The sequence below is a fragment of the Trichosurus vulpecula genome, chromosome 1 (assembly GCF_011100635.1).
Source record: "Trichosurus vulpecula isolate mTriVul1 chromosome 1, mTriVul1.pri, whole genome shotgun sequence".
Classification (NCBI taxonomy): Eukaryota; Metazoa; Chordata; class Mammalia; order Diprotodontia; family Phalangeridae; genus Trichosurus; species Trichosurus vulpecula.
Window position 1 is genome coordinate 103,565,198 of NC_050573.1, and position 72,089 is coordinate 103,637,286.

Here is a 72,089-nt window from a genome sequence, read left to right on the forward strand (position 1 = left end):
TTGACTTCTTTCCAGTGTTGATTGAACTAAATTGAATTAGTAGGTTCAAGGACATTGTAATTCTATTGTTCTTGCCAGTTAGTTTTTAGGTGTTAATTGAGGTAAAATTGCAGCACAGTGAAGGAAAAATCTTAGTTATAGTCTTGGCCACAACACCTATTGCTGTTTGACTGGGCAAATCACTGCCTCAAAGAGCCTCAGTTTCCTCTTCTATACAATGGGGATGATGATACTTGTAATAGTAATCCCATAGAGTTATTATGAGGAAATTGATTGGTAATATATATGGTGCGCTATTGTCATTCTCATCAAAGAAAACACCAGAATTGTGTTAGATAAGGATGGAAAACTTTTGTCTTGCAGATGCTGAAACAGGAGTGGGTTTTGTGTAAGGAATGAAGCATGTTACTAATTTATAATGTGAGAAGCATTAGCATTTTCAAAACAAGATTTAAAAAGGTGTTCTGGTTGCTCTTTACTAAGAGCTAAGACTAAGAACAGTATCTTTTGTGATCATTCTTTTTGGTGGCTTTTTTGTTCTTCTAATCTGAGCTTTAAAGGCATTTGGTGTGTGACTTAGGAGTGATTAACACACAAAATCACAATCCTGGGAAGGAGAGGGAAATATAGATGCTTTTTATCTAGTCCTAGGAATGATTGAACTGGAAGAGGTCATCTAGTCCAACAGAATGGTAGAACATGGAACATGGAATATGAGAGTTAAAAGGAAACTTATAACATAGAATATTAGAACTAGAACAGAAAATTATAATATAAACATGGATAGTTAGAATACAAACTCACAGAATGGCAGAATTAGACAGGATTTTAGTCCTTTCTTCAATCCAGGTACAATGATTTGCCCAGATTCTGACAGAACTGAGGTCAGGATCCTAGTTTTCTGACTTTCACGCTAATCCTATCTCTACTAGACTAACTTGCATTTTTTCCACACATTTTGCTTATTTCATCTTGATCTGTTGGGAACTTATTTCATACTATAGTCCTCTTCCCTTTCCTTTTTCTTAAAGTTAGGGGAAGGAGAGAGGTCTATTTGTAAAATATATCTCCATCGGCTCTATTTTTAAAAATGTATTTGCTTTTTGCCCATCAAATCTACATATCAGTGTAGAGAACTCCAGTGTGGAAACTGTCCCTAGCAATTCAGCCCTACAGTAGTTCAGCAGCTCTTTGTCTCCAAGGGTCACTGAGAGACTAAATGACTAGAAGGTAGCTGGGGCAGCTAGGTGGCACAGTGGACAGGGTGCTGGACCTGGAGTCAGGAAGACTCATCTTCTTGAGTTCAAGATGACCTGAGATACTTACTAACTGTGTGATGCTGGGTAAGTCACTTAACCTTGTTTGCCTCAGTTTCCTCATCTGTAAAATGAGCTGGAGAAGGAAATGGCAAACCACTCCAGAATCTTTGCCAAGAAAATTCCAAATGGGGTCAGAGAGAGTTGGAAACAACTGAACAACAACAAAATAACAAGTCCCAGAGCTAGTGAGTATCAGAGAAAGGACTTGAACCAAGATCTTCCTGATGTCAAGGATGACTATAAGTCACAATAGCATGCTTCTACCTTTTGCTGTTCATGTCCATCCAAATTGTAGCTTTGTCAAAAACCTCATTAGTGCTGGGTGAAGCCAGCTCCTTAAATCACTTTGTGACAAGAATGGTCCTTGCCACCTGGCACTCACCCTTTTGGTCAAAATTATTGAAGAACTGCCAAGTCTGTGTTTCCTATTGTGACTGATGGCCATAGCTTTTTGGATCACCACCTCAGAACCAAAGGAGAAATGGGAGATGTTTGACTGAGTTTAAAGATGTTTGGTAATCAAAGAATGTTGTTTTTTCAAAAGAGCTTTAAAAAAACCCAACTTGAATTAGCTTGCTCCCCAACTTATCTAACTGAATACATTAAAAATATATAAATCAGATCTTGCCTTTCTTTCCTCAGGTATACATGTTCTGCCCTTCAGGCACTTTGGGAATTAAGGAATGTCATCCTAAGGTGTACAAAGGTTTCAACAAAAGATGGGGGCCCATCTGTTCTGGTGGCTAACTTGAACTCTTGTTGATAAGCTTCTTTTGCTAATGTAATGATACCGGATTTCTTTTTTAGGGAGGGAGTGTTAAATTTCCAAGTTGGCTACTAGACCTGAATTTTCACACTTCTCCTCCAGTTCTTGGTGGGGAGGGAGCAAAAAAGAGAAGGTCCAATTAATATCACCCTTTGTCTCCTTTTTCCTCTGAGCTTGTAGACATGGCTTTAAGGCATAGGATTTCCCCATCTGCTATAACAGCTTTCAGACTGATCTCTGATTTCTAACATAGAGCAGAACCGATTTATTCAAAAGCAAGCAATTAGAGGTTACTTATTTTAGGCTGAAGAAAGCAATTGTGGTTAGTTACTAAAAATCAGTTACAGAGAGTCAGGTAGCCATGTGAAGCTTGGTATTCTTGGCTTTGCTCCTGACCTGTGCTATTGACCTTGGAGGAAGTCACTTTGAGTTATTGTGGTACAGTAGAAAGGGAAAGTAATGTGGTACAATGGAGAGAATGCTAGACTTTGAATCAGAAGACCTAGATTTGAATGCAAACTACCGCACTTATTACCTCTGTGATCTTGGGGAAACTATTTTACTTCACTGAGTCTCAGTTTCCTGGCCTTTAAAATGGCCTTCTACCCCTAAATCTAGTGTCCTGAATGATGACATCTGGATTCTAGTCTTGACTCTTCCTCTCTTAACCTTTTAACTTCATGTATGCTATTGTTAAGCTGGCTCAACCTTAGTTTTCTAAACTTCAAAAATAAGGTTGGACATATGAGTTTCATACATTTTTTTTAAGGTTACCCACTCAAAGTTTATTTCCTGCCCAAAATTTAACTAACCAGCTTAGCAATGGGAGCATAAAAGGCAATGTCCATTGGTCATGAATATTTTCTAGTTCCCTCTCAAACTATCTATCTCTTTTTTAACCATAGCACCTTTCTGACCAATCACCCATTTTATTCCCAGCTCTGCCACTAAAGACCTCTGTGAGCATGGACAAGTCACTTCTCACAGCCTCAGTTTCTTCATCTGTAAAATGCAGGAGTCAAGCTGAAATTCCACGATTCTATGACTAATTACCCTCATGCTTCAGTTATCCAACTATTTTTTTTACCATCAGTAACGAGCAAACGTAAAAATGTGTAATCCCAAGAGTACTAATAACAAGTTTTGTAGTGGTCATTGATGACTTCAGAAAAACTTGAAATGATTTTTGAACCTTAATCAATTTGGATCAGCCCTAATACCTATCTGTATTTTGGAAATATAAAATATTTTATATTTTGGAAATATAACACACACAGCACCAAACCTCCCAACCTAAGCATTTGGAATTACTGTTCTCTGCATAATGCTGGTGTGTTGGAAGCAGGAAAGGCAAATATGCCAGTGACTAGAACATCAGTGTGATGCAGCCCTTTGAGATCACTCACCCCTTTCTTTTGTCTCTATAGTTTTTGATGAAGGAAGGAGAAAGGATAAGAGGGGCCAATCACAGCAATATATAAGCTTATAGATGAAAGGACAGCTGAGAATCAGAATGGGACAGTAGAAAGAGACCTGCTCTTAGGACTCTGGAGGCAAAGCTTGGCTCTATGCCTGAGTTACTGTGAGTCTGAAAAAATAATTTAATTCAATTCAATAACATTTATTAAACACCTACTAAGTGCCAAGCACTATGCTAACATCTCTGAGACTGATTTTCCTTATTTGTAAAATTGGTATAAGAACACTTGCCCAACTAATAACTCTTTTGAGGATCAAATGAAAGAATGTGCATAAAAATGTTATATGAGTGAACTGTTATTGTTACTGTTGTTAATAGTAGCTAGCATTAATATAGTATGTTTAAGTTTTATTAAGTACTTTATAAAATACTCTCATTTTATATTCATATTACTTTTATTATCACCATTTTGCCAGTGAAGAAAGTGAAGTAGAAAGAGGTTAAGTGATTTGTCCAGGTTCACACAACCAGTAAGTATCTAAGGGAGAATTTGAATTCATGTCTTCCTGCAGATCTGTAACAACAATGTTACTTGCAGCTACTGTGGAGGTGTAAGACCAATAATACCAGCACACAGGAACCTACTAGCACAGGTTGTCTGATCTGCTTTTCCAAAGGAAAGCATCTTTAAGGAGTTAACAATTTTACTTTAATTAAATATACATATGCCATTCACTTAGCTCAGGGGAAAAAGTCAGCACCCTGAACTTCAGAGCAAATACAAATAGGAATTACAAACAGAGAAAATAACACAAATCAACAGACAGGCTTCTAACTGTCTAACCATAGCAATACATACGTAGTTACCAGAGAAAGAGAAGCATCAACATCTGGGTTTTCAAAGCTGAGGGGCTCCTTAATGGCTGGAGTCTTGTCTGGCCAAATCACGTGAACACTCTTCCAGTGAGTGAGCCCCAAAGCAAAATGCTAACCTCCAGTATACATACTGTTTCTAATCAAGGACTTTTGTTTCACTCAAAGATCCTTGATTCAAACAAAAGCAAAATTCAATCAAAGATAATTGATTGCCTTAGCGCTGAGAAGCACTCCAAAAGAAAAAATAGCAAAAAGTCCCACTTTGCTTGCCATTACAGTCTTGTGCAAGGGGTCCACTCAGCTTAATTGAATGAATGAAAAACATGAAAAACATGCCAAACACCGTACTAAATGCTGAGGATACAAATTTTAAAGTAGCCACTCTCCGTGCCCTCAAGGAACTTACAATCTGATGGATAGTATAGAATGTGGTAGCCAAGGAAGAATATTTTGGTTTGGAAAGTTACAGATATAGTGAGGGGAGTCACAGGGAAGTAGATTGATATGCCCTTTCCAGTATCAGTGCTGTTATTGATTTGAATTTGATTCCAGAATTGTGAAGGAAGGGTTGGCTCACACGGGGAAGTTGGTAAGATGTTTGGGGTGAAGGTGAAGCATGGCAAGGAGCTTTTCCCTAGTTCTCTTGACATTGGATAGTTACTAGTGGAACACATAGACTGTCCATTGGTTAACCTTCATTTTTGTCATGGTACACCTTCTTTTCTGGTCATGCAGGGTGAAATGGGATTGAGGCCTTGAGATTTTCATCATTAAAAGGAGAAGCCACACTAAAAAGAGCACTAATCCAGTGAAGAACATCATTTGTTGATGGTCTTGTTTATATGTTATTTCCCACACTTGGTTAAATGCTCTTGGAGAAAATGGACCACGTCTTAATACTCCTATATCTTCTACGCCTTCTGATATGTGACTCAGCCTTTAAGTCTCAGATAAAATGCCTCCTTCGTCAAGCTCTTCCTAGTTCTCCTCGATGCTAATGCCTTCCCTCTGAGATTGCCTTCAATTTATCTTGTATGTCTCATTTGTACGTAGCTGTTTGCATAGTCTCCCCCAGTAAAATGTGAACCTCTTGAGGACTCAGGGCTGTTTTATGCCTTTTTTCTATACCCCCAATACTTAGCATATTTTTTTGGCACAGAGTAGATACTCAATACATGCCTGATACTTGGCAAAAAATACTTGAGTGGTTTGCCATTTCCTTCTCCAGCTCATTTTACAGTTGAACAACTGAAGCAAATAGGGTTAAGTGACTTGCCCAGGGACAGGCAGCTAGTAAGTATCTGAGGTGGATTTGAATTCATGAAAATGAGTCTTCCTGATTCCAAGCACAATGGTCTATTCACGGAGCCCCTGTTGCATTCTCTTTCCAGCTTCTTTTTGTGTGTTGTCTTCCTGTGTAAGATCACAGGTTCCTTGAAAGCAGGAGCCATCTTTCTTTTTCTTATTGTACCCTCAGTTCTATTCCAAGCCTGATAGTCTATCCATGGCTCCTAGCTACCAGGTAAGGTATGATTCATTCTTATTTCCCAACGAGACCTTGTCAATTAGCTGGATTTAGCCCAAGTTTGATGTGTGCACCTCTGTGTGACTTCTAAGTCAGTAAATGAATAAGTTCTGTGATGACAATAAACAGATCAAAAGGCTTTTACACAGAGTAAATTATAATTTAGGCAGAGGTAATCCTCATGCTCCTAGGAGAATGACAATGTATTGGGAAAGTAATTCAGTGTAGTGGAGAGACTAAGGTTTTCTTGGTCTGCTACTACGTGACTTTAACAGAGAAACTTCCTCCCTTTGGGTCTCTGTTTCCTCATTTGTAAAATGAGGGGAATGTACTGAAGCTTATCTATGTCAGTCACGGAGGGACATAGTGTTACTACTACTCATGTTAATAAATAGGCATTTATATAGAACTTCAAGATTTGTAAAGCCCTTTAATATGAAAAGCATAGGATTCAGAACATATGAAATGATAACCCATGTATTCTTTTTCCTGCTAAGGCCACCACATTTGATCTATTTTTTTTGGTTTAGGGTGCTACATTTAAAAGCATTAATAAGTGGATGTGTGTCTAGATGAGAGATAACCGAATATTGAAAGAACTGGAGACCACTTATATGAAGATCAGTTGAAAGAATGAAGATGTGGAGAGGGTGTTTAGCCTGGAGAAGAGGAGATGTCAAGGGACATACATAGTCCCTCTGAAAATATTTCAAGGTTGCCATAGAGAAGAGGGATTAGATAGGCCATTAACGTCAAAGAATAGAAATAGAACTAAAAGATAAAAATTACAGAAAAGAACATTTTGGCTCAATGTTTACAAAAACTTCCTAGTATTTAGATCTGTCCAAATGTGGAAGGGATTATTTAAGAATGTAGTGAATTTCCCATCCCTGGAGGTTTTCAAGGAGTATCCTGATGACTGCTTGGGAATACTGTGTAGGGTATTCCTGCTCAAACAGGTGTTAGACTTGATTATAACTGAATTGTCTTCCAAACCTAATTCTGTCTTTCTTTGGAATGGTTAAGTCAATGATTTAATTCAATTTGATAATTCAACAAAATGTTATTAATGTCTACTATGTGCTATGCACTGTGCTAAGCACTGAGGGTACAATAAGAAAAAGAAAGATGGCTCTTGCTTTCAAGGAACCCACAATCTTATACAGGAAGACAGCATACAAAAAGAAGCTGGATGGAGGATGCACAGGGGGCACCTGTTAGAAAAGCATCATGTTCTTTGGATTCCAAGTCAAATAGAGCTACTGATGGGAAATGGGTTAGCCCAGAAAATACCATCCCTCTGCCTTGACATATGAAAATGCCCAAGTCATTATAAGCAGATGATTGTCTATATCACTTTTAACATTCCCTAGGTTAAAAGATTCACAGTCTTCTCTGCTATCTGCTGTAATGGCTATTTTCATATTACCTAGATGTGGGGATATGGAGAGATTTATCTACTTAACTCTCTTTCTATCTATCTATCTACCTATCATTTATGTATTCCCCACATAGAAAACCAAAGGACTGTTGCCATTATGACTCTAAAATTCTCTAGTTTTATAGTTTAATGACTGTATTCCCTGTTGGGATATAACTAAGCCTTAAAAGCCTTGGCAGCATCCTTAACTTCTATTTAATTCAACAAACATTTATTAATTACCTCTCATTTGCAGAGTGGACTCTAACATAGCCCTTACCATCACCACCAAGTGCTAACTGAAGGAACTGGAAATGGCTCTTTGTTATATGAGGAAGGAGAAGTAGAAGACAAAGGAATAGAAGACAAAGATGGGGAGGGCATTGAGAGAAGGGCCTGGACACAGTAGAGGTTAGTGCTAGAGGCAATACAATTTGAAGACACTGAGTAACTGATTTTCAGAATAGATAAGAGAGGGGAAAATAAAGCAAGAGAGGGGAAAATGCTGAGTAAATGAAAAAAAAAAAGAAATCATGGATGATATTTCCAACAGAAAAGGGCAACCTAGAAAGCATCGATAGCCAGAGACTCAAACATCTACTTTCCTATGTGAAATTTTTATAGGAAGTAATTGACATGTGTAATGGGAATAATTGTTGAAAATATAAGTAAACTGCCACTGTGAAACTGTCACTGGTCTCAAGGAGTTTATATTCTATAAGAGGAGAAAACATGAATATGTGAAAATATATACAAAATAAATGCAAAGCATTTCAGGGAATAGGTGGAAGCAGTAGTAGCTGGAGGATGAGGAAATGCCTCTTGTAGGAGATGAGTTAAAGCTGAGCATGAAAGGAAACCAGGGATTCTAAGAGGTAGAAATGAAGAGGAAATGTACTCTAGGCATGAGGAAGACAGTCTTTGCCAAGGCATGGAGAGGAGAGATGGGATGTCTTCTATGAGAAAGAGCCACCAGTCCACTTTGGTTGGACCATAGAGTTCATAAAAGTCAGTACTTTATAATAAGCCTGCAAAGCTATATTGGAGCCAGGTTGTGAAGAGCTTTCAAATGCCATTTACCTAATTGACTGAATGGTGCAGCAAATACAAGATTCTACTTTCCTCATTGCTTGCTGATTATTTTTTTTAAATTTGATTAAGGGTGAGCCTTAAAGCTTTCCTCCATGTGTTTCCTCCATATGTTAAGATGACACATGGTTCCCTGATATATTGAGTAATAGATACAATTTTGAGGATCCTATGAATGTTATGAGGCATAAAACAAGAAGACATATGCTCATCAAAGATTTTGCCGTTGTCGTGGAGAATGTCCAGGGAAAGATCCAGATGGAAGAGGAAATTTCTATAGATGTTGAAGTTCTCCAGATATTCCTGTTTATGGGTGACATTGTGTTGTTTGCAACAGATCCTAGAATATAAGAGCCAATAGTCTCATGAAAACTATGGCAGAAACAACTTCCTCATCCATTTCTCCATGCAAGTTAAGCTAGTTTTTTCCTTGAACAGTGATGGTGCTGTCTTTGGGACATGACTGGCCCAGAAGCTAAGGCTTAAGCTGTGCCTCTCTTGATATAACATCTTCATAGCCTCATCCTGGGATTGAAGGTACAATTTGGTTTTGCCAAGGAGAAGGACCATCTCTTACTCAGGTAATGGAACAATACAAGAAAGAATGGGGGACATGTAGACAAAATAGAAGAAAGAGTGGGCTAGATTGTATTTGGGAAATGATTTCAAGGTGCTCCCTGAAAAAAAACCAATGCCCTTTTAACATCAATATCCTTTTGGTAATGCTGTATGTCTTGGAATCAGTAAAACTTTATTATATTGGACCCAAGGAAGGAATTCTCATTAAAGGGACAGCTTCACTGACTTTCTACATGGCTAAATTATCATGGAATCTCAGAACTAAAGGAGGTCTCAAAAGCCATTGAACCCACCCTAATCCTGGGGGAGAATCCTCTGTATAACATCCTCAAAAAGTATTCAACCTTCACTTGAAGACTTTTAGTAAGGAGGAAACCCTTACCTCCTGAGTAACCTAATTCTACTTTTGAGTAGCTCTAAATTTCAGGAAGTTTTTCCTTATTTTGAGTTTACACCTATTGCCCCTAGTTCTACCTGCTGAGATCAAGAACAATAAGTCCTCTCTTCTCCAGATTAAATGTAACAAGTTTCTTCAGGGACCTTCATCATCCAGACTGCCCTTCATTGGATACTCTCTAGCTTATCAATGTCTTCAAATTGTGCCACCTAGAACTGAACAGAATACTTCAGATATGATCTGGCCAAGGCAGAGTCCTATGAGACTATTACCTCCTTACTTGTGGATGCTAGTTATATTTCTCTTGTTTAGCTCTGATTGCTTTCATTTACTTTCTTGACTGCCATGACTGCCGTCGTACTGATTATTGAACTTGCATATATGTATATGTATGTATGTATGCATGTATGTATGTATATGTATCTATATACGTATACACACACATAACTTGTACTTATTTAGCTTATTTTAAAATTCTAAATAGGTGTTCATTATTAAGCACCAACTTTCAATAGCTCTGAGTTAGGGATGACTAGAAGGACATAAAAGGATTTTTTTTTAAAAAGGATATAAAAGATGAATGAATCATAGACCTTACAACTGACTTGAAGAAACAAGCCTAATACATGGGAATGAGAATATTATAATAAAAGTAACAGTCGAAATTTGTGGTCATGTCAACACTATGAGAAGGGCATGCAAATGGTAGTATCCATATCTCATAGATGAGAAAACTGGGTTGAAGCAACTTGACCAAGGTCACACAGATAGCAAGTGGCAGAGCTAAGGCTACAACTCAAGTCTTCCCAATCTAAGCCTAGTGAACACGGACTTTCATTTGTCACCTTTTAGCATGGAGCATCTTCCAGAGGACACCCTTAATGAAGATTTGTTGATGATCTATTGCTTACATGGATAAATGTAAAATAAAAAGTCATCTGGACAGACAGAAAAATAGATTTGTCATTGTTGTTTTTGAGCTCAGGTCTTCCTGACTCCACCTAACTGCCAAGAAAAATAGATAAAGACAAATGGGCGGATGAATAGATAAACCATTTATTAATCACTTACTATATGCCAGGGAAGGGCAGCTAGGTGGTGCAGTGGATAGAGCACCATGCCTGGAGTCAGGAAGATTCATCTTTGTGAGCTCAAATCTAGCTTCAGATGCTCACTAGCTATGTGATCTGGGCAAGTCACTTAGCCCTGTTTGCCTCCATTTCCTCATCTGTAAAATGAACTGGAGAAGGAAATGGCAAACCACTCCAGTATCTTTGCCAAGAAAACCCCAAATGGGATCATCCAAAGTCGGATACTGAACAATAACAAAGTAATTTTACTGTTGGTAGAGTATAATTCTTTTCATAGACTGAGTGGAGCACTTTGGGCTTTTTCTAGTTATATAATGCTTCGTTTTCTAGTTATCAATGTCTATGTACCTCTTGTAAACTAGACCATAAGCTTCCTAACTACAGAGATCTGGGCCACGTCTGATTTATATGTGCGTCTCATGAAGTGCTCAACTTAGGGCCTTACAAAGACCTGGTACTTGATGAACGTTTATTGTACGGAATTCAGACTCTTTTTAAATTGGTCAACATATTGTCTTCTCCCTCCAGTCCAAAGTAACACACTTCTGCTTTGTTCCTAATACAATGCCCTGTAACTACTTCTCAATTTTTAAGACTTTAAGAAATCTGATCTGTTATCTTCAGTTGAGAAAATGGCTGGAATTAAATATTTATAACAATTAATTTATCATTGTTGGAGGTCTGCTGTGATTGTCTGGAAAATATTATTACTTAGGGTGTAATACAGTCAGAGCTCTAAGTTGAGAAACATTTTCTGCCACCTTTTGTAAAAACCATTATAAGTTGGTAGACTTACTACATCCTTCCTTCACCATTCCCTCATCAACTTGCAATTCTACCAGTAGGCTTTCAACCATGTCTGTTTATTTTTATACCTCAAAAATTCTGTCATTTCATTTCTATGACTGTTTCCTCCACTAATCAGAGGATCGTAAGTTTAAGGATGGATAGAAGCCTAAAGAATATCAATTTACAAATGAGTAAATTGAGATCCAGAAACAAAATCACATGTTCAAGGTCATACAAATAGCAAACAGTGGGAATGGGTTTTGATCCCAGACCTAACATTTCAAAATTCTATACTATTTTCAATATTTCACTCTCTTTATGTGATGTAGGTTACAGCCCATCCATGCCTAAGCAGATATTCTGGAGTCACTGTATGCAAAAATTGTCCTTTATTATTCAGTTTAAGTCAATGGAATTCATCAAACATGTCTTATGTGGGAGACACCATACTAGATATTAAGAAGATTTATGACCCGGGAAAACATAGACGGACATTGCTCTCAATAAGTTTACAACCTAATTGAAAGGTGTTATCAAAGATCTGCACTAAAATTTCTTTAACAAGAAGAAAGCATTCAAGCAAAGTACAAGACTAGGCAAAGTGCTGTAACTGATTTGTGGAGGAAGAGATGACTTTTAGCTTTTGGGAGGTGGTGGTGGGAAAACATATGGAAGACTTCAGGGAGGTCACAGGTGGCCTCTAATTAGCCTCTTCTCTTAAGGGAAGAGAAAGACTTTCACAAGCAGAATTGGCCTTGAGAAATTCCATTCCAGGTGTGGAAGAGTGCTTTAACAAAGGTACAGATAGGAAAGGTCAAGAGGAAAATTGGAGATGGTGGGTAATTTTTTATAGCTTGAAGTGAAGGGGAATAGAACATGTGTGATTGGGCTGTATTGTAGAGGACCTTGAATGACAATGTCAAGGATATACTGACTTGGTAGACAGTGAGGTTCCACTAAGGGTTTCTGAGCAGAGATTTGCCATGGCTAGAGGAATGAAACTCTAGTATTTGGGGTCAAGAGTAACCACTTCTTACCCCTTTACATGATGCATGGCATCATAAGATAATATAATTTAGAGCTGGAATGAGGTACCATCCATTCTACCTATGCATAAGGTTGATGCTACCCCTTGGTGGAACTGCTAACCATCTTGGAATTGCTAATAGGCAGTGTGAGAGACTAATAATAAGAGCCCAGATAACCTGCAAACTGCATTATGTGATCATACACAAACATATAACTCATTTGTAAATAATGTGGCCCTTCCCCTACATTTTTAGCATGGTACCTTGCACATAGTTGGGTATAATAGAGTTTTGTTTAATGAATGAATGAGTCTACCAAGGAATTGCTGGAGTTTTTAAATCCATAAGGAGCGACTTTCTTACAGGTTTCACTGGTTGATCTCAAATGTAAAAGCTTTGGTCCTCTCCCATACTGCAGATCACAGTAGCATCAGATCAGCATGTAGGTTTTAGGAGTTTTCTCTCCAATCTGGACATTGCCTAGGCTGCATTCAGGATAAGAAGGGCTATTTATACCTGAAATCCTTATTCATGATAAATGCCAAATTAAAAGATGGAAATGATTCAGCAATAAAGAAGTTTTGTTCTTTTTTTAAACCACAGGGAGAAAAAAAAGATGTGTAAAAACATTTGCATACGGCTTAAATAAAACCCAAACTGTGCCAGAGTACTAAAAGTTTGGAAAGCTATTTTTAAACCTTCAATCCAAAGGCAACAGATTGTGGGTTTGGGAGCTGGAAATGCAAAGAATACAGTTTGAAAAATGTGATCAAGGCTTTCCTTGCCACTTTTGTCCAAAGCCTCAAACATGCCAGCATTTTAAATGCGACATACCTCCAAATATGGGCATATATCATTTTCCTCTCTTATGGAACCCCTCTCCCCACCAGGTGCCCTATTACCTTAGCCCTTTCACCTTTGCCATTATCTTGTTTGAATCATATGATTTTAGGGCCTGCAGAGCTTATAGAGGCTATCTAATTCCACCTTGTCATTTTAAAGATGAGAAAAGTCAGGCAGTGAATTGATGGGACTTAACCAAGCTTATCCACACATTTAATACAGACTTAGAACACAGAGACATCCCAGTATAGTAGAAAATATATCATATTGGTGGTCAAAGGACCTTGGTTTGACTACCTGTTTTGCCTCTTACTGGCTATTTAACTTTTGGAAGAGTCACTAAGCTTGTTGAGCCATCGTTTACTCATATATAAAATGAGGGGATTGAGCAAGTTGGCCCTATGTTGCCCTTTCCAGCTCTATGTCTGTGATCCCATGATTCTAGGTACCTGCTCATGCTGCCTCCTGCTGCTACCATATTTCCCCTTACTGTTTCTCTGCTGAAACTGCCTGATTTTAATTGATCAACAAACTTGAGCCCCTTGATATAGTGGAAAAAAACCTCTCGATTCATGGTTAGAACACGAGCTTGAACTGTAGCTTTGCCTTTTACTAGGGCCAAGATATGGGGGGCCTACAAGCCAGCAGATTTCTCCTGAATGTAAGAGCTTTCTAATCATTAGACTTGACTAAAAATGGAATAGACTAGTTTGTGAGAAAGTGGGTTCCCTTTTATTAGAAATAATGCTTCAAAGACAGGATGATCACTTGACAGAAATACTGTAGATGAGATTCCTGCATAGGATAGGAGGTTAGGAGGTTGGATTAGTTGACCTCTGTGATCCCTTACCATTGTAAGATTCTATGCCGTCCCCCACCCTTTTTGTTGGTGGTCCAAGATGTCAATAGAACAATCTCACAAACTACTCTGTACAAATGGAAGAAAACATTTGAACAAGATCACTGTGGCTTGGATCATATTACCTCTCCATTAGATCAATATGCCCTCCCCTCTCTGCCCCACCCCCTGCTATTAGTTTGGCTATAAAAGAAAGAAATCAGGGCAATTGGGTTTCCTCTAAGGGGAGAATCCCCACCTTCTTATCCATTACAACTTGTTACAAGTAGAATGGGTTGCTTTGGGATGCAATGAATTTTCCATTACAGGAGATACTTAAGGCAGAGGGTAGATGAATACTCATTGGGGATATCATAGAGGGGATTCCTCCTCAGGTACTGGTTAGACTAGATGCCATCTGAGGTCCCTTCATACACTGTGACCTTTCCTGGGAGCACATTTTAATAAGGTACCACCTAAGAAAAGTGTGAAGACATTGGGGTTCTGAAGGGGTTGGGGATCAAGTAGGGTGTTGTAGGAGTAGGTCCAATGCCAAACAAAGGATGTTTACTTTGTGCTAACATATAGTAGAAAATTCAGTAATATATATGTGTGTATACACACACACACACACAATGTGTATATATATATGTATATATATGTATATGTATATATATATATATATATATATATATATATATATATATATATGTAAAGGAGTCTCAGACACTCACCAAGTATGAGTGGTGCCAACTACAAGAGGCTGGGACTTTTTATGCCCCCAGACCAGGAAGATACATCAGGGACGCTGCAAGTTGCATGGAAGGGGGAGTGGGGAGGAAGTTGTGTCATGATCAGGGAAGCTGAGTCAAGAAACCACTGGTCTTAGCACATCAAGATAAATGGGAGAGTTGCAGAGAGGTGAAATATGACTCAAGGAGAAAAGGTCACAAAAAGAAAAAGCTGGGATAAACAAGGCAAACTTCATTGACTTTCTGATTTTCCTGAGAAAGGAAGACAAGTTATAATTCCTCTATTTATTTTGTCAGATTGAGCCCTCAAGCTGGTAGAACATAGAGTATACAATAATATATATATATATTCCACATGGTTCTCTCTTCTTTGTTCTTCATTTTTCCCTGTCTTCCCTTACACCTTCTCCATCTCTTCACTGGCAGTGTGATTGGGAAAGGGGTAGTAGGAAGGGATGAGACAGCAAAGGACATTATCTTCATCTTGGGATCACTGAATAGTGTTCACATGGTAGAGGGACTGGACATTTTTCTTGGCCTCAGGAAACTAGAGAGATGGTGATTTCAGCTCAATAAAATGATATAGAAAGGAAGTGCCCTGTTGAGGTAGGAGTAGAGGTAGCAGGGATGAACATTTGTCAAGGAAATTGTAAAGGGGAACTCATGCTTTAGGCAAAAGTTGGAGTTGGTCAGCTCTGAGGTACCTTCCAGTTCCTTGATTCTATTCTCTTTCTTTATCCTTCTCCATAAAATCTCTTCCTTCCTCTTTCTCTCTTCTCCCCCATATCACTCCCATGAGCGGCAGCCTGGTATTGTGAGAGGAGGACAGATTTTGGAACTAGAGAACGTATATTTGAATTCAATTTCTGCTACTTCTTACTTGTGCGATCTTGGAAAAGTCATTTGGACAAGGCCAATTGGCCAAGGAATTTGCTTTGGAATGGGAATCGTTAAGTCTGGAGTTGTGATCCTGGATCTATGACTTACTTCCCACTTCATTGACCTCATGCAAATCCTCTCTCTCTCTCTCTCTCTCTCTCTCTCTCTCTCTCTCTCTCTCTCTCTCCCTCTCTCTCTCTCTCTCTCTCTCTCTCTCTCCCTCCCTCCCTCTCCCTCCCTCTCTCCCTCCCTCCCTCCGTCTCTCTCTCACTCTCGTCCTCTCTTGTTCCCTTAATTCTTTTCTCTATTCTTCCCATGTCTCTCTTTCCTTTTTCAGGGGTCCAGTTGTCCCCCTCCCTCCATTTATTCTCTTTTCTACGTGTACTCTCTGACAGCTTCTCTCTCTCTCCCCTCCCTTCTTCCCTGAGTACCCTTCACCTCCCACCCTCATGAGTGTGTCATTTATCACATTCTTCTTTGAGTTCTCATTAACTGTACATATATCTGCATTCTCCTTCACATTATACAGAAAGATTCTTGAGGGCAGTCTCTGTGCTATTAATCTGTATAGATCCTCACAGTAGCCAACAAAGAGGCTTACATAGAGGTGGGACAACCAAGGTTTTGTCCCAAGGTGCCAAAATTTGGAGGATGCTAAAAACACTTGTATTTCTTCTTGAGGTAGAAAGAACTAAGCTTAATATCTAATCTTAAATTAATATCTTATTAATCTTATTAAATAAATATCTTAATATCTAGTTATCAGGAATAATAAATTAATATAGGACACTATCAGATTTCCCCCTAACAGATATCTGCACTCCAGGGGAGCTCCTCCCCAGAACTGTCCTGTTGTCTGTCCCTTCCATCAGCGGTGGCTTCTCCAGCAGTAGAATCTTTACGTCTTGGTGTCTTGATCTCTGAGACACAGAAAATATCTTTGGGTTTTCTCTCAACAGGACCTTATATCCCCAGGTCTCTTATATCAGTTAGGCCTATTTTGCATTATTGAGGGGAGTGGCTAGGTAGCCAGGAACAGGAGTTCAAATCTGCCTCAGAAATTTACTGGTTGTGTGACTCTGGGCAAATCATTTAATTTTTTGTGCCCCAGTTTCCTCACCTATAAAAATAGGGATAATAATGATAGTGATATCTACCTCCCAGGGTTGTTGTTGAGGAACAAATGAGATAGCATATGTAAAGAACTTTGCAAAACCATAAAGCACTATGTAAATGTTAACTATTATTATTTGCCCTAGTAGCCATATTAATTATGACTCAACAAACATTTGTTGGAGGAAGGAAGGCAAATGTGATGTATAGCAGGAAAAATCATTAATACTTGACTTTGAAATCTTGATTCCTTGAGGCCTCAGGAGGATAGAAACTTACACAAAAATCCTTGACATCCTTTTGGCTTTAAATTCATCTCTTATGATTTATAGCTCTCTATAAATCCTGCTTTTTGTTTTGGAGATATCCTCCTTATAACAAGAGACCCTTTATGTCCTTCTGTGCTAGTGTTTAATTTATATGTCTGGATATATAAACAGCAGGCCACATGCACTGTCAATATTGAATATATGTCGCTTCCCTTACAAAATGACTTTTTGAGTTGCAGTAAATCCCTCTGAAATTACCTGGATTTAACAATGGGCTTGTTAAGTGCCAGCAATTACTGATGTTGTAGAAATTATTGAGGGCACACGAACTTATCTGGTCTCCCTGCTTGACTCTTGGGGAAAAAAGTCACAGAAAAAATGGGCTCATAGAGATCACTGGGTTAGAAGGCAAATTAAGGACTGAGTTCACCTTTCTCTCTTAAACACACACACACTTACTTTATTTTGTTTTTTAGTATTTAAAATTCTAAATAGTATGTTATTTTTCTTCCCAATTACATGTCAAGACAATTTTTAGCATTCTTTTTTATAAGATTTTGAGTTCCAATTTTTTCTCCCTCCCCCCTTCTGAAAATGGCAGGCAATTTGATATAGATTATACATGTGCTATCATGTAAAATTTTCATATTTCATATTTAATAACATTTTCATATTAGTCATAGTTATGAAAGAAGAAATAGATGAAAAGGATAAAAACCACAAAAAGAATAAAGTAAATGAAAAACATATGCTTCCATCTGCATGCAGTATCCATCAGTTCTTTATCTGGATATGGATAGCCTTTTCTTTCCTGATTACTTTGTACTTGTCCTGGATCATTGTGTTGCTGAGAAGAGTTGAGTGATTCACGGTTGATCATCGCACAATATTGTGGATACTATGTACAATGTTTTCCTGGTTCTGCTCTTTTTACTTTGCAACAATTTGTACAAGTCTTTCCAAGTTTTTCTGAAATCTTTTCGTACATCATTTCTTATTGCATTTCCATTATATTCACATATCACAACTTGTTCAGCCATTCCCCAATTGACAAGCATCCCCTCAGTTTCCAATATTTTGCCACCATGAAATGGGCTACTATAAATATTTTTGCATCTATAGGTCCTTTTCCCTTTTTTATGATCATTTTGTGATATTGCTGGATCGAAGGGTATGTGCATAGTTTGGTTGCCCTTTGGGCATAGTTCCAAACTGCTCTCCAGAATGGTTGGATAACTTCACAATTCCACCAAAATTCAACAGTGTCCCAATTTTCCCACATCCTCTCCAACATTTGTCACTTCCCTTTTTTGTCACGTTAGTCAATCTGATAGGTGTAATGTAGTACCTCAGAATTGTTTTAATTTGCATTTAACTAATCAAGTGATTTAGAGCACTTCTTCATATGCCTATAGTTAGCTTAGATTTCTTCATCTGAAAACTGCCTGTTCATATCCTTTGACCATTTATCAATTGGGATGGCTTGTTTTCTTATAAACTTGACTCAGTTCTCTATATATTTGAGAAATAAGACTTTTATCAGAGACACTTGTAAAGATTACTTCCTATCTTTCTTCTTTCCTTTTAATCTTGGCTGCATTGGTTTTGTTTGTACAAAAGCTTTTTAATCTAATATAATCAGAATTATCTATTTCACATTTCAGGAGCTCTCTATCTCTTGTTTGGTAATGAATTCTTCCCCTCCTCATAGATCCTTGCTCTCCTGACTTGTTTATGGTGTCATCCTTTATGTCTAAATCATGCACTCACTTTGACCTTAATTTGGTGTACAGTCTGAGATGTTGGTCTATACCTACTTTGTGTCCTATTGTTTCCCAGTTTTACCAGCAGATTTTGTTAAGTAGCGAGTTCTTATCGTAAAAATTGGGTTTTTTGGTTTTATCAAACATTAGGTTACTATTGTCATTGACTACTGTGTATTGCACACCTAATCTATTCCACTGATCCACCATTTTATTTATACACTTAAAGATGAAGGAACTGAGATACAGAAGTTACCTTATGTAAGGAGTCAATGTCAGACTAGAACCAAAGTCCCCTTGAACCCAGGTCAATGCTCAAGAGAAATACCAATATGTTACTGCAGGGTTCTCTCAGGAGAAGCTGAAGAACAACACAAGACAACATGCAAAGTCATTTGTCAATATTTTGTTACATTGGTTATTAACTGGGCAATGGTCCATTACTGATAGGTTAGTCATTCCCCTAAGTTGGGAGATGGAGTTTTGTGTTCAAGAAAGAGTAAGGAAGCCAGTGTCATTGATTGAAGTGATGTAGGTGGTATGGAGGGGAGGGACGTAAAGTGTCAAATGACTTGAAAGGTGTGTGTGTGTGTGTGTGTGTGTGTTATGAAAAAGGTTATGAAAAACTTTGAATATCATACAGAAGATTTTATATCTGATCCTGGAGGTACTAGGAAGCCACTGGACTTCATTGATGGGGTTGGGGGATCATAAGGTCAGATATATGCTTTAAGAAGATCACTTTGATAGTTTGAGTAGGATGGACTGAAATGAGTAGAGATTTGAAGCAGGGAGAGTAATCAATAGGCTACTGCAATAGTCTAGGCTTCAGATAAAGAGTGCCCTAGAGTGGTGGCAATAGTACAGGAGAGAAGGGCAGTATATTCAGGAGATATTAATAAGATGAAACCAGCAAGTCTTGACAACATATTGGATATTAGAGAGTGAAGATGAGAGTTATGTTTCAAACCTGGGTAGCTGAAAGGATAGTGGTGCCTTTGACAGTAGTAGGAAAAATTTAGAAGGAAGGGGAGTTTCAGGGAAATGATAATGAGTTCAGTTTTAAATGTGTTGAATTTAAGATGGCCATAGGACATCCAGTTCAAAATGCCCATTAGGCAGTTGGAGATGTGAGAATGGAGGTCAGTAGAGAGGTTAGGGCTTGATAAGTAGATTTGAGAATTATCTGCATTAAAATGATCATTGAATCCATGGAAACTGATGAGATGAAGTGAACTTGCATAGAGGGAGAAGAGGAGAGGGACCAATACAGAGCCCTGTAGAACACCCACAATTAGTGGTTATGACCTAGATGAAGACCCAACAAAGGAAGAAGTCAGAGAGGTAGAAGAAGAATCATGATAGAGTAGTGTAAGGAAAACCTAGAGAGGTTTTCAATGTATCAAAGTATCAATGAGAAGAGGGCCCAGGGAAATAGTTTATTTTCTTGTTTTCTAGCTGTTTCTTACCTCTACACCCTTCCCCACCCCAAACAACTCCTCCTCTACCCCCTCCCCCAACTATATTACAAGCTTTTGAAGGGCAGTTACTGTTTTGTTATTATGATTACTACCACTACTACTACTACTACCACTACCACTACTACTACCACTACCACTACCACTACTACTACCACTACTACTACTTTTGTCACTCATAGTGTCTAATATTATTATTAATTTTCATAATTTCCCCCTCTTATAAAGAGCAAGACAATAAATATATGAAGCTAAGGAATGAATGAAGGAATGAGGAAAAGGAAGAAGAAAGGTGAAGGAGGAAGAAAGGTAAAAGGAGAGAAAAACAGTGGAAGAGAAGGAAGTTAATAGGGGATAAAGGGAAAACAGGAAGAAAGAAAAGAGAGGAGTGAGAGAGATGAAGGGAGAGAGGAAAGGAGAGAGAGGAGGAAGGGAAGGAGCAAAGAAAGAAGGAAAGAAAATGGAACAGAGAAAGGGAGAAAAGAACAAAGGAGGAGAAAGAAAAAGCTCAAGTTTCAGTTTTTAAAGCACTCACCTGATTCCACACACATCTGCAACCATGTATGTTTATCAGAGGTTATTGGCTCAACCCAGGGAGCAGGATATTAACATGAGGTCTGCAGCCACATAGATTAATCCCCAAGCAGGTTTATTTGACTCCCTGCCTACCCTACTCCCAGGTGGTTCTCCCATCCTATTGCTTAGTCATTATGAATTTAAAGCATACAAACTAAACAAACTCTTATTTCTCTGGAATCCAAAACATCTGGGAAAGGTCCAGCAGACAGCATTTGTTTTTCTCTGCAGGCCATTTTGAGGAGTAGAAAGAAATGGTGAAGAAACAGATTGTTGCCCAGAATTTACTTAGAGATGAAGCTTCCAGAGTATGTCTTTTTTTGAACTTTAAATATTAATTTATTTAGCTGAAAAGCCAGAAACTGGTTGGTTTGATGGGCTCTCTGGCTATACGTGTCTAGGAACCGGCAATACTGGCTAAATTAGCTTGGGGAGCAGGGCAGGGTGATGACGACACACCCTTTCCTTCCCATTCCATCAAGTTCTTGGAAGATTCAAGGGGTATGGGACAAGTGGGAAACAAGGAGCAGACTGTGGAAAAAGCCTGATTTTTAAACTCTGGCTCAGGTTCAAGGTAAGTCAAGCTTCCTTAGTTTCCCCTACGTGTCCCATTAGGGCTCAGGGTATATCTTAAAGTCTGCATACCTTGTCCTAAGAAACATGGTTTATACTTCTGTCTCTCAGACCACAAGAATACCTGATGATTCTGTACGGATGAAGACAGGTTCAGTGATATTGAGTTTAATATTAACTCTAGCAATTCATGGTCACTATAGATTATAAATAATACTCTGCTAACTTGACTCTCCCTGGGATAAAATATATAGAGTTGGAAGGCACATTCTAGGTCATCTCATCTAACTCTCACTTTGTAGAAGAAGAAACTGAGGCCTAGAGCAATTTGGTGACTTGCCTAAGGTAATATTGCTAGTTTGTTACAGAGCAAGGTTACTAACCCAAACCCCATGATGCCAAAGTCAGTGCCCTTCTGTGTGATCTCCAAGGTCGCTTCTAGCTTTCAATCTATGATCTTTTCACATCCATTTTACAGATTAGTAAACGGAGGTGAAGTGACTAAATGTATAACTAGTATTAATGAAATTTGGACTCAGACTCAAGAACCATAGAGCTGAAGGGAGGGACCTTAGTGATTCATTAAGTCTATGTCTCCTTGAACTCATTTCAAAAGCTTAATAAATAGCAGAAGTATAATTTGAACTCAGGACTCCTGATTTCTTGACACTTAGATCTAGAAGAGATCTTAACAATCATCTGTGGAGTTTCCACACTGCAAACTCTCAAACCTTAAAATCATGGATTTAACTCTAACCTCATTCTCTGGATAAAAAGATAGCAGTAAGAATTCTTGCAATTCGAACCTCCAAAGATTGCATCTAAAGGGCTATCTAAATATGAACAATTATTAAAAAATCATATAACCCATTCCATGACCAAATAGTAATACTTCCTGTATTGTCTTCCCTTTTAGATCATCTCTGTCACTGCCCCTTCCAAATTCCTTTGATTTTCATTAATACCATTTTTCAATTTAATCATTCACTGGCCCTGAAGGTATCTAATTAAGGGAGCAATTTTCTTTACTTTTATTATAAATGTTCCCTTGTCTCCTTCTTACTGTCACTTTTGCTGTGAACAATGGGCGACCTAGAAATCAGACTGGCTAGCGGGAATTTCATGTGGCATAATTGCTAATTGTTAGTGAGCTGGGTCTTTGTTCTCATTATATGGGGTAATTTCCACCAAAGGCAAAGAACAGGATGAAGCTAGGCAGTCTTTTTTCTCTTCCTTTTTTAAAAACTTTATTTTTTCTTAAAGGTTAGCTTGGATGAAGCTTTAGCTAGAGCTCCAATTTGTAAGTCTAATTTCCTTGAAAATAGGCCTAAATAGAGCATTTTTCATTCCCTTCCCTGTGGAATTCAAGACACAGATGAGAATTTATGTTCAGAACATCTTCCATTCCTGAGATGGAAGTGAGTTTCTCTGAGCATCAGTAGCACTCTGGCCTTATGAGCTCAGACTTGGAAGTTGCTCAAAAGCTCGGCTACTTCGTGAGTTATACACAATTTCAAATATTATTTTTGTCCAAATAAAAAATAAGTACTGTTTCCAGACACAATATTGTCTGGTGATGAATTTCATAAGATGGGGTCAAGTATTTTATGAAGAGACAAAATGTTTTCTATCCCATAAAATACTGCTTTCTGAAACTCCACTTTATTTGGTAGACTTTGCTGCTTTAGCCTTGAAGTATGTTAATGTATCTTCATTTTAAAAGGAGTACAATCTCTCATGACTTCTAGTAAGGCAAGGTAAAGCAGATCTGGTGAGAGATAAACTCAGGTCCACCATCCATTCTCACAGACAAAGCAAGGAATACAGAGAGAAGAGGGGCAGAGGGCATCTAAGTGGCACAGTGCATAAAGTTCCAGGCCTGAAGTCACTTCCTAGCTGTGTGACCCTGGGCAAGTCACTTCACCCTGTTTGCCTCAGACCTCTTCATCCCCAAAAGAGGGTCATTAAAACATTTAAAATCCATAGAAGAGACTAGACCTAAGGACAAACAAGCAGAATAGCTGGGAAAGTAGTAGATTTAATTTATTGTATGTTTAAAAAATGTGATAAATAATAGAGATTTGTGGTTTCATGTGTAATTCTTCTTTCCTTTGTACTTTGTATATGGAAATGTTATTTTTGCTAATGTGACATTTAGAAGTTTTTTTTTAAAATACAGGGGTTGCGATCATAGACTCAACAAAATCTGACAATTGATTTGATAGGAAGAGGAATTAGGGAAGAGTTGAGGGTAACATGAAGGTTATAAATTTGGTTGAAGGAAAACTAGTGGTATTCTCAGGAGAAATAGGGAACTCAGAAAGGGGGTGGGCTTGGGAGAAAAGATAATGAGTTTTATTTTGGACATGTATAATTTAAGATGCTAATGGGACATCCAGGTGGAGCTGCTCATGAGGAAGTTGGTGATACAGCACTGTAGCTCAGGTGTATGCTGGGTAGGGAGATATAGGTTTCATCTGCATAGGAGGTAGTTGAACCCAAGGGAGAAGAGAAGAGAAGAGAAAACGTTGGATTCAGAAGCAAGACTCTAGTCTTGGCCAGGTCCCCATAGACTTTGACTTTGTACAAATTACTTAGTAGTTACTTATTTAGCTGTAAGAAGGAAATAACTGATGATCATTCATTAAAAGGTATGGCATCAAGGTTCTAAGGGAAAGGATAACTCTTTTGTTGTGGGGTTGAGGAAAGAGGGATATTTTACATTGTATATTTATATGTGGGTTATTGTTGCAAGAGTGGGGGTCCCTGAGGAGCTGGGGGTGCGGTATGTCTAGAGTATGGGTTCCACAAAGGGATAGAGTAAGTCAAAAGGCTGGGTGGAGAGGCACCAAAGACAAATTTACCTTATTCATAAATATACTTGGTACCTTTTTTCTTATTGTTCATTCTATGGAAGGATGGCAAGGTAGATGGTTGTGCAATGGGAGTCAGGCTAAAGCCGCAGAAATATTTTAATCTATTTAAAATCTTCTTCCCTTCATTTATTGAACCTTGCTGGAGACTCATCCTGTGATGAATTCAACTGATTTTGAACCAGTGATTTGAGTCCAATATTTGTTTCTTCCTTAGTTTCTTTATTATTCAATTTGGCATAGTATGGAAAATTGTATATGGAGAATGGCTTGTAAAGACAGCTCAAATAAATTCTACAGTGTGTCACTATCAATATCCCTGAATCTGGTCATTGAGTGAATTTCTCTCACTCCTTGCTCCCTCCCACCTACTCTGTCACCAAATATAATCCTTCTCCACCTCCACCGTCCCCTTTAGTGTCTTGACAGCTCAAGGTAGATTTGAAGATCAAAGATTGTGTCAGATTTGGTGTTCTGCATAGGAGTAAGCCCATTACTGTCATGGTACTGAATAAATAATCCTTTCCTCATTTGAACTAAGATGGTCCCTAGCTGATGGTGGTGCTATTTATCTGTCTACACTGTAGTACTTTTTCAAAGCCCTCTGTCATTCATACACATTTAAAAAATTGAAATAATGAAACACTTGTTGAATGATCCAAGTCATCGGCCCAGAAACAAATGAAAGTGAATCTGATACTGAGGAAAGTTGGAGTTTTTCCAGTTAGTGTTATCCAAAATCCTATGTTCAGAGGTAGCTGGTATCATGGAAAAGGCCTTGGCCTAGGGAGTCAGGAAAGATTTATTCCATGGGTAGCCTTATTAGCATTTAGCTTTGAGACATTGGGCAAGTCAAATCACTTCACTGGGTTTCATTTTCTTCCATTTGAAAAAAAACAGGGGTTGGGCCATATAATACCTGAAATCCTCAACCCTTAAACATCTATGATTTTAAGACATACATGCCTAAATTTCCCATAAGAATGAGAGAAGGCTCACAAGAAAAGTGAGTTCAGAGTTCCACCTGGGTTTTGTGTGTGTGTGTGTGTGTGTGTGTGTGTGTACAGTGGTTTATATAAAGGATGCTTAATAACTCATGGGACTGCTCAGTGACTGAATATACCCCAGGTTGTGTTTGCTAATATCTGGATAGACTTAAGCGTTTGCCCACAAGTAACACAATGCAGATCCTTAGAATTCTTACCATTTCTGCCAGTTTTTGTTTATCTGGGTTGCTCATCTATGATAGCCTAGAGAAATTTGCATCCTTCCTAATCAAACAACTTCATCTACATATTCTCTGTCTTTGTTTCAGGGAGACCTCCTTATGTCCCTAGAGTAATTATTTTTTATCCATTTTCCATATTTTATCCCTAACATGGAATACATTTGCCAGGGGAGAGTTGAGAAGTGTCATTGTCTTCATAGTTATCATTATTATCTAAAATACTTATAATAAATCTTTGGACATGGCAATCCATGAAAGAAGTAGAATACATAATAGTCCTTAAGGTATAGCCCTTTCTACCCCTGCAGCGAGTTCAGTAGAATGATGGAAAAGAGAGCCAGAGAATACTGAGAATTACATGTTTAGACTATCAACTATAGGTACTCTAAGAAAGGAGAAGCAGTCTGGTGTACTGGCTAGAGACCTTGGAGCCAAGAAAACCTCTGTTCAAATCCTACCTAAGACATCTAATAACTGTGCAAACCTCAAATGGCAACTCTATAGTTATAAGTTGGAGAGGTGCCAGTGGACATTGGTGGAAAGTCTTTCACTAGGTTCTTCCTTCCTTGAACTCTAGTCCAATGATGATGCATGCTACCCATCTCTTGACTGACAGGATAATGGGCTCAAGATGCATAGTGGTATGTATATTTTTAGATATGGCCAATGTGGGAATTTATTTTGCTTCCCTATGTCTATTTGATGCAATGGCTTTGTTTTCTCTTTTTTTCCAATGGGAGGAGCAGAGAAAATAAATTTCTGTTCTTTTAAAAAATGTTGAGATGTTGAATACCCCCTGCCCCCACCACAAACTAAGGAAACAGGGTAAGAAGATGTAAACTGGCCATCTGTACCCTCAGGAGTAGAGAAAGGAGTACCCACTGTGATGTGACATCCCCTCTAACAGATTTTCCCTTCTGCCATTCACAGTTTCACTTATCTTCAATCTCTCTGTGTCTACTGGCTCTTTTTCTACTGCCTATGAACATCCTTCCATTTGCCCCATCCTCAAGAAAACCCTCCCTTGATCCTCCATCCCTGCCAACAATTGCTCTATAATGCTGCCCTTTGTAGCTAAACATCGAGAGAAGGTTGTCTTCAATAAGTCTCCACTGTCTCATATGTGAGAGTCACTGTTTGTCTTCTGATTTTATCATTCAACAGAAACTACTCTCTCCAAAGTTACCAATGATCTTCTATTGCCAAATCCATTGTCTTTTTCTCAGTCCTTATTCTTCTGGATCTCTCTGCAGCTTTTGACACTGTCAATCACCATCTTTTCCTTCATACTCTCTAGATTTTTGGGACACTAGTCTCTCTAATATAGTTATATTTTGTTTTATGCTATGGTCATTTGTAAATATGTCTTATACCTCCCAACTAGACAAAAACAGACTATATAGTACTCATCTTTTCATTTCCTAGAACTCTTAGCATAGTGCTTTGTATTCCTTATGACACTTGATACCCTGCAAAGTAGCTAGATGACATGTTATTTTAAACTCCATATATCCAAAACTGAGTTTATCATTCTTCCTCCTAATCCTGCTCCTACTTTTGACTTCAATATTTCTGTTAGCATCACTACCATTCACCCAGTTTACTGTATTTGAATTTTAATGTTATCTTAAATTCTTCACTACCTGTTACCTAATATCCAATAGATGCCAAGTCCTATTTACTTGATCTCAATATTTCTTAGATGTATCCTATATTCCTACTGCCCTAGTATTCTTTCTTGAATAAACTTTATTCTAATCTATATTCTAATATAGCTTTTCCTATATTTACTCTGCTTCTTCTTCCCCTTTTCCCTTCAATCTCTGTCTTACTGTTGCCAGATTAATCATCCTTGTGCATATATTTAGACATCTCAATTTTCAGCTCAAAAATCTTAATTGGCTCCCTATTGCTTATTGAATGGTACCTTGAACCCATCTTGCTCCATATACCCTGCTTCTATTAATACAGCCATTCAGGGGCTGCAATATCACATCACTGCTTCATAATGAGTTTGCAGTCCACAAAAGCATTCAAGTCTTTTTCATATCAACTAATCTCCGCAGTAACTTGCCATTCTTATTCTACTTGTGAGATTAATTTTTTAACCCACTTGCAAGTCTCTTATTTACCCTAAGTTGACTGTTTTCTTTAACTTGTGTTCATCATCTGAGAATGTGAAGAAAGGTCTTATCTCTTGATTGTGAAGATGTTTTCATCAGGGAAAGGAGTGCTAGTGACCCAGCACTTAGCATGGTGTTTAGCACATAGTAGGCACTTAATATATGGTTATTATTTACACTGGCCCTCAGAAATAGTGCCAATTTCAAGTTCGAAAGGTCCAAATAGTCGATGTTCATGGTTTCTTTCATCATTGGCATGCCCATGTTGTTTTGAATAGGTGTTATAGCTGGTGGTCATGGCATTACTTGTGGCAATGTCATTGGCCTCATCATCCTTGTGTGTGTGTTCAATTGTTTCATTTGTGTCTAACTCTTTGTAACCACATTTTGGGGATTTTCTTGGCAAAAATACTAGAGTAGTTTGCCATTTTCTTCTCCAGTTCATGTTACAGATGAGGAACTGAGGCAAACAGGATTAAATGACTTGCCCATGGACACACAGCTAGTAAGTGTCTGAGTCGAGATTTGAACTCAGGAAGATGAGTCTTCCTCCCTTCAGGCTTGGCTCTCTATCCACTTTGCCACCTAGCTGCCCCATCATTTTTGTGTGCCGAGGTTCTTCTCAGATCTAACCCTTTTCCAGGAAGGTATAGATTACTTCTCTACTTGATTCAGAGCCAGACCTGAACTAAGGCTATGACTATAGAGAAGACAATTTGAGACACTTTAGACACCAAAAAACCCAACAAAAACAAACAAACAAAAAACCAACAGGTTTTGCCAGTTGAGTGATGGCATAGACTAAAGGAGAGATTTAGAAACAAAATCGTTATTGAAGACTTTGATGCTTTTGGCAGGGGACTAGACTAACTGATCTCTCTCCTGCTTCCTTCCAATTCCATCTATCACCCAGTGATTCTATTGGATTGTTGCCACAGTGAGCTTTCCTCGAGGCTCTCCCAAAGAGCCACCCACGTCCCATGTGACAGTCTGTTGCAGAGGAAACTTGGCCCACATTCAGAGGAGATTTGCCACCTCGTGAAATGGCTGCTGTTCGACCTTTGTGGGGTTTTCATCATCAGAGAACTATACTGCAAATCTCTTAAAGATTCAGAAATTTAAACACCAAAGCCTAAAAAAAATTTGAAATGAATTTTAGCTTATTGGCAAACATGAGCAGTAGAAATTCAATTGTAATACTTCTGGTAGCCATCTTTTCCCATAGCATTTGTTTCAAGAGAAGCCCAAGAAATCTGGAAGAATGGCAGTCAGGTCCCCTTTCCATTTTTAACATATCCCTCCTATGGGAGTCAGGAGATTTGATTGTAGTCTCAGCTCTGCCATTAACTAGCTGGATGACCTTGGGTAAATAACCTGCAGTCATAAAATTTTAGCATTCTAGAGCTGGAAGGAACCTTAGGCATCATCTGGTCATAGATTCACGGACTTATTCAAGCTCAGAAGGCTCTTAGAGATCATGTAGTTCTCATTGTCTATACCCATCAACATTTTACAGACACCAAAAATCAGAAAAGTGAAGTAACTTATCCAAGATCTAATAACCAATTAGTGGCAATAAGATCCTCATCCAATGCTTTTCCTCTAGTCCAACTTCCTCATTAAAAAAAAGAAAGAAAGAAATTGAAGCCCAGAGATAGTTAATGTCTTGTCTAGGGTCACAATCTATGAATTGTAATTGATATACATGTAAAATTTTACAGTTTACTAGGCACCTATCCATACAATTGTTGCCTTTGAACCCTACAATCTTGTAAGATAAGTATCATGGGTAGTATTATTCTCATTTTACAGATGAGAAACAGGCTCAGAAGTAGAAGCATCACAGTCATTCAGCTAGTCAGGTTAGAGACAAAATTTGGACTCAGCTTTTCCTAACTCCAAGTTCCTTACTTCACAGCCTCAGCTTGTAAGTGAATGGCAAAATTGGGACTCAGAGCTATATTTCCTGGCTCACAATCTGGGGTTCTTTCTAGCCCAACACTACAAGTCCTATAGACTGCATGCTTCTGGAGAAGAGGGCCCATGCCTTCCTCTTCTCATATCTCGTATTACTCTAGGGAGTGGGTGCTCCGTTAGACTTTTTCTTGACTTGTCTTGGTGAGAATGAGGAAAGTCTTTTCTGTGGGGCAATGGTTATGAAGTGCAGTCAAATTCTGATATAGGTGTTCTCTTGAAGAGGGATTTATATCCCCTCCATTCATTTTGGTGGCTTGCATTAAACCTTTTCTTGTAAGCACAGTCTATATTATGGCTATCCAGTATTTGGAAGCCTCGTCAGCACCATTGTATCCTCATTGATTTCTTCCCCTGTTTTTCCAAGATTTCTTACCAACCAACCTATTAAAGAAGGAAAAAGCAACCTGTCCCACCTATGCTATAGGAGGACCTAGAATTGATTTGTAATAGCCAGGTCCTCATTAAAAGGAAAGCAGGGTGCCGAGGCTAATCTGGGAGAAAGTATGACATTGAGAAAAGAACCCTGGTTGGGAGATCTGGATGCAGGTACTGGCCAAATATATGACCTTGTGCAAGTTATTTCCCTCTCTGGGCTTTAGTTTCTTTATTTGTAACATGAGGGAAGTAGATAATTATTCCTAAGGTCTCTTCTGACTCAATCTAACTTTGTAGAAATCTCTGAACATTTCCAAGTAGGGGAAGTCTGTCTTGCTACCCTACTTTCCATCTTTCTTATCAGTTCTTTCTTTCCCATTGGCACCAACCTCCATCACCACTCTTTAGACCTCAAGATACCTATTGTATTGCTCATTAATGGAGGTGCTAGACTTGGAGTTGCATGACCTTAGCTTTCCCACATGAGAGGAGGTGGATTCTCCTATCCATTAGTGTGGTGGCTTGGGCAGAGGGATATTATGAAAGACATTTCTACCTGGGATTGGGCACCCAATCTTTATAGCCTTTAGTAATATTTAAAGCCCTAAAGCTTCAAGATTCTCTTTTCTTTATAGTTCCCTCTTTAAAATGAGGCATAAGATGAATAATGACTTCCAGCATTGGTATTCCATGGCTCTCTTATTCAATGATCCTACTCATTCCATAATTCTATGATCACACTCTACCCTGCTAAGATATTAACTCATCATAGAAACACAAGATGTTTAGGGTTTATGATGGGATATTTGCATCCCTTTTTGGTGGTATTATATTTGATTAAAAGATGTTCTGTTCTTAGGTCCTATTTTGGCTAGGGGAAAGATCTTGAAAGAACTATTGCTCTCTATCTCTTCCAAATCCCACTCTCATAATCTTGGATGTCTCTCCCTCCTTCTCCCATCCATCCTCTTCCTCTAAGCTTCACATACATAGACACAGCCAACCAGAAGACTAAGATACTGAGGGATTTCCCCCGAGACCATGCCTTATTCATGTATGGCTGTGATGCAAAATCACCAGCTGAAGGCATGAACAGGCAGAATTAAAAAATCAGTGGGGTAAGCACCATCTTGTAGGGTTTGAATGTAAGCTTTATCAAACCAGCTCTGATCCAGTAAGATGCAAAGGCCAGATCCTGCCTTTGTAGACTTCCAAGATTGTGTTTCTCTTGCTAAGGATTTAGACCTAGCAACTTTGATTCCTTCTTATTCCCTTATCATCTTCTGGCTAAGTACCCAGGACCACCTGGGGGACTTTGATACCAACTTCCTCTGAAAGGCACCTAGTCATTGATGCCTTCCCCACCAGCCCCTGGGGCTTGAAAAGCTTAGCAGAAAGGCATGTTCTCTCTCAGTCTCTAAAGAAGAAAAAAGAGGAGAAAGAGCCTCTTATAATCTAGTGTAGGCTTTCTCAATAGAGAAAGATAGATCCTCATACTCTTCCAAAGTGAAATCATCATGGTGTCATGGAAAGATCAATGAACTTGGGAGTCAGAAGACCTGGATCTGAGTCCTGATTCAATTCAAATCAATTAAATTAGAATTTATTAAGTGCCAGATCTTGAGCCAGGAGGGCTAGTGGTGGGATAAAAAGACCAAGTAGGTCATAACTCCATCCTCAAAGAGTGCCCATTCTTCTGGTACTGCCACTTAATAATGTGATCTTGGGCAAATAACTGCACTTCTGTGTGATTTACCCCATATTAAGTCAAGGGGCAGGACTCAGGGGTGGAGCCTGTCACCTCAAGGCCACATGTGGCCCTCTAGTTGCGCAAGTGCAGCCCTTTGACTGAATCTAAACTTCACAGAACAAATTCCCTAAAAAGGTTTGTTCTGTAAGACTTAGCCAGCAATCAATCAGAATCAGCTATGTGGTTTCAAGGACAGAGCACTGGATTTGAATTCAGGAAGACAGGAGTTCAAATCTGGTTTCAGACACTACATAGAAGGCCATACAGAAGGATCTAGAAGACCACATGTGGCCTCAAGGCCGCAAGTTCTCCATCCCTGGGATGGTCTTGAAGGTTCTTTCTAGCTCTGATATTCTGTTATTCAGGATTAGGATCATGGCCTTAGTGCTAAAAGGTATCTTGGAGAAGCCATTTTGTCCAACCCCTAATTTTACACGAGGATATGAGACTGAAAAATTTAGCAACTTGCCTAATGCCACACAACTAACTAGTAAGCAGGAGAGCCAGGATCAGAGCCAGGACCAGCCATTTGACTACAAATAAATACTAGACTCTCTAAACTCCCAAAGATTGCTTTAATGAGGTGTGATTAAGCCTCAGACTCACTCCTGGTCTTGTCAGTCCCTTAAGGAAGAGCTAAATAATGTAGGGGGGTTGGGGCTGATGGGGAAAGAGATTTACTGGGATCACTGGGAGTGACATAAGCATTTAGAGAATTGAGTATTCTTGACAAATTGGCTGCTTGGAGGATAGGAGAGTTGTTGGAGAACTTGCTAGTTCTTTCAGATTTCTTTGTTGGCTAACTTCCTCCTAACTTTAATGGAAATCTCTCTCTTCCTTTTGCTGTGTATAAGCACAAGCCTGGTTTAGGTTTAATAAAATGAATAAAGGAATAGTTGTTTTTGATGCACAGAAGTAAATGTTTTATATTTCATCTAATTTAATTTATGTTCACAACAGTGTCAAAGGTTGAGAATGAATTTCTCTCCTTCATTGCCTTATCTTTCTCTCTAAGCTCTAAATATTAGCCACCCAAAAGGCTCTGATCTTTTTGTTCTAATTTAAATGATGCTTTAAGGTTTGTGAAACACTTCACAAATATTATCTCATTAAATCCTCATAACTCCTTAAAGTAGGTGCTATTATCATCCTTATTTTACACAAGAGGAAACTGAGGAAAGGCAGAGATTAAGTGACTTGACCAGGGTCACACAACTAGTAGTGTCTGAAACCAGATTTGAACTCCTGTCTTTCTGAATTCAGATCCAGTGCTCTGTCCTTGAAACCACATAGCTGATTCTGATTGATTGCTGGCTAAAATGGCTAAAACATTTCTTAAGAGACAGTGTGAATTAGTGAGGGAAGAATTTACCCCATGGGGCAAGAAGAGTTGTGTTCAAGTCCCAGCTCTGACATGTACTGGCCATGTGACTCTGGGAAAGTCAGAAAACCAAATTCTAGAATAGTTACCGATCTGAATTAGTAATATTTTCCTTGCCCTAGAGCTTTCTATATCAATGAAATCACAGGTCCAGTAGGGCAGAAAATATCAGAGTTGGACCTTAGTGATCATCTCCTTCCTGTCACAGATGAAGAAACACAAGATCATATAGTTAGGGATCAGGGCAGCTAGGTGGGGCACTGGATAGAACACTGGATCTGGAGTCAGGAAGATCTTCTTGAATTCAAATCCAGCTTCAGACACCTACTAGCTGTAGGACCCTGGACAAGTCACTTAACCCTGTTTACCTCAGTTCTTCATCTGAAAGTGAGCTGTAGAAGGAAAAGGCAAGCCACTCTAGTATCTTTGCCAAGAAAACCCCAAATTGGGTCACAGAGTCAGATATGACTGAAAAATGACTGAACAACCACAAAAATAGTGGTAAACTTGTGCTTAGACCCTGGATTCTTGGTTTCAATCTCAGAATTCCTTTTGCTTTCTAGTATGTGGGTGGGTGGCTAATACAGGTGTCATAGAAATGCGTAGCTTGAACAACATAACACCTTTTGATACAGGATTTATATGTAGAAGAAGCTTAGTTTAAAATCTAAATGAGCAAAATAATGAACATGAGTCCTGTGAAACAGCCTTCAGAAGTCACAAGGCTACCACTGGCTATTTATTGTAGGAGCTATTATGGGTGTGTGTGAGAGAGTCCATCTCCCAGGACATGTCACTCTGCTAAGTTATACAGTCTAAATGGCGTTGCTTTTCTTTGTTAAACTCCAGGCTTGGCTTCATCTAAACAGCTCTGTGGTGTAGAGGGTAGGAGAAGAAGGTGAACCGATTGTTATTTTCCTACAATAACACTATATTCAGAAAGAAATCTGGACAAAGGGCGTGGAACAAACTGGACTTAGAGTCAAGAAGATTCTACCTCAGACCCTTACTGTTGTGTGATCACAGGCAAATAGCTGCTCTGAGCCCTCAAGGAATCCTTTAAAACTTATCTTTTAAGTCACAGCCAGGTTGTCATCTGCTGTATTTCCTTGGTGTATCATGACATAATATAGTGCTCAACTCAAGCTACTGATGTAAAAAAATATGAAAGAGACCTCTGGTATTTTTGAGGAGTTTAACAAAGGCCTAGGTGGCCTAGGAAAACAGAAACCATATTCACTTACTTCAGAATCTTCTTTCTTCTGTCTTATGCCATGGAGGAAAAAAAGGGCAGACCAAGAAATTCTGTTTCTAGGGAAAGGGAAGAACCATGTTTAATAAGCTTAGAGTGTTATAGTTAAAAAAAAGAAATTTGGTCTAAGAGATAAGAAATCTGGAGAGTTCATTGAAAATACACATAGTGCAAGATTTCAGTATTAGTTTTAAGGTTGGTTCTCAGGCAGTAGATGGTTAGATGACTTGTCCAGTGTCGAGTAATAGGTAGAAGAGCTAGGATTGGAAGGTAGTTCCACTGGCTCTGAAGCTAGAATTACTTCCATTCTACCACACTCCCTCCATCACATGGCCTCTCTTTTTTTTATAATTATAAATTTATGGAATAAAACAAGCATCTCCATAGCATAGTATAACATATATATTTCCATAACACACATGCTTTTAAGGAACAGGAGGTCACTCCTTAGCCACAGTGAAGCCTTAGAATAGGACTGCATTGAAAGGGTTGGGACTCTTTAGATTAGCAGCACCCATACCAGTGCAGTCCTTGTAATTAACTGGCTATTTAGTGAACAAGACACTCCATCTCTTGGCTCCAGGCATTCTCTCTAGCTATCCCTCATGCCTATAGTGTTCTTCCTTTGCTCCACCTAATGACCTCCTTGGTTTCCTTTAAGTCCCAGCTAAAGTTCCGTCTTTTACTAGAAGTCTTTCCATATTCTTCTTAATTCTAAAGCTTTCTCTCTGTTAATTATTTCCTGTTTATTTGGTCTACAGCTTGTTTGTATAAATTTGATTGCATGTTCTTTTTCCCATTAGATTGTAAGCTCCTTGAGGGCAAGGACTGTCTTTTGCCTCCTTTTTGTATTCCTAGCACTTAGCACAGAGCCTGGGACACAGTAGGCATTGCTTAATCAGTGTTTATTGATTGAATGATAATAACATCTTCCATCTCTCAAAGGCACTTGTAGTGAGAATAAAATAGTGAAAAATTTGATATAGTGAAAAGACCCCTATACTTGAGGTCAGAAGACTTGGGTTCAAGTCTGCACTTTGGCATCATTTCCACAGGCCACTTAGTTAATAAGAACCTTGTTTTCCCCATCTGTAAAATAGTGGTAGTAATACACATACTAATACGGTGCAGGGTTGGTCTGAGAAAATAATTTTATCATCACCATAGCTCACAATTCTATGCCATTTTAAGGCTTGCAACACACTTTCTTTACAACAGACTTGTAAGGTATAATATAGTATGTAGTTTTATAGATGGCCAAGCTGAGGCCCAAAGAACCTCAGGGTATAAGTAACTGGGAAAGCCAGGATCCAAATCTAGATCTCCAAAGACTTGGAGGCCAGCATGCATGCCTTCTATGAAGTGTGCCATGAATGGTACCCAGTACTAGGCTACAAGATAAATGGTCAAAGAAGAGGCTCTCTCTATACTTATTGACCTTTAACATTTTATGTTCTTGAATGCTACTTTCCTAGAATTAGCACAGAATTATAAAATCTTTGGTTTCAAAAGGATCTTGAAGGCCATCTAATGCTGCCCATGAACTGAAAAGGAATCTCGTTTTTACTATGGTACTCCTTTACTTCAGTGGATCTATGATCTCCCCAGTCTGGGCATTCCCTCCAATGATGCCAAAACAATGCATCCAAGCCTGCCCATCCCATAGTCTTTATATAAATGTCCTTCCAAAGAACTGCCCTAGGAGGGTCCATCCAACATCCTGGAGCTTATTCTTAAGTTCTCTTAATGTTGCATGGACCTGTTATGTATGATTCTTGTTATGTAACCAGCTCATCTTTTTCCCAGGTTCCATATTTTTCATAATATCCTTCACATTGCTTTGCCCACATCATTCCTGGTTTGTTCTCGCATCCTCTGTTTACCTCCCTGTCACTTTAGTGGAAAGAAAGCTTCTGAACCCTAACTTTGTCTTGGATGAATTGAGAAGATACTTGGCTTGCCGAGCCTGGCACATAGTAGGTGCTTAATAAATGTTTATTGACTGACTGACAAGGAATAAAGGGAAACCTTCAGGGGCCCTTGGGATTTAGATTGGTAGCAACTGAAGAGAAGGAACCCTTTAGAGGAGTAGCAGCTTTGGGGTTCTTCATATATGCCTTGTTAAATTGAGATTCCTCCATATTGGTAAAGGACCATGATTATTTTATCTTGTGCTGACAGCATGCCCTGGAACCCTATTCTTGGCTCAGAATATCCTACATATCAAGAATAAGGAGAATGTTGATATTCAAAGCTCAGAATGTTTTCACTCCCCAGTCTAGTTGGAGAGCATGACACATATGCCCACCTAACTTCTGTACAAAGTAGGACACCATTGCATAAGAAAGGAATAAACAAAGTTCTAGGACATTTGGGAGGAGGAAGGGATGATTTCTCCCTCAGGAAATGAGGGATTACTTCTAGGAAGAGCAAGAGGAAATGTGATACAGAAGAAAGAGCCCTGGATTTGGAGTAAAACAAAAACAAAAATGAGCCTAGGTTCATCTCTTGGCTTTGCTCCATGATCTCAGCTTCCTTATTAGCAAAATGAGGTGTTTGGAAGAAATTATCTCTAAGATCCTTTCCTCCTCTAAAGAATATCATGGGTAGTATTCTTGCCTATGCCCTTTTTCCCTCTGGTTCCCCAGGAAAGCAGAGACTTGGATCTGTTCATGTGGTATCTCCTCTACCTGGTATCCAGGAAAGCAGGTTTGTGTCTGTGCATTGACTACACTAGGTGACACAGTGAAGAGAGCACTGACTTTGGAGTCAAGAAGCCCTGAATTCAGATCTGGCCTTGGATGCTAGCTTTGTGACCCAGGGCAAGTCACTTAACCTCTGTCTGCCTTAGTTTCTTCCACTGTAAAATGGGAATGATAATAGCAGCTTGAGGCAGCTAGGTGATGCTGTGGATAGAGGCTGGAGTGAAGAAGACTCATTTTAGGGTTCGGATCCAACCTCAACACTTACTAGCTGTGTGACCCTGGGCAAGTCACTTAACCCTGTTTGCCTCAATTTCCTCACCTATAAAATGAATTGTAGAAGGAAATGGCAAACTACTCCAGTATCTTTGCCAAGGAACCCCAAATGGGGTTATGAAGAGTCAGATGTGACTGAAATGACTGAACAACAACAACAGCAATATCACCTTCCTCCCAGCATTATCGAGAGGATCAAATGAGATAAATATTTATAAGACACTCAGCACAGTGCTTGATACATAGTAGGCACTTAATAAATACTTGTTTCCTTCCTTCCTGCTAAGGCAGAGAACAAGGCTTGGCTCTATTCTCTCTCTCCCTCTCTCTCTCTCTCTCTCTCTCTCTCTCTCTCTCTCTCTCTCTCTCTCTCCCCTCTTTCTCTCTCCCCTCTCTCTTTTTTCTTCTCAATTCTTCCATTCTGCTCAAGTGAACATATTAGACTCTGCTGGACTTAAGACAGACATTGAGTGGTCATCTGAAGAATTATTGATAATTCTCTTTTTTGAATCAGACAGTCCCATAGTTGATATATCCATATCTTCATATTGAGCTGAGAATTTCCAAAAAGGTCCAAATGCCTAATAGCACTGAATTTGGACTGAATTTATTATGTTCATTATTGAGCTCAGAATTTCCTCTGTAGTCCATGAGCCTGATAGTTCTTATTAAATCACTCTCCCTTTCCTGCATACAACTATATCTTTAATTATTGGGGCTAAGACATCCAGCAGCTTTGTTGGCCAGTAGAGCCCAAGAGTGTATCTCCTCTGTCCCAAATATTCGGGTTTTGGCAGGCTTATTAACAGGAGAAGAATAAGGGCATTTTATTGTTGTTCAGTTGTTTCAGTCGTGGCCAACTTCGTGACCCCATTTGGGATTTTCTTGGCAAAGATACTGGAGTGGTTTGCCATTTTCTTCTCCAGCTCATTTTACAGATAAGGTACTAAGGCAAACAGTGTTAAATGACTTGTCAAGGGTCACACAGCTAGTTAAGTGTCTGGAGCTGGATTTAAACTTAAGACTTCCTGCCTTGAGGTCGAATGCTCCATTCACTGCATGACCTATAAAGATAGTCAGTTCTGTTGAATTTGAAATGCCATCCAGACTCTTCCAGAAGGAAACAAATGGCTGGGAGGCCAAGAATTCAACTGAGCAATGGATAACCAGTTGGCTTCTGAGATCCTTGGGATTCTGAGAATGAGAACTACATTTACTCCTGTACTGAGCACTAGATCAAAACCTGCCACTACCTGTTTAAGAAAGGGTGGTGGTGGATCCCCATGGGAGAAGAATGCACTTGATAGTAAATGATGTTGCAGCTTGGCTAGGGAAGAGGGAGGCTCATTTCAGAGGGAACAACAAAGAAAGGAAATAGAACTTCTTCATTTTTGTTTTATTCCTTTCTCTCCTGAGTACATTGTTCCCAAAAGAATGCCTCCTAGCTTGCAAACTGTGCTGTTGCCAGCTTTATTTGCTGTTTGTGCAGGCAGCTTAAAAATAACCCCTGTGTTCTACCAAGGCTTTGAGTATGAAACATAAAAGGAATGAGACATGGGCACTCAACCTGTCAACAGAAATGCCTGATTTTGGTGGGGTGGGATGGGTGAGGGGTCATTTGGTCTTTTGCTGGATGGGTGAAAGAGGAAAAAAAAGAATGAAAAAGAATTTACAAAAACCTAGGGAGCTGATAATGGGAGCTGATAAAGGGGAGAAAAATGGCTCAGGTAAGTCCATTTCTGCCTGAGATGCTCAGATCTATTTTCAATAAAAAAGGACTTTAATCACTTTAAAGATTTTATTAAAAATTCCCCATGGGCCAATTGTGGCCAGTTGTTCCAGCCATGATTTATCTGGCAGTAACCCCCAAGGATGAGGTTTATCTATAGCATGCTCTTCCTTCCTTTCTTTATTCTCTTCTAATCTCTTTTTCCTCTCCTCTCTTCTGGCTCTGAAATCAGAGACGTGGCTTCAAATCCCATCTTTGATGCTTATTATCTGTGTGTCTTTGGGCAAGTTGCTTAACTTCCCCGGGTTTCAGTTCCCTTACCTGTAAAAGGAGAGTATTGAACTACATGGCCTCCAAGGTAATTTCCACCTGTAGATCTATGAGTGTTATACTCAGTGTCAAAAGAACTGGGGTTGAGCCCTGTTTTCGTGACCTTGGACAAGATGGTTTATATCTTTGAGTGCAAGTTTCCTTAACTTCAAAATGAAATTGGGTATTAGGGTGTTGAAAGAATTCTCGTTTAGCTCTTGGTTGGACCAGACATCTTTTGAGATCCCCCCCAACTCTGAGAATCTGTGAGTCTGGGTATCATGGAATCCTTGAGTTGGGGGACGAATCCTCCCAAAACAAACAAATGTCCTCCTGACTCCAAGTTCTGCTCTGGTCACTGTACCACCTTTTCATTGTTTGATGCCGTTTAGTCATTTCAGTCATGTCTAAGTCTTCATCACTCCATATGGGGTTTTCTTGGCCAAAATACTGGAGAGGATTGCCATTTCCTTCTCCAGCGTATTTTACAGATGAGGAAACTGAGGTAAATAGGGATAAGTGACTTACCCATAGTAAGGTATGTGAGGCCAAATTTGAACTCAAGTCATCCTGACTCCCATCCTGGTGCTCTATCCACTCCGCCACCTAGTGGGCCTTCACTGTACCACTTAGCTGCCTCTGACCCTGGACAATTTCTTATTTGCACATTGAATGGGTAGGATTAAATGACTTCCCGGGTCCCTTCTAGTTCAAAACTTAATACTCTGTGATCCTAAGTCCTCCTCCCAGATGCCTAGTTGTGATGTGGCAAGTGATCCTGAAGCTAGAAGGCTGTGACAGCTGAGCATAAGTACTAGTACTTCCTGCCCAGCTGGAAAAGGCTTTAAGTACAGAACTAATAACTAGGTCTGCCCTAGCTAAGCTAGGAGATGGACTATTTTTTGAGGGGAAGTTGGGTATAGCAATTTAGGAAGACTATCTACCAAGACATGGAGGGATTATTACTTGAATTGGTACAAGAGATAACTGTATCCATGAACTCATTGTTTTTTTGTAGTCTTGAAATAAATGTATATGTCTCATTTCCTCCATTAGACTGCAAAGTCCAAGAATATAAGAGTCATCTCTGCATCCCTAGCTGCCTACTCGTTTGAGGGACAGAATGGTGTAGTGTAGCACCTAAAGAACTGGCCTAATTTGGAGTCAAGAAGACCTAGGTTCAAATCCTGCTTGTGATACTTATCTATGTATATAATCATGGACAAGTAATTTAACCTCTGTAAGACTCAGTTTCATCTTCTATGAGGGGGTTGGATCAGATGGCCTCTAAGGTCCCTTCCATCTCAGCAAACTTGCAGTTCATAAATGTTTAGTTCATAAAATGTTTTTAACACATTCATTTATTTATTTTTAACATTCATTTTAAAAAAATTGAGTTTCAAATTCTCTCCCTCCCTCCATTCCCTTGCCCACCTACTGAGAAGGCAAGCAACATATCAATTATATATGTGAAATCATGCAAAATATATTTCCATATTAGTTATGCTAGAATAAAAAAGAAAAAGGATATTTTAAACAAAAGTATGCTTCAATCTGCACTCAGAGTTCATCAGTTCTCTCTGGAGGTGGATAGCATTTTTTATCAAGAATCCTTTGGAATTGTCTTGAATCATTGCATTGATAAGAGTAGCTAAGTCTTTCCCAGCTAATCATCCTTACAGTATCACTGTTACAATATTCTCCTGATTCTGCTCCCTTCACTTTGTGGCAATTCATATAAGACTTCCCGGGTGTTTCTGAAACTATCCTGCTTGTCTTTTTTTATAGCACGATAGCATTCCATTACAATCATATACCACAACTTGTTCATCTATTCCCCAATATCCCCTCAATTTCCAATTCTTTGCCATCACAAAAAGAGCTGCTATAAATATTTTCGTACACATAGTAAAAATGATATCTCTTTTTCTTTATCTCTTTGGGACAGAGACCTAGTAGTTATATTGTTGGGTCGAAGGTCAATCAGTAAACATTTATTAAGGTCCTACTCTATGTAAGGCCTTATAATCAGCCCAGGGAAAATAAGTCTTACTACTGTCAAGAATCTTATAGTCTAATGAGGAAGTGGAAAGCAGAGGGGAATTGGACGTCAACATAGGTAAGTATGATGCAGTACACTTTGATAAGGGCAAAGGAGAGATCCAGGCTAAATACTCTCAGGAAATATGAAGACTGGAGAGAGGGCTTTCATCTGTAAATATTAGGGAAGGCTTTGTGGAGCTGGGTTATATACAATAGGGAGAGGAAGATTTCAACAGGCAGAGATGTATAGAGAATATGTGTCAGGCATGAGGGAAAATAACAGTGCAAATGCAGAGAGGCCTGAAGGAGAGCAGAGAACAATTCACCTAGATCTCAGAAAGGGAAGTAATATAAACTAAAGCTATAATGGTAGGTAAACCTGGAGTGTGGATGCATTTGAATGCCATTTAAACAGTTTCAATGTCCTCAAGAAGCTAGGGTGGATATGTTTGACACTGAGAAACTTTGTGGATACAATAGGTATGAAGGAGAGATTCCTCAAAGTGCCCTAGGACAACTTGAGGAGGGGAAAGGAATTTGTTGTTCAGTAGTATCTGACCCTTCATGACCCCATGGACAGTACTGTGCCTGGAGTTTTCTTGGCAAAGGTTAGTATCTTTGCCATTTCCTTCTCCAGTGGATTAAGGAAGACAGAGGTTAAGTGACTTGCCCATGCAACTAGTAAGTGTCTGGGACTGAATTTGAACTCAGGTTTTCCTGACTGCAAGGGCGTTGCTCTATTCACTGTACCACTGTACCACTCACCTTAGGATGGAAAGAATGCTTACAACTATCAAGGAAGCAGCATCTTGAGTGAGACTCATCTTGAAAGGATCAGTTGAGGATGGAGTGAATTCTAGGCAAAGGATAAATGTATGGAGGTGAGAGTTGTTATGTCAGGGTTACAAATAACTTGTAGTCCAATTTGACCTGAATATAGCATATGTTAAATGGAGTCATTAGAAATTACGCTAGGAAGATAGATTAGAGGAAAATTTTGGAGACCGATAAAAGCTAGTCTAAGAAGTTTATATTTTATCATGCGGATGATAGAAAATCAATGGAAATCTAGAAAACCAATGGAAATCATCAAGCCAGGGGTGTGACAATCAGATCTGTGCCATCAGAAATATTATTTTGGCAGCTGTGTGGAGGATATATGAGAGAGAGGAGGCAGGGAGACCAGTTAGGAGGCTGCTACTATGGTTCAGGCAAAAGGTAAAGGAAGAAAATGTATAGAGAAAGAAGAGAACAGATAATAGGATAGAATTCCGGAGGATGCCACAGTTGGGATGACTGAGAAGGAAGACTCCCCCTTCTATGGAGAATTAGAATGAGTGGTCAAATAAGAGAAAAAACAGATGTGAGTCATGCAATGCATAAAAGTAGCAAATCTTGCAGATAAGTCAAAGAGAATGAGAACTTAGTAGATGCCACTGGATTTCCCAGTTAAGATATTTGTTGAATGAATGAATGAAATGTAGATCACCCAGAGCTGACTGGCAAATGATAGTATTATAGGCTTAGATTTTCATGGGAATCTTAAAGGTCATGCAGTCCAGTCCTCTCATTTGACAGATGAAGCAACCAAAGTCCATGGAGAGCTCAAACAGGGAGTAGCAGAGCTGCAATTTGAACACATCTGTTCTTACTTTTGATCTGGTAAAATTCCACAGGATTCTTTATCAGGCCCTTACTAGTATAGCCCAGGTAGCAAGTGTCCTGAGTGAAACAGCTTCTAGAATCATAGCTAACCCTTAGAGATTATCTAATCCAACTTCTTCTCTTCCTCCCATTTTACAGAAAAGGAGATTGGATTCCAAAGAGGCAAAATGACATACTTCAGGTCAGATACGAGATGAATGGCTGAGTGATGAAGAAGGACCCAGGTCTGCTCACCTCATGCTCTTTCCATGACATAAATCATTGATATTGATTGAAATGACTTCCTCACTCATCCATTCCATATCACCTAACACAGTTCTTTCGATTCAAGCCAGACAACCAAGATAACAGCATCAATCACCCAGCTCAATTGGATCTCCAAACTTGCTAATTAACAAAAGAGAAGGAGTTGAGGGACAAGAATTATGGAATTATTCTGTTCAACGATCTGTGTTCGTGCAGTTCTAAGTATAATTGTTCATTTGCATTTTGCTTGGCCTATATTGATGGAGCCTACTGCTAGGACAAGTAGGAATTGCCAGTTAGCTCTAATTCATTCCAGGAAGGGCTCTTAATCAGATTCACTTGAGATTATGGGAGAAGAAAATATAGCATCTGAGAATATTTAGCTGGAAACAGTGCAAGGCACATTTAGGATATTCCTTTACAGTGGTTATTTTAAATCCCTGAAATAATGCTTATGACCTAGTTTAGATGTGCCTGTGGTGTGCTTATAATTAACTGGTATGAAGTACAGGAAGATTTTTTTAAATCCCATGCATACAGTCAGGCATTTTTCTGTCCAAATTTCAAAATGCATGGTCTAGTCCATTGAGCACCAGATTTCAAGCCAGAATACTTGGGTTTGGGCCAAGACTTGGTTTAAAGGTTTAATGATGGGCTGGTCATTTGACCTGTCTGAGGTTTAATTTACACATATGTAAAATAAGGATGATTTACATTTCATCGCCTACATAATGGCTCTATTATAAGGAAAGGGTTTTGTAATTTGTAAAAATGTTTTCTAAATGGGATTCCTTCTGCTTCTCTCCTTCCTCCTCTCTAACCTCAGAGTGAAGCAGGTAGGTCATGCCCACTGTTCAGAATGATGAACTGAGACCTAATAGAGTTGTTTCTCATAAACTAGGATACATGGCTGGGCACACCAATAAGGAGCTGTGCATCAGGATGTCTAATTATAATAATATTCACTTTTATGGATTATTGCAGTTATTTGATTCTTACAATGATGCTGTAAAACAGAGAACGTGTGATCTAATCCCATTTTACAGATTAGGACACTATGTCTTAAAGAAGTAAAGAGGGGCAGCTAGGTGGTGCAGTTGATAGAACACCAGCCCTGGAGTCAGAAGGACCTGAGTTCAAATCACTACTAGCTGTGTGACCCTGGGCAAGTCACTTATGCCTGATTGTCTTTAAAAAAATAAAGTAAAGTGATTTACCCAAAGTTACATGGCTCCTAAGTAGAAAAGTTGGGAATGAAATCCCAGGTCTTTTGATTCGCATTCAGTCTTCTTTCCATGATATCAAATGGTGCTCTAAATAACTTCCACTGATACTGATGCTATCCTCTAAAAGGATGTATTTTTCTTGAGGGAGGTACTATTTCATTTTTGTCTTTGTATCCCCAGCACCTTCTGCCTGACACATAGTAGGCATTTAATAAATGATTGATGTTTGAATGATTGAGTGCAACTAATCCCTCCCCAGAACTGTTGCTTTTAGGCTGTATCATGGAGCTGATCCAACATCAATGATTTTTAGGTTCTCAGGAAGGCATTTATGCTAACTTTCACCATCTTACAGATATGTTGATACGGTAGATTTTACAGTGATCTGACCAGAGTTCATAAAAGAGCTTAACGAAGCTTCAACTATTTTTTGAGAAAGAAAGAAAGAAAAAACCCAAGAGTTGTCTACCACTCCTTTTTTGGTCTCAGTTTAATGACTTCTGACTCGTTGTCAATATGAAAATACAGGAATCTGGAAAAGATGCATGAAATAGTCCCTCCCCTCCCTACACTTGATATTAAAATATTAATTTACATATTACCTTATCACCCAAAATTGCTTTCTCATTTCATTTTATAATTTATTCATTAGCACCCTATGAAGCACTGCCGTGACACATATCTTGGGCAGAAATATTCCATTACCACTTCTGGAAATGAGGGGTTTGGACTAGATGTTTTCTGAAATTCTATCCAACTCTAATGTTCTGTCTTTTTTGGTTCTAAAACTCTGTATTCAATGTTCCAAAGTCCCTTTGAACACTAGTGTCCTGTGCCAGACATAGTAACATTTTGCAGTATAGAGGCTCTTAAATGTTTTTGAGTCATGAACTTCTTTGTCAGCCTGATTAAATCTATGGATCCTTTCTCAGAATCATGTTTTTAAATGCGTTAGATGACTAAGAAAGCTAGTCATATTGAAATACAATTATAAATTTTTTTTGAACAAGTTCATGGACCTCAGGTTAAGAACTCTTGCTCTAGTACAAGGTTTCTTCCGACTGCAACATTCCATAGTCCAAAGTCCTTTTCAAGCACTGACATTCTATATTCTGTTATCTTAGGTTCCTTAGAACCTAATTTTCTAGGTAAATGCTTTAGAAAAATCAACTTCCTTATGAAATTGAGAAATTGAACTAGTTGCTCTCCCAGATACCTCCCAGGTCTAAAATTCTCTGATTTTGTGGTCCAACCTTTGTGGACCAAAAGATTATAAAACAAATCAAAAGTAGGGAAATATTTTATTGGCCATGTCATCTATTAGTACATCTTAAATACACAGAAAGATTACTTACCAAGACAAAAAAAGCAGTTAAGCAAACAAGTCTGTTTGCCTAAGGGACTACTCTGTCTATGGGTTTGTGCTGACCATAGTGATCTTCCTTATGGGTCTATTTGGGATTTGGTTAATCTATGTCTTTTTTTTTTAATTTCCTTTTCTAAGGAACATAGCCCACACACTTGTCTTGGGTTTAAACTAAGGAAACATCCTGTCCTGATTCTAAATGTTTCAGACATAAGGAAAAGGGACAAGCTGAAAATGTCACTGTGGTGTCTCTTCAAAAGACAGTTCACAGTATAGTTGGAGGACAAGTGCAAAGTCAAGTACTATGGCACTTATTGTTATATATAAGTTGCTTAGGCCTCATGAGGTCAATTACAAAGTAATAAGACTGAAACTACAACAATACCAATTCTTTCATAGTGGGAGGTGGTGCAATTAGAAAAAAGAGCCTTCCATCAATCAGTTTATGAACCTTTTCTCTCAGTCTTCAAAATAATTGTAATGCATATGTATACCCACATGGGCTGTCTAAATATATAGAGGTACCTTGCAGGTGGCATTGGTAAGTGTGATCTGAGGTACAGCCCACTTTTGCAGAGAAGAGGAGAGCCAATTGCCATGGCTACATCGCCAACATGCTAGCTGAGAAGAGGAGGCAGGTAGTTTCCAGGAACCCTTCCTTCTGTCTCTGAGAGGGGTATAAGGCAACAACTACAAGTATCTAAGCTCCTCAAGTCCTGGAAGTCCAGAGGATAATAGGATCAGAACAAAAGCCACTTCCCAGGATAACTCTTAAGAAGCAGAGTAGCCCTTGGTTTATACTCATCAGCCTAGCCCCTTCTCTCCAAACACCAGTTAACACAAATGACCATCACAGAGAGTGAATATCAAGTAAATCCATTTATCCACATAAAATAACAAACAGAAATGCAGTGAGTTATATAGACCAGAATATGCCAAAGAATTCACAAGAGCAAATGAGTTTTTCAATTGGGAGTGGGATGAGTTCTCATCTCAAATTAAAAGAGAGAAAACAATCTCACTTAGAGGAATTCCATTTTCAGTAATTTCTAGAATTCTAAGTGAGTTTAGAAGCATGACAGGGCTGGCTTCTCACACATGCCTGCCATTGAAAAGTCTGTCTTTCTGTCTCTTACCTTTCTGGAGTGCATGTGTTTCTCCAAAGGAGTGGATAGAGCCAATTCAAGAAGTCCTTCACACAGGTACATTTGTTATAAGCACTCAGCAATTACAATAGTTACATGGTTACAAGTACTCCCTGGCAATTACTAGTTACATTGTTATAAGCATTTAGCAATTATAATAGTTACATAGTTACAAGCACTCTTTGGCAATTGCTAGTTACATTGATCCTCTGTTTGAAGCAAGGTGTGAAAACTGGTGTGTGTCTGTGTCTGTGTGTGTGTCTGTGTCTGAGTCTGTGTCTGTGTCTGCGTCTGCGTCTGTGTCTGTGTTGGCAGAGTATCGGGCATATAACTTCATTAGTGCAGGAAATTAAAAGCTTGGAAAGTCTTCTCACTGATGTAGATCATCAACTTGGCTGTAACTTATCATCTAAGGGAGTGGTTTGGGTGAATTAAGTGAATTCTATGGGTTACCCAACTAGAATATAGAGGCAAAACATGGACCCAGATATTCTCTGACTCTAAGGTCTGCCCTTTATCTCATAGTCCATGATGTCTCTAATATTAATAATAATAATACTGAATAATAAACTACTAGTCCATAAAACAATTTGAGGAATCACCTCATTGGTTAGAACTCTTCCTCCTTTGAGGGTAGATTATATTTTTAGAAGCAAGTCATTTTAAATCCAGTCTATTGAAGAAGGTAAGGCACTCTGCTGGGAAGTAGCCATGCTTTTTTAAAAGACAGGCTGGAAGTGGTTGAGGTGAACATCTAGAATCCCTGCTATAGTGAGTCTGAGGCGGGTTGGATTTCTTGAGCTTTGGAGTTCTGATGTGCAGTAGGTTTAGCTTTTCAGATGTCCAAAATAAGTTTGGCATCCGTATGCCCCAGGAATATAGGAGTTACCACATTGTCTAAGGTGGGCCAAACCAGTCTAGTTCAGAAATTCAATAGGTCAAGGCTCCCATATCAATCAAGCATGAGAATAAGTTCATTAATTGCCACTGCAGTTCAACCCGGACAAGATGGGGAGATCAGTCTTGAAAATAAATAAAAAATTTTAAACAAACCAAGACATGAATATATAGTAAAGAGACTGATATTTCATAACTTGGCAATTGGTGGTAAAGTATCCAAAGCAGAGGCCCAGAATGTTTTGAGCACTAACAGTGTGACTGAAATAAATGTATGACCTCCAGGGGTGACTACTTTAAAGAGCACTAATCATTTAAGCCTTCCTCCACTTCTCCTTAATCATTCATTCCTTGCACTTTACATACTATCTTATCTCTGCCTCTCTGATATACTAATGATGAAATATTTTATATTAAATTGATTTGTTTTCATGCCTAATCTTCCCTACTAGACTAAGATCCATGAGTATAGGAACCATGTCTTAAACATGTCTTTTCATTTATTCCATCACCTAACGGTCTTCTGTGTAGACATAATGAATATATGTGGATGAGATGAATGAATAAATAAATGACAGGCATAAAGTTAGGTGTTTTTCTTTCCTTAGAAACCTAATTGCATTATAGCTTCACCTCACGTACCACTCTGTATGTTATTCCTTTACCTCTGATTTTTACTGAGGTTTTTTTTTCCCTTGGGGATTCTCCAGTGAGGGACCTTTACCAATATAGCTCAGAATTTTCCCTGCAACTCATATAGCTTCCCAGAGTTGCTTAGAACACCAGCTGTTAAATAACTTGTCCGGAGTCACACAGGCAATAGTGTATTGGAGATGGGATTTTTTCTTCTTGGCTCCTAGAGTAGCCCTCTATTTACTTGACTATGCTGTTTCTCATCATATTAATACACCGACACAAAGAAGATGAGAGAGGGAAGGACATTGGGACCAAAAATATTTCTCAGATACTCTGAAAGGCTGAAATTAGGTTCTAAAGAATGCTAACGATAGAGTTTAAGGATCTAGGTTTATAGGATCATAGATTTAAAGGTGTAAGGACCTTAGAGGTCATTTAGTCCATTCTCCACCTCTCACAACCCCCACTTAATTTTATAGGTGAGGGAAGGGAGGCCTATAGAGCTTAAGTGTCTTGCCCATGATTACACAGCTAGCAAATGGGTTTACCTTTACTTTCTCTTTCTCACATATGATATTCCATTTCTGAATTCCAGGCATTTGCACCAGCTTTTCCTCCATGCCTGGAACCTACTCCCTCCTCATCTCCATTTCCTAGCTCCCCTGGAATTCTTTCAAATCCTACCTTCTGCAAGAAGCTTTTCTTGGTCCCTGTGCCCCTAAACCTCAATATCCTCCCTCTAAAATTATTTTGTCCTGTATGTATTTTATTTAAATATATTTGTTTGCTTTTTGTCTCTCCTATTAGGCTTTGGGCTCCTTGAGAACAGGCAGGATTGTTTTTTTTTTCCTTTGTTTTGTTTTTCCGCCTTTCTTTGAAATCTTTGTATTAATTTATATTTGTTTACTTAACACGGTGTTTAGCACATAGTAGGCATTTAATAAATGCTTGTTGACTTAACTTGAAGTGGTGATCAAACCCATGTCTCCTTGACTTTAAGTCTAGCATCTGCTGGTTCTATTACTTCCTTTGTGAACATGGACAGGTCTCTTCACCTCTTTGGGCCTCAGTTTCCTCATCTGTAAAATGAGCAGGTTGATCAGGTGACCGAAGGTCCCTTCTTACTCTAAAATTGTTAGCCTATGATCCTAGGACTAAGGAGATCTGTGTGCTAGTACCAGATTTGCCACCAACTGTGTTAGCTTAGACAAATCACTTTGACCTCCTGGGCCTCAATTTTCTCACATAAAAATGGGGCGTGTGGATTTGCTATCTAAGTTATATTTTTCCCTCTTCTGTTATAAATACGGTATTATGTTCCTTCAGTTACTTTAATTTTTTAAGGTAGTCCTCTTCCCACTAGTTCTTTTCCCCTCACCCTTGGTCTCCTCTTCTCATTTCTCACCTCTTTCCCATTGGGTTTTGTTTATTAGTTCCTTTAGCTCTCTTATTTTTATTTGGTTATATATTTCTGCCCCCCCCCCTTTTTCTTCTCTCAGTCAAGTACATGGACATCATTTCTAAGGCCTCTTGAGCATTCAATGATTCCATGGACTAACATTCCAAAGCCCTTTCCAGCTCTATATTCTAAAGCCCTTTCCAGTCTATATTCTAAAGCCCCTTTCTAGCACTAATTTTCTATAAATATGTGTATTTATGGGTCTACTTGGAAATGGACTGGAGAATCATCATTTAAACCAGGAAGACTGAGAAAATCTGGTGTGTTTGGATAATATTTCCCATTCTAACAATAGTTGGCTACTTATTAATCCTTATAATTTATTTGAGGAGAGAATCCTCCCTACGGCTTGCTGGGTTGTTGTGCTTGGGTTGTTGTGGGTAATCATTTGCTTCTTTTGTGTGCAGGGGTCGGAATTAGAGGGAGGAGGGAGGAGGAATCATGTTTTTTAATTCCAGCCTTGTAATCAGCTCCCCATGGATTGTGTTCTCTTCTCTACTAACGGACGTGCTTTTGCTCTCATTACTGGTCATGGGGAGCCAGGGTCTGCCGAAATAGGACAATGCCTTCCTTGCCTCTTCCCCAGTCTCTCCCTTGCATTTCCAACTGAACAATTGCTTTCCCTTCCTTCACTGGGTAAACATTCATTTTATGCTGTTTCCTGGCTTCCAAGAGCATTAATTTCAGGGATATTTTGTCAGGGAGTTGCTTGGTTTTATTTGTCAGGAATTTTCATGCATTTTAGGAGGTGGGATTCTTTATTTTGAGAGGGAAAGAATGCAGAGCAGTAACATCAGGATCTTATGATTTAGAGCTAGAAAGAACCTTAGAGATCATGTGATCCAAACCCCCATTTTATAAATACGAAAACTGAGTCTCAAAGAAGTGAGTGATTCACCCAAGGTCACACAACCAGAGTGGCAGAGCCAAGCCCTTGGTCTAAACCCATGGCTCTTTCCATTATGTTTCCATTCCCTCTGCTCACCCTTAGAAATGAGGTTAGGGTCTGTGCTTTACAATGATAAAATCCACTTTACCTAAATGTGACAGAATTGAATTTTGGATCTTACTTAAGAGGTATGGTGTCTAATTTGATAGGAATAGTCCTGTATTATAAGGCAGAAGATCCAGGCTCCGTATAATCTTAGAAAGACCATTTCCCTTTTTTCAGTTTCAGTTCCCCATCTGTACAATAAGAATAAGCCCTTATCTCAAGAGGCCAGTCATGGATTAGTCTTGCAATTTCTTTGGCATAAGGAGCTTACAGTGAGTAACTTTCTTTACCAATGAAGGCTGACATTTTCTCTGCAGCTTATTTGAACATAGAGTTGCTTCGAACATTAAGAAGTTAAGGGACTTACCCTGGGCCACACAGACAGTATATGTTAGAGATGGAATCTTAGTTCAAACCCATTTTACAGATGAGGAAACTAAACCTCAGAACTGTGGAGTGACTTATCCCAAGTTATACAGATGGTACATAAGTGGTGGGACTGGTATTGAACCCATGAACTCTGAGTCTAAAACCAGGTTTGCTTCTGCTGCACCAAGCTGGTTGTTTGAAACACAAATGACTTAATACATGTGAAAATACTTTGGAAATAGTAAGGCCAGTGTATATGTATGGGAGAATTTTTATTGAAGTCACACTGATACTATTTCTTTAGAATATGCTTGATTTAGAAGGGAGCAACTAAATTAATCTATAGATTATAGGATCATTGAATATTAAAATGGAAAAAGCATTTTAAAGAGGAAAGGACTGAGGACAAGAGGGGAAAGTCTTGCTATGATCTTTAAAACCTGGAGAAAAGAGGAGTTGCCAAAAGATTTTGGGGTTTATGTACAGCTAAATTGCTGGGAAGGTGATCATGTTTCTATGGACTTAGAGAAAGATAATGGCAGCTTTACAGAAAAGGAGAAACCTCCCATTATTACAGCCATAATTACAGCCATAGGGTCCCTGGATTTAGAACTAGAGACTTTCCAATCATAGGATCATCTCTTCTAATCTCTTCATTTTTTAGATGAGAGAACTAAAACCAAGAAAGCTGACTTGCCCACTGTCACACAGATAGGAAATGACAAAGCTGAGATCTTAACCCAAGTCCCCCACCCCACCCCCAACTCCAAATCCAGCATATTTTCCAACATATCACAGAACTCAAAGTTTGACTGAACCTCATTCTAGCCCAACTGATACCTGAATGAAGATTTCCTCTAAGACCTCAATTGTGGGTGGAATACACTATCTCTTTCCCTTAGGCTATCTCTAATCCTACCTCAAACACTCACTACTTGTGTGATCCTAAGTCTGTTCTTAAGTTACTTAACCTCTTACCTATAAAATGAATATAATAAAAGTCATCTTCTTCATCTTCTTCTTCTTCTTCTTCTTCTTCTTCTTCTTCTTCTTCTTCTTCTTCTTCTTCTTCTTCTTCTTCTTCTTCTTCTTCCTCTTCTTCTTCTTCTTCAAATTTGCCTCTCTAGAATTTCCACCCATTGGCTTCTCAAGGGTCAAAAATAATAAATCTCATACCCCTTCCACTTGACTGTCCTTTGACCCTGTTTTAGCTTCCAGAATATTGGGACCAAAACATAGAATGTTAGGATTGGAAAGTGTCTTTAAAAGGTCTCAATCACCTCATTTTACAGAGGAGGAAACTCAAGCTTCCCTCTTTCGTGAAGGAACAACAACAATAATAATAACTAGCAACTTCAGCATTTGCAAAGTACTGTATGAATGTCATACCACTTGACTCCCCCCGCAATAATCTTGTGAGGTAGATGCTATTATTATCCCCATTTTACAGATGATGAGCTTATTTGTCCATGGTTACATAGGTAGTAAGTGTCTGAGATGGGATTTTGACTCAGTTCTCCCCTACTCCAAGTCTAGAACTCCATCCACTATACCATTTAGCTACCATGAAAACCATTTTCTGAGGGCAATGGCTAGTAGCACAGAAGGGCCTTGATTAGAATGCCAGACTTCTGGCTTTCAGTTCATTGCTCTTTTGATTGCACTATGGTTCCTCCTGGTGTGCCTCATTAAGCACACACAGAAGCCAAGAGCCCCTTAGTCCAAATATCCATTCCTTCATTTTTCATTTAAGTTACCCTTATATGTCCTCAGGGGGCCTATGATGACCTGAGCTTGTCCTCAAGCTTAAAAGTATTTCTTTTCTGTTCTTTTCCCCTATGGGCCTATGGATGATAAAATAGACCATAAATTAGGATTTTTTTACAGTCTCCATCGAAGTCAGTAAATTTATTAGATTAGAGTTGCAGAATGTCTGTCTTCTGCACAATTATAAGTATCCATCCATCTTAAATGGTTTTGGTGAAGTCCAGAGAGGAGATGAGACTAGATGACCCCTAGAAAACCTTTGCAATTTTGTGATTCTTTGATTTATTCATCTATAATTCTAGTCACAGGTGGGACTCTGTCTTGATCCTACTCTTTCATCAAATTGATTATGCATTTCATACGCATCTTGTATTCCCTCAGAATGTATCTGCAACCTTGTTTACCAAGTCACTATTTGTTGGACATGTTGTACATATGCCACAGTATATGATATGTGGCATTCCAAGTCTGAGGAGAGTGGATAGGATAAGGTCCTTGCTCTCACAGTACTGACCTTCTTTAGGAGGGTAGAGTACATAAATGGGAAATATCATACAAAATAGAACACTGTAAGTATGTTAAGAAGACCATAGAATTTTAAAGTTCAGAGGGATCTCAGAGGCCATACAGTCCAACTCATTTTGTAAAGGATTCTTTTCTATAACACACTCATCAATTGTCATCCATGCTTTACTTGTAGATCTCCAGGGAAGAGAAATCTACCCACTCTTAAGGGAATCCATTCCACTCCTGAATTGTTCTAATTATTAGAAAAAATAACCTGATATTAAACCCACTAAGTGACTAACTCCATCTTTTCTACAGGTTTACTAGAAGGTGCTTTATCAAATGCTTTGCTAAAATCTAGCATTTCTGCAATCTTATAGTGTTGTTACCATGTCAAATCTAGTCAAGTCAAACAACAAATCTTTATTAAGCACGTACTATATTCCAGGGACTGTGTTAAGTTCTGAGAAGACAAAGAAAAGCAAAAACTATCAAGAAAGGTGAGTTTAGTCTGACAGGACCTGTTCTGGAAGAAGTCATGTTGGTTCTCCCTATCACCACTCTCCTTTCTAATCACCAGCCACCTCTTTCATAAAATGTTTTATCGGATTTTTATTTCTTTTGCCAAATATTTCCCAATTACACTTTTATTTTTAATATTCATTTAAATTTTTTGAGTTCCAAATTCTTTTTCTTTCTTCATTCTTCCCCTCTTCTACTGAGAAGGCAAGCAATATGATATCAATTCTATATGTGAAATCATGCCAAACATATTTCCATATTAGCCACATTGCAAAAAAAAGCAAGAAAAATAAAGTGAAAAAAATTTGCTTCGATCTGCACTCAGATTTCATTCATTCTCTCTGGAGGTGGGTAGCATTTTTCATCATGTGAGTCTTTGGAAATTATATTGGCTCTTATTGGGGATGTGGAAAAACTGGGACACTAATACACTGTTGGTAGAACTGCAAACTGATCCAACCATTTTGGAGATCAATCTAGAATTATGCCCGAAGAGTTATAAAACTGTGTACACTGTTGTGTATACTCTTGACCTAGCAATATCTCTATTAGATCTATTTCCCAAGGTGATGAGGGAAAAAGCAAAAAAACCTGCATGTTCTAAGATACTTGTAGCAGCTCTCGTTGTATTTTTTGTGCTCCTCTAATTTGTTTACATCATCCTTTATGTCTAAATCATGTACACATTTTGACCTTGTCTTGGTATGCAGTGTGAAATGACCAACCATTTCTTTAATGATCCATTCTACAATTTCTCTAGTAATCAAAGTCAAGCGTGCTGGCCTCTATTTCATAGACTCTTTTCTGAAAATCAGAACATTTGTCCTTCTCTACTTCTATAATACTATTCTTGTTATCCAAGCTTTCAAATATCAATGACAGTAGCTCGGCAATCATACCTGCCAGTTCTTTCAGGATCTAATGATGTAATTCATCTAGGCCTGGTGTCTTGAATTCATCAAAGGCTGCTCAGTGCTCTCTCTGTTTAGTAGCTTTATAATCCTGTCCAACTCTTCATGAACTGATTTGAGGTTTTATTGGCAGAGATACTGAAGTGGTTTGCCATTTCCTTCTCCAGATCATTTAACAAATGAGGAAACTGAGGCAAACAGAATCAAGTGACTTGCTCAAAGTCAAACAGTCAGGAGGTGTTGAGGCCAGTTTTGAACTCAGAAGATGACTATTCCTGACTCCAGGCCCAGTAATCTATCCATTGTGCCACCTAGCTGTCCCTTAGTACTCTCTATCTCTTTATTTGTGTTCGATATCACTTCCCTGTTATTTATTTTTGTTTTCTCATTTCCTGGGCAAAAACCATTCTCCTTGGCAGAGGAAATAAGCAAAATGAGAACAGAGCAGCTCTCAATTTAACTCAATTCAACTAATCCTTTATTAGTTACTATTGTTGCATCTGCCCTATGAAATAGTCCTATTGTTTCTTTGATCATCTTACTTCTTCCAATATGGTTACACAGCCCTCCTTTTTATATTATATTTAACTGTTCTTGCCAGTGTCATGTCATCGATCATATGTGATTTTATGGTATTGCTCCAGCTGCATATATTCCTCTGCTGTTGCTTTCTTTGCTTCTACCTCTTGTCCATTTCTTTTTAAAATCTAAATTGGTTTGTGAGTTGGTGAGCACTTGTATTGTTCTCTTTAGCCAATTCCCATTTTTCTTCTTGTTAGAACTGTTTCCTTGCATGTCCAAAAAATTTCATTCTTGAGAATTTCTCATCACTGTTGAGTTGACTTCCCCAGAGAATTTTGGTCCAAGGAATCTTCGCTATCTCTCCTGTGAACCTGTTGGTCTTCTTTTCTGAGATCTAGGATGCATGTAAGACTATATTGTCAGCTTTCCTCTCCTCTGTTACAGCTAGGATAAAGTGGTCACTTCTGCCCAAGGTTCCTATCACTTCTGTCCCCAAAACTGATAGCTCATCATAAGAATGGAATCCAAAATAGAATTTTTCTCATTGACTTCCCCATCTTTTGAAGGATGATATTATTAAGGCGAGTCAAGAAGGTATTAGCTGCTTTGCTTTGGAAGAGAGCTCCAATGGTTATCTGGATAATCAAAGTCTCCCATCACTACTGTATCATGTTTCTGTACTACTCATGACTTTTACTGGGCTCTTCATCTAGTTCCTTTTTCTGTTCGGGTGGCCTACGTTATACTCTGATGATAGAATCACTTCTGCTTACCCCTCCTTTGATCTTCACCGTCCACTATGCTTCCTCTATGGTTCCTGAGTTTCTTTACATGAGTACAACTTCTTAACACATGGTACAGCTTCCTTTCACTCCTTAAACCTATTCTGTTTCTTTGGAAGAAGCTATTCCCATCCAGATCCATGTTCCAAAAAATGAGTTCTATCTCATCATCAGATATAAACAAAGTTCAAGCTGATAATTGAGGAGGAAGAGATAATTTCCAAGCTCAAGGCCCATATAGCTTTGAGGGGAAAAAGCCTACCCAAACCAGGATGATGAGGGAACTGGATACCATGCCATATAAAGCTCAGTTGAAAGAACTTTAGCCTGAAGAAGACATCCCAAGGAAGAAAGTGGCAGAGAATATACTCATTTTTTAAAACTATTTTAAGGATTGTCTTGTGTTAAGGATTAGACTTGATCCCCAGAAGTGAAACAAAGTAATGGGCATGATGTGCAGAGAGAAAGTTTTCAGATTTCCATGAGGAAAAAAATCCTGACAAAAAGAATTATCCAAATGTGGCTAGAAATGAGAGGTAGTGGTCAAGACCTGACCTCACAGCAAGACCTGGATTCAAGTCCTGCCTTTGATATATACTGGCTGAGTTGTCATAGGCAAGTCACCACCTTTCAATGCTCTATATATCTCTCTAAGACTGTTAAGTGGCAGAGAGGGTGATGACCTTCCTTGGTAGAGGCAGTGTCTTCACCCCAGAGTTCCTCATATCAAATACAGGCTCACTCACTATCCCTATCCCTAAAATGAAATGGATTGCCTTGGGATGGAGTAGATTCCTCTCAGTGGAGGTTTGTGAGCAGAGGCTAGAGAACTAGTTGTCAGTGATACTACAGATGCTGTCCTTGTTCAGATGGATGTTGGACTGGATGAACTTGAGAGTCTTTTCAAACTTTGAAATACTGATTCTAGGATTCAACCCAACTATGGCAAGTGTGAAATATAACTGAGACCTTCCATTATTTGTTCCTCACATATCATCAAATTTAGGTATAAAAACATACTATCAGTTAAGTGAGTTAAGAGTTTTCAGACCTATGTGAAAGCCCATAAAACCCAACAGGCAAGCTCCCATGGTTCCATACAGTTTCTGGAGTAAAAGCAAGGTTTTCCCCCCTTTCTATAGAAAAATGTGGAGCCCCATTGCTTGCCAATAATGCCCTGTTAATATCAGAGTCCTTTTACTCTAAACTGGGCTCCTGGGATACCATTAATAACTAACTACAATGGAGAAGAAAAGATGGAGAGTCAGAAAACTTGGATTTGAGTCTAATTAAACCTTCCACTTATTTGTTGGATAACCTTGGGCAAAGTCCCTTCCTTACTCTGTTTTTACTTCTGTAAAATGAAGAGGGCTGGACTAGATGGATCTCTAAGATGCTTTACACCTATAAAATTCTATGAGTCTCTGTGATTACTGGTACCACCATTTTTGGAAAGCTCAAATGAAAAAAAAAAACAGGATAGAACTTCCCTGCCTCAGTTTCTTCAACTATAAAAAAGTAATAATCCCTGCCCCAAATCACCAAGTCACTGAGTTGGAGAGTTGAAAGGAACCTCACATGAAAGGAATACCCAATACACACAAAGGTCATTTAGCCTCTGCTTTAAGACCTCCAAGAAGTTTTCACCACCTCTGAAAAGCAACCTATTCTACTTTAAGAAAACTCTAATCTTTAAGATTTTTTTTTCGTGACTAAGGTTGAATTTTCCACTTCCACCCATTGCTCCTCATCTGCCTTCTGGGAGGGGGAGGATAAGTAGAAAGAGTCTGATCTCTTCTCCCTATCACAGCCTTTACATACTTGAAGAGAACTATCATGTCCTCCCTGAGTCTTCTCAACTTCATTTCTGAAACTGTGGCTCTTTTACTAAGTTTACGTAAGATACAGTTCTTGCCCCTGAAGAGCTCACAATCACTTTTGTGTATATATTCTGGCCTGGCAATATCCTTCTTAAAATATCATACCCAGAATTCTACACAGTACTCCAGACAGGGCAGAGTAATAATAATACCTAATGTGTGCACATATACATATACACAAATATATTGCTTTAAGGCTTGCAAAGCACTGTATGAACTTTATTTTATTTGATTCTCAGAAGAATCTATTGGTATAGGTACTACAACTTTCATTGTCTCCATTAAACAGATGAAAAAACTAAGACTGAGAGAAGGCAAGTGACTTGTTTGTGGTGAGGTAGCTAGTACTGGAAGTGGGATTTCAAGCCAGGACCAATCCCGCTTCTCTACAACACAGTGGATTGATTTCCTCCTGTGTGACCATAAGTAGCTAATGCAACCATTATGAGCTAATTTCTTCATCTTATAAATGAAAATAACAAATTATAATCATTGGATATGATTCATTGAATACTGTTGATTTCTGCATTAACTGAAGTGAAGTGGTAGGATACATTGTGGGGGAAAAAAACCTTTGGATTTAGAATCAGCAGGCCTCAGTTTGAGTATTGCCTCTACTAATACTACCTTGGAACAGTCATTTTACCACTCTGTAAATAGACTGGAGCTTTGGCATTTAAATTAGGCACTTAAATGTTTGGAAATTGATTAACTAACTGTACATCATATATTATCTCCTTAGACCCCCCCAGGAGAAGCTTCTAAAGTGGCTAATGGTATCCCCATTTTATAGCCGCAGAAACTAAGTCAATGAGGTCCGGTCTAGTCCAAAGTCGTGAAGCTAGCAAGTGGCAAAGTTGTTATTTCCACACTCTTTGTCTAGTACTAGTCCCACTTCTCCATGTTACCATATGGAAATCTAGAAATGTGAAGAAATGAGCTCTAATAAGGGTACATCTTGAAACAAAGAGCCCTCTCGGGTGGAGACGAGCCAAGAAGGCCTGCTATTCCCTCGTCGTGAGTCTTCAGTCAAGTAAGTCATTTCTTTCACTTTTTGAGACTCAGTTTCCTCACCTGTAAAATGGGGACAGTTAGACTTTCACTTCCTACGGCTCAGGGTTGCTGTGAATAGCAGATGAGAAGGGAGACGTGATGCCTTTCAAAACTATGCGGTCCTCTGCAGATGTTATTTTATTTATTTATTTATTGCACATCTAGAAAGGACCTTTTTCTGCAGAGCTGTCTCTCCTCCAGTGGAATAATTAAACAGGCAGGGCTGTTTGTTGGACAGCACCCCCTCCCCCTCCCCTTCTGCCCCTAGCCGCTTTCATGTCAGCTCCTTAGCTGTGCGTAACTGTGCAGCCAGCCAAAAATATCGATTTAGCGCAAGGGCTTTGCTGCCGGAGAAAGAAACCGTCTGACGTAGCAGCTGGATTTGACAAGGCCATAGCTCATGAACACTTGCACCGACTCCTGCGTGGGGCTGAGAATTTTTAATCCGATCAGGTGAGCTGTTGCAAGAGGAGGGGTCCGGTATGTTGGGGGATTCCTCTGGAAGAGCCCCTTCCCAGGCAGGTGCCCTTAGTCTTACCCACCCCCGCCCCACCCCCACCCCCCACCCTCAGAAGGCATTCCCTGCATGCAGTCAGTCCCCCCACCCGCACCGCTCAGGAGAGCCTTCTGGTCTAATGGCCTTTGCAGATCTGGGCCCAGCTCTGGGGGATGCATAATTCATCAATTGCCTTCTCTGCTCACGGCCTCAGCCAGCAAACACGGCTGCGGATGAATTCATTTGTCAGGGAAGGGGGTGGAAATGAGTGAACAGATGGGATTCCCCCATCACGTGTGCTTCTGCAGACTACATGACACCGAGGCTGAAGAGGAAGCCCGGGGATGGGGAGAAGAGGGATGTTTACCTGTCTGGGGGCGGGAAAAAAAAAGGCTTAGGTGGGATTGGTCAGGTCAAAAATAGAGAAAGACCCCGGAGGATTTTCGGGTGCTTGCACTATGGGGTTGGGGGTAGTAGTGGGGATCATTTTAATTCCTGCGGGCCTCTTGGAAATGCGCAGCCACTGTTTGTTAACTGTTTACTCCCTGGTCTTGGAATGGGCTGGGCTGCTTTTCTTTAGATACCCTCGAACAAAGGGCCAAGGCTCTGCGAAAGGCTGAAACCTGCCAGGGTTCGGTGATGCAGAAGACTTTGTTCTAATGTTGGTGTGAAGGCATGGGAACTTCATAGGTTATTAAGGGAGGGGACAGGCAATCTGCTCACTGTGTGACCGTGGGCAGCTCACTTAGCTCCTCCGCGACACCTTGCCTTTCATATGCAAAGTCAGAGTCATCATCATAATCTCGATAATGAGAATAACTTCTAGCATCTATAGGGTTAAGGTTTTCAAAGCGCTTTACAGATATCATCTCATATTATCCTCAGAACCACCCTGGGAGGTAGGTGCTATTAATGAGGGGGCTGGACTAGCTGACTGATCTCTGGGATCTCTTCCCCCTCCGACATTCTGTGGTGTCAGTGATTACTCTGTTTCAGGGGTTCTTAACCTGGGGTTTGGAAATTTGGGCTGTAAAAAAAATTATCTGTATTTCAATATAATCAGTTTCCTTTGTAATACTATGAGTTTTATTTTATTGCATTTAAACCTATTATTCTGCTAAGGGGCATCCATAGTCTTACTGAACCTTGTGTCCATGACACAAAAAAGGTTAAGAACTCTTAACTCTGGGAGAACATGATTTGACTGGATGTATAATAAAAGGAGAACATAGCCAAGCTTTGTAATGGAGTTTCCCTGTATGGGCATCCATACTGCAATGCTGGGGCTTTGTCTTCTCCATGGGTTAATGACAATGGACTGAGTGACTCAGTCTGTGATATGCATTTACAGAATATAGCTGTGTCTTCCTTAAGCTAATGTGATATGTAATTCCAACTTTACTCAGGAAAACAAGAGGGTGGCTATTGCTTATCAAAAGAGATTTTCATTTTTTAAAATAATTCGAAAAGTTCATTTCAATTTAATAAGCATGCATTAAATATGTTGGATACCATGCTAAGCCTTGGGGATACTAAGACCAAAAAACAAACAAACAAACAAAAAACAAACCCAAACCAAAAAAAAAATTGTCACTGTCCTCAAGGAGCATATATTCCAGGTGGTGATGATGCACAAAATATGATCAGATAAACAATGCAAAGTACATATAGTTAGACAAAATGAGTTCCACTACTGACTGGGGTGGGTGAGCAGATGAGGAAAGGTCTCAAGTAGGTGAACCTAGGTATTTTTAGAGGTAGAAGGAAGGAGAGAGTGCATTCCAGGCATGAATACCTGCCTATGCAAAAACACAGAGGTGGAAAGTGGGATGTCCTGAATGATGGGCAACCAGCAGCCCATTATGACTGGCATATAAAGTATATGAAGGTGAGTGATGTGATTTAAGACTGAGTAGCTGGTGGAAGGTTTGAATTGTGAAAGGCTTACGTGCCAGGCTGAAGATTTTGCATTTTACCTTCTACTTATCGTTGTTAGAGGCAAAGGGAAACCTGGAAATATTTTTTAGTAGGGAAGAAACATTGGCAGATCTGTATTTGAGGAAATCACTTTGGCAGCTGTGAAGAGGATGGATTGAAGAAGAGACTAGACCTGGAGTGATTAAGTCAGAAATGATTTGGTTAGTTCATGAGGCCTGAACTTGAGTAGAGGCTGTGTAAGTGAAGAGGAGGTAGATGCACAAAATGTGGAGAGTGTAGACTAGACACAGCTTGGCAATTGATAGGAGGCAATTGATAGGCAGAGGATGGGTGACACAGGCATGCTGGAGTTGATTGTTAAATTTTCATTTGCACTTCAGAAATTGGTAAATTCTACAAACCAGGGGTTGGTTTATTGTCTAGACTTAAGTAAGTGATGGAGAAAATGTTGATAATTCAGATTAAACTCAAAAGTATGTCTTGCCTACTTTGGAGAACCAGTTGTTGAACATTTACCAGCATATATTTGGGCATGCTGGAGAGGGAAATGCTAAGTTAGAGTTTGTAAGGAAGCTGAGTAGTAATTTTCTTTATATGCTGTAGTTCTCTAAATGATAAAGTTTAATTTTAGCCTGTGAACAAAGGTTAATTTTGGACCATGAAATAAATTACTTGTATACATTATCATTTAAATATATTTATTAGCCACATATTATACACAAAACACTGGGTTCTGGGGTGGTAGTGGTGCACAAAATAAACTCAGGTAAATCAATGCAAAGTACACATAGTTAGACAAAATAAGTTCCACTACTGACTGGGGTGGGTGGGGAGATGAGGAAAGGTTTCATTTAGGTGAATCTAGGTATTCCTGGAGGTAGAAGGAAGGAGAGAGTGCATTCCAGGCAGGAGTACCTAGGTAAGATATAGTCCCTGTTTTCTTGGACCTTTTCCTCTAATAGGTGAGGTAAGTTATAAGCAAACTATTCCAATATTTCAACCTTTTTAGGAACCACAATTTTGTTAGGGTAAGCATTGCCTCCATGGGTGTAGATCGTAACCCATCTCTGGTCTCAGTGAGTTGCTGCGGTTTAAAGTTTGTCATTCGTTCTTTTATCTGGTAATAGACCTCTCCAAAAAAGTCTCTCATCAAGCACATCCTTTCCAAATTGGTAATAATTGACAGAGATTGGACCACACTGATGTAGCCCAGGGTCACCTGGCTATTGAAGGCATTGAAGGAGGGCTTTGGTGAAGTAGTCATATATGCAGATAACTATGATATAAAATATTATATGATAAACGTGCTAGAAAGGAGTCAAGGTAAAATGTTTTATAAGACCAGAAAGGGGGAAAGATGATTGACTGCAGAACTAGGGCAGGCTTCATGAAGGAGGTGGCATTTGGGTTGAGCTTTAAATGAATTTGAAAGATGAAAATAGTGATGATGATGATGCTGTTAGAACAGCTAGTGTTTATATAGTACTTTATAGTTTGCAAATTGCTTTAGATATACATCATTTTAAAAGGGAGATTGAAGAGATTTCAGGCAGCAGGGAATAGCATAAACAAAAGGCACATGTCATGTGTACAGAATACATAGTTGTCCAATTTGGTCCAAAAAAGAGTGCACAGAGATTAATAAGAGGTGAAGATGGAATGGCAGAGTGATACCTGATTATGGAGGGCCTCAAATGCCAAGCTAAAGAACTTTCATTTTAATAGGGAGAACTGATGATTTTTGAATTTAATAATAACTAGAGGCAACTAGGTAGCCCAATGAATAGAGTGCTAGAATTGGAATCAGAATTGGAATCAGTTCAAATCTAGCCTCAGACATTTACTTGGTTGTACGACCTGGGGCAAGTTACTTACCTCTCTTTCCTTAACTGTAAAATGGGGATAATGATATCATCTATCTCTCAGGGTTGATGTGAGGATCAAATGAAATAACATTTGTAAAGGGCTTAGCATGGTGCCTGGCATATATTAGGTGCTTAATAAATACTTGTTTCCTTCCTTCCATCACCTTTCCATTTAAGTTGCATATTAATGAAACTTTACTTGAGGGGACTGAACCATGTAACCATCAACCCTGGGAACAGGGGGGCCAGTCTGATGATAATTAGGTTACATGTATGCTGCCAGTACCAACTCTGTAACTGTTCCCACTCCCAACACTTCTCTTTCCCATGGCGCCTCTGGGACTTTGGTAGCAGTTTTAGACACTTAGTTTTATACTTTTGGAGTTACCTCTTTATTAAAGGTGATATGGGGTAGAATTTGACTACTGGTACAGGTGGGGAGGCCTGTGGATTTGACCAGGCAGGAAGCTCCAGCTGAAGGTAATAGGGTGCTACCTGACAAGATCACTCTTCTTTCTCTGCTATTAGACCTTCTTGATTTCCTAAGACCCTTTTCTTTCCCTGCCTTCTTTTCCATTTCCCCTTTCCACTTTTCCCCTTCCCCTTCCCCCCCTTTTTTCCCCTTTCCCTTCTTCCCCTTCTATTCCCCTTCCCCCTTCCCCTTCTTTCCCCTCCTTCCCCTTCTTCTCCTCCTTCCCCTTCCTCTTCCTCTTCTTCTCCTTCCCCTTCCTCCACTTCTTTCTCTATTCTCCTTCTTCCCCTTCCCTTCCCTTGCCACAATGGCTAGAGTGCTGGATCTGGAGTCAGGAAGATCTGAGTTCAAATTGTAAGTTAGATAGTAACTCTGTGACCCTGGACAAATCACTTATTCTTTGTTTTCCTCAGTTTCCTTATTTGTACAATAGGTTTAACACTAGTATTTATCTCGTACAATAATGAAGATAAAGTTTGTAAGGCACTTTGCAAACTGTGAAGTACTATATAAATGCTGGCTATTATTTTTTTCATTGTATATTCTTTGAATTTTCTTTTTCCTGTCATTGCTGATTTTTCTGATTGGGGGAAGTGGTCTCTTTACTTGCTTGAGGTGGTAGGGGGAGAGCTGAGCAATTAGGTACCTCTTACTCCACTATTTATTCAGTATTCTCCAACTTCCCTATTTTATCCATGAGGAAACTGAGGCCTAGGTGGCACAAGGGACTTACCAGAGGTCACGTAGTTAATTAGGGACAGAATGAAGACTAGAACTGAGGCCTTCAGGCTCCTGTTCTCTTACATTTTCCTCTACTTTAAGCTCCTGTAATTAATGGATCCATTTGGTTATGTGTAGAGAAATGGAAATAAATACTTAAAATACTTTAGTATTCAACAAAGTGATGAAAACCATTGTTAGTTCTTGGTCTTGCTGAATCTTCTTCCTCGTAGCCTCCAATAACTCAGCTGGATTCTTTCCTTCCTTCCTTCTTCCTTCCTTCCTTCTTTCCTTCCTTTCTTCCTTCCTTCCTTCCTCCCTCCCTCACTCTTTCTCTTTTCCTTCTCTCTTTCTTTGTTCCTCTCTCTCTTTCTCCATCCCTCTCTCATTTCCTTCTGTCTCTCACTGTCCCTCCCCCCAACTATATACATTCTCTGTGTACTTGAATATCTGGAGTCCCTTAGAATGGAACCCTATGTGATTACCCTACTTCTTTTATTTATTATCCATTTCTTCAAGGGAGTGAGTTAGGTTACTTCTCAAGCATAGCCCATTATGGACATAGGTTTCTGCTCACTTGTTCATGCTGTTTAACTCTTCATTGTTTTTTGGGTGACCTGCAACCTTTATTCCTCAGAGACCATGATGTTTCATTCTTTGCACCCACTAAGCATCACTGGGAGGACAGGCGTTTAAAAGGTAGGTACTTACATTGGGGAACAGATTGCTATCATTAAAAATTCTGTGAAGTTGCCCAGATGGAACCCACTCTACTGTCTTCTTCCTGTTCCATTCTGGGCCTAACTGTTCATCTACAAATATATCTGTCCCATATCTATATCTACGTCTTGCTGTTTCTCTAACTTCCCACCTCTCTATCTCTGTATTTATCTCTATTCACTGCAGTACTAATTCAGTGGACTGATCATTTGATTTCATATCATAATCTGAACATAGGTTTTTTTCATCCATTTGTTTTTTCCTATATTGCTTGTTTGTCTGGTTTTCCTTGAATGAGTATGGCTTTTACCAAGGAGACTCTCTAATGTCCTGGATTTTGATGCAAGGAGCACATTATTATGCACAAAGGAACATCTGAAAGGAACTCACTATATACTGGAAATCCCTGTTCCATTTAAACCTTGAGCAAGACATTCCAGCTGTCACTGATGACCTCCTTTGGTTAATGAACATTTTTCTTTTTTTAAAACCTCACTTGATGATAGTCAGAGGTCCATTGGGTAGTTATGCCAATGATTGCATTTCTCAAGGAATCTTCATGGAATCACAGAATTGGAGTTGGAAGTACCCTCATGGCCATCTAGCCCAATTCATGCCTGAAAAAGAATACCACAGAACTTTGGACAAGTGGCTATCCAACATGTGCTTGAAGCTTTCCACTGAGGGGAAACTCATTGTTTTCTCCAGTAGTCTATTCATTCAACTTTTGGACAGCATGTCAGAGGGTTAGATACTTTTTTGTTGAAGGAAAACCTTTAAGGCTAAGTGTTGCTCTACCAAATCAATTGTTTTCTTATTATCAACAAACCGCAAATAGGAGAAGATATTCTCTGCATCCTCCAGTCAATTATGTGGCTATAAAGATATGGTTTGCTGGGTAATATTGTTTGCAGATATGTGTCTATTTCCTGATCATATTTTTACAGAAGATATCCTTCATGTGCAGAGAGATCATTTTCAAATGGATTTGGTAGAAATAAAGTAAACGTATATGTTGGTAATTATAATATATATGTAGAGTGCATTGCAAACTTTAATGTACTATCAAAATGATGATGATGATGATGATGATGGATTTTCTCAACATTAATTTTCACAATTATCCTTTGAGGGTTGTTTGTTTTAAATAAATGAGGTAGGCAATAAATGCCTCTGGATAAAACCAAATTTAAAAAAAATAAACCCCAACTACATGAAAGTGGGTTGGAGATTTGAACACAGCCAAGCAAAGTGCTCTTCTCATCCATCTGCCTCTCTTACTTTCCTGATCCACCATCTTTCATATCCACAGCTCTTCTTCATTCTCTCCTTCATGAAAGTCCCAAATGGTGGAGGGTTGAGTCCTTAGTCAGTGTTGGGAACTATGGTAAAGGTGAAAAATAACTGAATTAAGCAGCTCCTTCTTTTCTGTCTGCCCCATCCTTTACCCTCTTCAAACCCTGCTCTAAACAACCTGAAAATGAAATTGAGTTATCTTTATGCTCATTGACACAGTGTGGTCAACTGATAAGAGGTCAGAACTAAGGTCCCAAAACTTCTCTGGAAGGAAAAAAATCATGAATTTATTAAGTGCCTATTATGTGCCAAGGACTGTACTGTTTTGCAAATATTATCTAATTTGATCTTCACAACAACCCTGCAAGATACTTATCCCCATTTTATAGTTGAGGAAACTGAGGCAAACAGAGATTCAGTGACTTTCCTAGGGTCACCTAGCTGGTAATGTCTGAGGTGGGATTTGAACTAAGGTATTCTTGGCCGCAGACCTCAGAGCTCAGTCTGCGGTGCCATCTAGCTCCCTCTGAATCTTAGTTATTCTCTCTCTGTAATGCGGGTAGTGATAACTTACATCTCTTAATTCACAGACTTTTGGGAGAGGTTAAATAGAACAAACAGACAAAAATGTGAAAGGATGTCAGAAGTAAAAGCCTGAAATCACAGAATTAGACAAAGGAAGAGCACTGTACTTGGACCTAGGTTTGACTCACATTTCTTCTACTCACTAGCTATGTGACCTTGGGCAAATCTCTCTGGGCTTTAGTTGGAAGGGAGCTTAAAGATCCAGAGGCCGTCCAGTTCAAACTTCCACTCTTGAAATGACTGAATGGCCACATCTGGTGGACACTGTAGAATGGATTCCTGTTCAGTCATAGATTGGGCTATAGGTCCCATAGGTCCCTTGCAGTTTTGAGATCAGTGATTCCATGAATTTTCTTTTATCTCTGGCAATCAAATGTTCAGCCTCTGCTTAAATACCTCCAATGACAAAAAGCAAAATCCTAAAATAACTGATATTCCATTGTTGGATGCCTCTAGAAGGATTTTTTAAAACATTCTATTGATTACTGTATAATTTCTCAAAGAAATGTATCAGTGCAAGGGGTTATACTCACTCTCTTTTTAGTGTCTGTGAATGTAATGTTTGTAGGGGATAAGAGCCATGTTTTTGAGTGCTGAAGTCAGACATGTCTGCCATGCCAAGGCGTTGCTCAAACAACCCACCTGCTAATTAATGAACCCAAATCCATAGCAGTTTCGATGTGTCAGACATGGCGTTTGGGAACAGACTGCCTCCCTGGGAGTGGGAATGGGATGCAGCTTTATGTACTAAGTTCTGGTTATATCTGGCCTGAACAGCCAGGGAGAGGAATATTCTGAAAACAAAAACAAACCCAAAACAACAACAATGACAACAAAACAACAAACTGTGACTCTGGGTGTTCTATCTCCATTTGAAGATTGGGGAAGAGAGTTTCCTGTGGACCTGCTTGTCTCTGTGGGGCTCAGTGGAACCAGTGGAAGCCAGCACAAAACATGGAGGTCATGGAGGTCTCACTTCGAGGATTTCTCTGTTTGAAATTTTCTCTACTATGAAATGATTTCTCAAAATGAAGAACCATGGCTAGAAATGAGTCAGGGAATTTGGTGACATGTGACATATTAAGTCATTCAGCCCTGGCTGGTAGCCCGCTAAGGGCCATACCCCATAATCCATTATTAAGTATTTCATCTACTTTAATTGCTAAGATAGTTTTGTTTTGGTCCTTCCAAGTCGTTTATGTAGAGTATGGAAATCAAAGGAGCTGTATCTTTATACCAGGCTTTCATTGGAGGCACAGAGAGGTTGCTTGATTTGCCTGAAACCATATAGAAAGATAAGTGATAGAGTACATGATGCAGTAGATATAGCACTGGGCCTGGTGTCTAAAAGATCTGAGTTCAAATCTTGCCTCTGGTATTTATTAGCTGTAGGCCTCTGGTTAAGTCATTTAACCACCCTCCATCTGCCTCAGTTTCCCCAAATGCAAAAGAGGATAATACTCATCTTCCAGGGTTTTGTGAAGATATAATGAGGTAATATTTGGAAAGTGCTCTGCAAACCTTAAAAGGTATATTAATAATAATAATAATAGTTAACATTTATAGAGCACTTACTGTATGCCAGGCACTATGCTAAACACTTAATTATTATCTCACTTGATCCTCACAACAATCTTGGAAGAGAGGTGCTATTATTATCTTCACTTTACAGATGAGGAAATTAAGGCAAATAGCGATTTAAGTGACTTGCCCAGGGTCACACAGCTGATAAGTGTCAGAGGCCAGATCTGAACTTAGGTCTTCCTGACTCCAGGCCTAGGGCTAAAATCTAGCTATTTATTATCATGATCATTATTGTTATTGTTTATTATTATTATTAATCCTACTACCATCATCATCATCATCATCATCGTCATGGTCATTATTGATATCAAACCCTGAACACACATCATTTCACAGGATCTTCCTGAAAATCTTGCCGTGGGAGGGTTTATAACTACTGTTTTACAGAAGAACAAACAGACCTCGAGGAGTAAAGTGCCGAGCTCAAGTTTACCTAAATCTTCCTGACAATAGTCCAGGATTTTTTTCTTCATTAAGACACTAATGACCGTTAAGGAATTACTCCACCTAGCACCTTTCTAAATTAGGATCATAATCCTCCTTGCTCTAGGAGAAGAAACTGACATCTCAGAGGTGATTTTACAAACTCAGAGAACTTGATGATCAATATAATATTGCAGCTAGGTTGTGCAGTAGACAGAGCACTGGCCTGGATTCAGGAAAATCTGAGTTCAAATTTGACACAGCCTTGGACACTAACTGTGTGACCTTGGGCAAGTCACTTGACTTCTGTTTGCCTCAGTTTCTCCAACTGTAAAATGGGGGCAATAATAACATTTACCTCTCAGAGTTGTTGTGAAGATCAAATTAGATAATTTTTGTAAAGCACCTAGCACAGTGCCCAGCACATAGTAGGTGCTATTTAAATGCTAACTGTTATTGTCAGTATTGTCTATCCAAGCACACAGGGAGGTTTTTTTTGTGTGGCTGCTTGGTGTTTTATTTTTGTTTGTTTTTAAAGATGAAATCAGCTTCTAGTGCCTCTGATGATTTTCTTCACTATTCCTATGCATATCTGTAAGGAGACCAGGTGCTTGGCCAAGGGCTATTTAGGCAGCCCATTACATGGGACCTTGGACTTCTTTGTGCCTACTGCTTTGGTCAGGGCTCACAGAGTGTATGCTAAGCCAAGCCAGCAGCTGGTCTTTTCATCCTTGTCAAATGCTAAGAGAAGTACAGACTGGTTTCATGCCAAAAACAGGGATTAGAATTTTGCTTCCATGCCAATATTGGAAGGAGGGTGGGCTGGGAGTGGTGGTGATAGGAAGAAAAGCTGAATATCTGCATGAGTGATTGTTGTCTAGTTTCAGACATTACTGGCATGGTGTTGAAGCTTCCAGGCCATAGAAATGACCATACTCATCACCAATAGAATCCATATTGCTATGTCTCTAAAGGGGGAGAGAGCTGATAATCAAATTTGTGGATGATCCAAAGTGAAATGGAAAGATGTGTGATGGGTTTAAATATGCTCTAAGGTATTGCCAACAATGATTTAAATTCAATAATGGATTGAAAGACCTCACTGAAGGGATTAATGACCTAAAAGGAATGTGGGCTAGTCTTGTGCTATGAGAGTACGTAGGGATAGCAAATAGACAGCTCCTGTGATGCTCTGCTAAAAACAGACAAAAATGAGGATGGTGTCCAGCACACTGAATGTCCAACTATGGAAGATTTATTGGAAGGTGTAGAAACAGTTGCACTCAATGAAAATACATGAATAGGCTCTGCTCTGTCTAATTTGAGGGCATGCAATGACCCAGATTCACTGAAATATCAGAACAACGGAAATATTAGGCTAATGTTGATACTTTAGCCTCCTGGTCAGCCTTTGGTTTATTATTCCATGGATGTAACTCCATCAACACTAGATTGGGAAAGATGAAAGGAGAGATGCTTAGAGGCAGTGCCAGCTTCCCCCATCCTGCTCTCCGGGGGCCAGTGGCTACCACAGCAAGATGATGGATATAGTTCTCAGCAAGGTAGGAAAGAGAATAGGGAAATAGACAAAATTGGAAAGAAGTTCCCATCCTAATCACAACATTTCTTTTGTTCTCTTTGAAACTAAAAAATAAATGCTCCACTCAGAAATTGCCCAATCTTAGAGCCCAAACTGGTCATTGGAGCCATCCAATGTTTCAGGCAAAATTTGTTCTTAAACCATCCATGCATATGACAACTTGGCCTACTAGATGGAGGAGAAATGACTATTTTTTTTTCTTCCTTCTATTTAAAGGGCTTCCCTGTACTTCAAAGCCTGACTGGGTTGTATTTTATATTCAATTTCATGTAATCTTAGGGTTCTAGAGATCATCTATTCTAATCCTTTCATTTTACAGATGGTCAAACTGACACTCAAAAAAAGTGAAGTAACTTCACCAGGGTCAGACAATTAGTAAGAATAACAGAATTGTAGAATTGAAAGTGACCTTAGAAGCCACTTGGTGTAGTGCAGACTCTGAACAGGGATCTCCTCTACAATGCACCTGACAAGTAGTTATCCACTCTTTGCTTAAGTAACTCAATTAAGAGAGAACCAGCCACCTACTGAAACCACCCATTTCACTTTTGGATACTCTGATTATTGAGAAAATTTTTCTTCATATTGGGCCTAAATTTACCTCTTTACAACTTCAACCCATTGATTAGAGTTCTGCCCTGGAGGACTAACCAGGACAAATCTATTCCCTCTTGCACATAGCAGCTTATCAAAGACTTTGAGACAGCCATCATGTCCTCCCCGCTAACTCTTCTCTTTTTTAGGCTAACCACCTCCATTGACTTCAACTAGTCCTCAAATGATGTGAATCTTGAAACCTTTCCTATCACTGATTCCCTAGTTCTCAAGCTTTTCAATGTCTTTACAAAAATGTCATGTCCAGAATTGAACAAAAAACTCCAAATATGGCTGGACCAAAGGGAACGGACACTTCAACTCTTTGAAGGAAATGTTGGAACCAGGACTCAAAACTAGTTCTTATTACTACTATTTAACCTCTGAGCCTCAGTCTCCTAATATGTAAAATGGTGATGATACCTCTACTACCTACTTCATAGGGTTA